The sequence below is a fragment of the Tyto alba genome, unplaced genomic scaffold (assembly GCF_018691265.1).
Source record: "Tyto alba isolate M040663 unplaced genomic scaffold, T.alba_DEE_v4.0 Super-Scaffold_6, whole genome shotgun sequence".
Classification (NCBI taxonomy): Eukaryota; Metazoa; Chordata; class Aves; order Strigiformes; family Tytonidae; genus Tyto; species Tyto alba.
The window spans coordinates 970,083-1,040,252 of NW_024881327.1; the positions used below are offsets into that span (position 1 = coordinate 970,083).

Sequence of the window (70,170 nt, forward strand, 5' to 3'; positions counted from 1 at the left end):
TGGCCGTTAAACAAACATTTAACTATTCCCTTTCGATAACTAAACCTGCTTTCCGCAGATGCTGGTCTTTTTTTTTTTTTTTTTTTTTTTATTGCAGAAGCAGGAATGCGGCGAAATATTTATATATTTGTTAGTAAAAGCTAGAAAATAAGCTCTGAACATGCTGTAAAAAATATTCGGTTACTTACCTATCAGACGAGTTAAGCAAGCATGAAGCTGATTTCAGGAGCCTAAGTCATTCGGGCGAACGCTGGCCGAGGTGCGTGGGCTCCGGCAGCAAGCTGGAAAAGAATCAGTGAGAGTGGGGATTATTGTTAGTGACTCAAAGCAATTCTTTCTGGAGAAAATACCGTCCCTGGCCGAACCCTGAGCTCCCCGCTCCCTCGGTAAGGCGGCAGCCGCGAAGCCAGAGCCCGCCTTTACTAGCTAGGATCGCCAGGCGGGTGATAGACAAGGCAGAGTAGCTTCGTCTCCCTCCTCACGGGAACTGGGGGATCTCTTTGTGTATATTAACCAGCAATAAAAGTATAAGCCGGGCGCTGTGCGGGGGCATGCCTATCACAACTGGGCGATCGATAAAGTGCCCTCCGAAGCTGGTGGGATTTGTTCCTCTGCCGGACCGGCACAAAGCACTTTGTAAAAGAAACCTCGGAGCGTTTCAAGCTCTCACACGGATTTTTGCCAACAAATTCCTTGGACCCATACTGTACCTGGTTTGAGATTATCCGATATTTAAGTTTTAATGAGTTTGTTGCTTTGGGGTTGTTGTTGTTGTTGTTTTGGGTGGCCGGGTTTTTGTTTGTTTGTTTGTTTTGTTTTGTTTTGTTTTGTTTTGTTTTGTTTTTTTAATGCAGATTTTACAGTAGGGCATCTGCTGAACACTTGCATTAACCTCTGCCTCCATGATAATTTTTCCCCCCCCCCCCTCGTTTTAATTACATTATGGATGCGGAGGGGCAGCCAATCCTAAAAGAGGAGCTGGGCAATTAGCAGAGCGAACATCAAAAAGTTTTATTGCGGAGGGCGGCGGGCCCCGCCCCCGTGGCCGGTCATTGGCGGCCGCCGCTTCTGACGACATATATTAACCCGGGCGGCCCGAAACATGTAGCTGTACATGGAGATCGTGCCGGGGAGCCCTGCCAGTGCCCCGCGCCGCGCCGAGCCCCGCCGCCGCCGCCGCCGCCGCCGCCGCCGCCGCCGCCGCCGCCGCGCCCGGCCGAGCGGCGCGGATGCCCCAGGGGAGCGCCGGGGCGCTGACCCCCGCGGCGCGGCGGGCAGGGATGCCTGAGCCCGCCCGGCACTGACGGCCCCCGCCCGCCCGCCCCGAGCCGGGGGCGCATGGAGGGGGGCTGCGTGTAAGTACCAGCCGGCCGGGCCGCGTCGGACTTGGCGAGAGCGGAGGGAAGCAAGAGTCGAGGAAGATCCCCGGGCTGGAAAGCCAAGCCGTTTTGTTTTGGTCGACTTCTCTCCATAGAATTTTTTTTTTTTTTTTTTTTTTTTTTTTGTCTGTGCGCGCTTCCTCGAAGACCCGGCCCCGGGCGAGGAGGAGGAGGAGGAGGAGGTGGAGGCACAACGCATGAGCGGCGGCGGCGGCGCCTGGGGAGGGGGGATCGCTCGGGCACCCGCGGGGACTCTGCAGCAGCGCCCTATGGAGAGGCAGCGGGCAGCGGGGCAGTGCTGAGGGGTGAGCGGCGGGGAGTATCTCCCGCCGGTGCGGCGGGGGGTGGGGGGCGGGCGGGGAGGGGAAAGCGTTTGTTTTGGGGCCCGGGGGGGCGGGGTGGGGTGCGCTAGGGAGCGGGGATGAGTCTAGTGGGCGGCTTCCCCCACCACCCGGTGGTGCACCATGAGGGCTACCCTTTCGCCGCCGCCGCCGCCGCCGCCGCCGCCGCCGCCGCCACCCGCTGCGGCCACGAGGAGAACCCCTACTTCCACGGCTGGCTCATCAGCAGCCACCCGGAGATGTCCCCCCCCGACTACAGCATGGCTCTGTCCTACAGCCCCGAGTACGCCAACGGGGCGCCGGGCATGGACCACTCCCATTACGGGGGGGTGCCGCCCGGGAACGGCCCGCCCGGGCTCGGGGGGCCCCGGCCGGTGAAGCGCAGGGGCACGGCGAACCGCAAGGAGCGGCGCAGGACTCAGAGCATCAACAGCGCCTTCGCGGAGCTGCGGGAGTGCATCCCCAACGTGCCCGCCGACACCAAGCTCTCCAAGATCAAAACCCTCCGCCTGGCCACCAGCTACATCGCCTACCTCATGGACCTGCTGGCGAAGGACGACCAGAACGGGGAGGCTGAGGCCTTCAAGGCAGAGATCAAGAAGACAGACGTGAAGGAGGAGAAGAGGAAGAAAGAGCTGGTCAGTGCTCCGGGACGGGACGGGACGGGGCGGGGCGGGGGGGGCGGCGGAGAGGAGGCTGCCCGGCTGCCCGCCGGTGCCCCATCCCCGCGCACCCGGCGCTCGGCTAGGTCGGGCGGCCGAGTTATGGCCACGGCGGACACCTCGGTCCCTGCAGTCCCCGGCCGTTCCTGCGGGCCGGGAGCGGGGCAGGGCACGGCCCCGGGAGGCCCTCGGCGCCCCCCGCTCTCGCAGAGCTCCGGGATCCGGCCCGGCGGCTGTGAACGGGCGGGGGGGGGGGGGCGGGAAGCCGCGACGGGAAGGTCCCCCGGGGGGCTGGGGGGGTCCGTTCCCGGGCTGGGGCTTGTCCCGGATCCCACACCACCATCCCATCAGAGACAAGCCTTCGCTCTCTTAAATAAAAGTCTGGAGGCGCGATTACCTGCTAAGCCCAGCCCGGCTTGAAACCCTCGGCAAGTAATAGGTTCGCAGCGCGGGGCTTTCCTGCCCCCGTGCCCTCTACGCTTGAGCTTTTTTGGCTTTTAACGGGAAGCGTCGGCTGTGACGAGGCAGCTCAAACCCAGTTTCGTGTAGGCCCTGCGGCACGCTCGGGCGACACCCTCGCAGATTTCGGTGGCCGCAGGCCCGATGTTTTGCCACGATACGTGCCGCTGCCCGGCTCCTGCCCAGCGGCCCGGGGCGGGGTGGGGTGGGGGACACACACGTTTTAGCGCGGACCCTACCGCGGTCCCCATCGCCCCGTGGACGGCAGCCGTCCCCAGTCCACCCCCCCCCCCCGCCCCTCCCAGCCCCGGGGACCGGCGGCGGCGAGGCAGCGCTGGCGGGCGCGTGGTGCGCGGGGCTCGGCCTTCGCGGGCGGCCGCGCACCACGCGGGGCCGCTCCCACGGGCTGCGGCTTCGCCCGCAGCGAGACCCCACGGAGGCCGCCCCACGTCCTCCCCTGAGGCCCGCAGGCCGTGTGTCTCCTCGTAGTTTTCCCCCTCGGGGCAGGGCAGAGGCGACCTAGAAATGGGAGGAATATCTCTAACCTTTTTTTTCTCCTCTCCCCCCTTCTGTTTTTCTCTTTCTCCCTCTCTCTCTCTCTCTCTCCCGCCTCGCATCGTGTCTCCCCAGAACGAAATCTTGAAAAGCACAGTTAGCAGCAACGATAAGAAAACCAAAGGGAGGACTGGCTGGCCGCAGCATGTCTGGGCTTTGGAGCTCAAGCAGTGAGCACGGCAGGACTGGAGGAGCCGTCCTCTTAGTCTCGGTAGTGAGCTCTCCTCTGAGGACTCTTTATATTTGGAATCGTCCAGTTTATTTATGTGCAATTTCTCCCCCAACCCCCCCCCAAAATGTGGATATTTGAAGGAGAGGGAAAAAGCATTCCATATATGAAGAGGAAACTCCAGCTTGGTAAGGGGTAATGTCTCTAATAGTTTCGTGAATGTTATTTGCTCTGTATAAAACACACGGGGAAAACAGAACCGTAGAAAAGGAAAAAAAAAGAAAAAAAAAATAATCTCTCCCTGGCATTAGTGTGTATGTGAAGTGTATCTTTAATACTTGGCCTTTTGGATATAAATATTCATGGGATTATAAAGTTATATTTCAACAGAAGCAGTTGCACCAGTATTTCGGTTGACTCGGTATTTAGTGTTGTAATTTTGTTGTGGTCGTTCAGTATTTGAAGATGTTTTCAACAGTTATTGGTTATGTGCACTTCCGTCCGTAAGGGAAAAAGTGGAATCTAATTAATATTGAAGGTGTAAACGTTGTAAGTACTCAATAAACCACTGTGTGTGTTTTTTACAAAACAAAACAAAACAAAAAAAAAAAAAAAAGAAAAATGAAAAAAAGAAAACCCAAATCTTTTTATGTTTTATACCTCAAAATGTTTTGAATAACAGCGTTGTTTATGGCTTTTTTTCATAATATTTAAAATATTCGGAAGTAAACTAAATTATAAAGATGGCTTCTAAGTTTATTTTTAAACAAGTGGCTGAGTGAAAGGAGGGGTAGAGGGAGGGATCTCGCCAGCCCCGTGAGTGTTGAACAGAAACCGGCAGTTCAGCAGAGTAGCAATTCCTTGTGGTGGTGTTCTCCACGCAGGAGACCTCCTGCTAACGGGAAGCGGACAAGGCTGCGAACCCCGGGCGGAGCAGAACCCGCGGAGGTGCGCGGTTTTTCCGCCGCCGGAGCCGGCGCGGCGGCGGTGCCAGGCGCTGGCGGGAGCCGGGGCCGAGCGGCGGGGGCGGCTTCCCCGGGGCGGGGGGGGGGGGCGAGGGCCGGCCAGGGAGGCCGGAGGGCTTTGCTCGGAGTGATTATTGAGCAGGTAATTTTACGTCAAGGAAGAAAGAGCGAACAAGGCAAGGGATTTGCGAGGCGGGGTGGGGGGGAGAGGGGAGGAGGACGGGACGACGGAGGCGGGGGGGGGGGGGGGCAGGGAGGGAATATGTAAGATTTACAATGAGCTACGGTGAACTTAATATTAACTTTGTGGTTCCCAAAACTCTCCAGGGTTGCACGTTTCCAGTCCACCACAGCGAGCATTATTGGGTTTTAACCTTTTTTTTTTTTTTTTTTTTTCTGACTGCAAACTGCCGCAGCCCTGGCTCTGGCTCTTTCGTACGTTCATCTGCCGCTCCCGTATGATCTTCCTTCCCTCCTATCTGCTCAGTTACCTCTCGCCTCGTCTGCCAACTCCTTTACAAGGGTCCCGGTGCCAAGCCGGTGGCTTTTCTGCTCCCCGGTGCCGGGACGAGCTGCAGACATTTAGCGCCGGGAAATGCCTGGCATCCCTCCGTACCGCAGGCAGGCAAAGGAAAAAAAAAAAAAAAAAAAATCGAGCTTTTTACATAAAGAATCTGCTCTAGGTATTTTTGTCAATTCCCGGTGAAGCGCAAGGTTTTGAACCTTTCCCATAATGAAATTCGGGTTCGTACTTTAAACCCTTACTTAAATCATCTCGACTTAAACCAAGCTGGCTCTCTCTCCAGGTCCAAGGGCTGCATACCTGCCTGCCTTCCCCTGCTGCCGCGCCTAAGGAAGTGGCTCCCGACGAGACCCGGCGCTAAGCGTAGGTAGATGTGCAATTGCCCATAAAAAGATAAGGGAGCCCCCGCGCCGTTTCGCCGCCCCTGCTGACAGTGGGGAGGTTGCGGGGTTACAACAACCAGACAAAAGTGATGTGCCCTCCCTCCCGTCGGGTCAGGCAGCCCGGCTCTGCGCTCCGGCGTGGGTCTGTGTTTACAGACACTTGCCTTTGTTTATAACACTTGGAGAGAAGAATCTCCCCTCTTGTTTGCTTTTGCTTGCCTGTTAGTTGCCCAGCTGATAAATTGGAGCATCTCGCACTCACCCTCTTGCCCAAACCTCTTTTTTTTTTTCTTTTTTTTTTTTTACTGCACGAAAAAAAAAAAAAAAAAGTGGGGGGTCGAGGGATGGCTGCGAGGGCTGCAGTGTGGCACGGCCCGAGCAACTTCCCTGCAGATGCTGTGTCTTCCTCTCGACCGAGTCTCCGGGCTGCAGCTTCCTCGGGGGATGCGCGGCGGGGCCCGGGGGCGGCGGGCGGCTCCGCACCCCGGCCCCGCCGCCCGGAGAACCGGCCTCTCCGATATTTCCCCATCAATAATTTTCGGGTTTTGAAACGTTAATTTCTCAGAACCGGCAGCTCCTCTGAATCCGCTGAGGAGGATCGCTTTTAATTGCTCGCTAATTAGGATGTTGTCATTTTCTCGGAAGCAGCCATTCCCGCAGCTAAATCACAAGAGCCCTAGACAGGCCGGAGCCAACAAAAATGTAGGTTTTGACGTTAAAAGCTAAATGGGGAAGCAGAAGGTAAATTGATGGTAGATGGTGATGTCAGTGCCCTGGCCCCAGCTCTCCGCCAGCGGAGCCGAGGCCTGATAACAGCGGAGCACCCTGCCCGCACCCGGGGGGCATCACCCGCCTGCCCGGTAATTCCTCGGGCCCAAAGAGTTTGTAGGAGCTTTTTCAGAGGTGAAAGGCAGCCTGTCCCCCTCTGCAACATTTCTCTGCCCTGTGAGAGTGGCGGGGAGGAGGAAAGAGAGGAGGGCAGGGGGGCCGGTGGAGTGCAGCCGGGTCGTCGGAGTCCTGTCACCGCAGACGGGCTCACGGCTCAAATTTACTCGTATTTTAGCCAGTCGCCTCGTTTCGCAGCTTGCAGAGTGAGGCTCTCTGCTCTGACCCAAGAGAAAATAACATTTTAATTTCTTTTTTTTTTTTTTTTTTCCCCCTTGAAGAAGAGAAACGGCAACAAAACTCCCCCGGGTGGCGTCCCGCCTCCCCTGCCCTCCCAGGGAGCGTCCCCGCGGCTCCCCGGGGTGGGGGCCCGGCCGCACTCCCGAAACACGGCGGCCGCTCCCCCCCGGAGGGAGGCGAGGACCTCCCTGGAGGCGGCGTGTACCGCGGGGACCCGGGGGCGTCCAGTTTAGGCAGATATCAGCGTGGGGTCTTAGAGCTCGTCGGGGTTTTAGGGGAGCGGGGAGACAGCGAGGGGCCGGGCCGGTGCCCTGCCGCCAGCAGCGGTCCCAGGCAGCCGCTGGCCGTACTGGGTTTGGAGGGGGGGGGGGGGGGGGTGTCCCTGTAACGTGCGGGACCACCAGTCCTGTCCCCGCTTTGTTTTTTTGTTTTTTTTTGTTTTTTTTTTTTTTTTGTTTTTTTTTGTTTTTTTTTTTTATTTTTTTTTTAACGTGCATGGCATGCCTGCATTCTTGCAGGCAAGGAAGATAAACCGTGGCGGGGCTTTTTTTTTTCTTCGTTTTGATTTGTGTTGTGTGGGGTTTTTTGGTTTGTTTTTTTTTTTTTTTCACCCCCTCGTTCCCAGGAGCTCTTCGCTGAGTCAAGAGATTATTGCAAAAATTAGTGCTAATTTGCTATCGTTGTCAAAGAGGTGTAACGGGGCCTCTCCGGCCAAGCCGCAGACACCCCTAGAACAAGCTCTGAGACATCCGCGGGCAACTCTAAGGATATAAACACAGCCAGGGGATGCCATCGAAACAACGTGAGCTGAGCTTGAAAGGTGGGCGGGGAGGGGGGAAGAAGGTTAATAATAAAACCTTTAAGCCAAATATCCTCCTTTTGCTTTTGGAAACCTAACCTTAATCCTCCTTTTTCACACGTACTCGCCCAGCGACTCACAAATACACCCAGAAGAAACCTTCAAGTAGCGATGGGAAGGAAACGCATTCCGCACGCCTGCAGACATAATCCCCTCTGCTGTAACGAGGGGCTTATCAATGTTTTATATATTTTTAATTTGGGATTTTTTTTTTTTTTGAGGGCCATGAAATATGTGCCTTTGCAAACGAGCTCTGATCTTTTCTATTTCTAATTGGCCAATTACTGTTCATCTGCTTCAGCTCTTCTCGTACAATGGAGATTAAAGCAGAGTTGTTATCTGAATTACATATTCACATAAATTCTAGCAAAGCCGGGCGATGCGCGGGGCCAGCGCCTCTCTGGGAATCCCTGTGCCCCCCTCTCCCCCTTCCAAACCAGTGTGGTGTGTGTCTCCCTCTTCCCCAGCTCCCCCCCCCCCCCCCCTTCCCCCCTTTTCCTCTAGAAATGTCGTTGCTTTGATGATCCGATTGTAGAGCATTGATTACAAATTTATTCTCAGACACTATATAAGTCTTTATATCTGCTATTAGAGACATCTGGGAATGATTAGAGCCCTCCCTCCGCCGGCTCTGCTCCCTCTATCTTGCAGCGAGGAGCTAGAGACATGTTGACGTCAGATCAGACGGCTAGGAGCCATCCTGCTCTCCACTTGGGTGTAATCACGGCGGCGCTTTCCAAGCCCCGGCCCCGGCCGCCAGCGGGGGTGTGGGTGTGGGTGTGGGTGTGGGTGTGGGTGTGGGTGCGGGTGCGGGTGCGGGTGCGGGTCTGGGTGCGGGTGCGGCGCTCCCGCCCCCGAGGCTCCTCAGCACAGCTCGGCCTTGAGCCCCCGGAGCCTCCGGCTCTTCTGGAGCTCGCCGCCGAACTTGTTTGTTTATTTGTCTGTTTGGGACTTTAGGAAAGGAAGAGCGGGGCATTCCGCGGGCGGTGCTGCCCCCCCCCCCCCCCCCCCCCGCGCTTCATCGCCTCCCACCCCCCCCCGCCGCCTCCCGCCCAGCGCTTTGCTTTATCTCAGCCCCACTTCTCCCGGCGGATTCGCTCACAGCGCTGGCTTCCAAAATAAACATCGAGCCAGGCAGATTTCCACCTTATGTCTTGGCAGGGAGAAATTAGCCAAGCAAAGTGCAACGCTTAGAGGCGCAGGGCAGTCGCAGGCGTGCTGACACCCTGCTAGCCAAAGTGGTAGTCAGGTTTACAACCAGGCGGAGAGCTGGAGGCTGCTGTAAAACCAGGCGATTCCCTACCCAAACGGCAGTGCTGCTGGCGAGGACATGGCTTTGCACCTGCTATTAAATCCTAATGAATCGCTTCTAATTGAGAGCCGGGGCTGGCTGACGGTAACGCTCGACAGCCAGCATGGTAGCCCTGGCTCGGCGGGACCAAAGATCACGTTTGCCACGCTTATTTTCACAAACTTTCTACTTTACGATTTCGTACGTTTCGTACCACTCTTTTTTTTTTTTTTTTTTTTTTTTTTTTTTTAATCCCCAAGGGATAAAAAATAATAATTGAATAAATACTTGAGCCTCTGCCGGCTGTTCACAAAGTCTTGGACGGCTGACACTTGTCCAGCTGTACGTTACAATCAGTGCTACTACCAGGAAGGGGGGGGTGGATGGGAAAGCAGTTGATCTAGTCTCCCGAGGAAAGAGATAATGTTAGACTATTTGTCTGAAGGATTAAATTCTCGGGGTAAAATACGCCTGCCAAGAGGGGACAAAAAAAAAAAAAAAAAGCCTCGAGTGACCCTAAAAATAAATCAATAAAAAATACGCTTCCATTTCTTTGTTCTAGCAGAATAAAATAAAATAAACTCCCTAAAATACCACAATGCTCCGCTGTGTCTGTCTGTAATCTCTAAAGGAAAAGGAACATTTCCTTTCTGAATCAGTGCAAACGCTACGCTGTGAGCTTGGCTTCTCACCGCAGCCACCAACCCCAGGGCTCGAGCATGAGGCGGGAAAAAAAAAAAAAAAAAAAAAAAAAAAAAAAAGAAAAAAGTGAAGAAAAAACTAAAGTAAAAGTAAAGGGGAAAACCAAACCAAACCAAACAACAATTCAAAAGTACCCGTGAAACAAACCCGAACCGAAAGTCCCCCAACAAACCCCATCGCTGGGCTTTACGGGAGAGTTCTGACTGGGGACGGGCTGGGGCTGCGGCTCAGCCGGGAGCGGGGCTTTGGGGGCTTTTTGGCAGCGGTGTGTCAGCGGAACAATGGAGATCGGCCCGCCCGCGCCTCCGAGCCGTCTGTTTGCTAACCGTGAAGGCTGTTCAAAGCAGGAATGAGCCCCTGCGTTGCCCGAAGTACTCGGGAGAAAAATGTAAAATTGTATTTTAATGTATAGCAGTAGAGCCGTTTTCCCGGCCACGTATATTGAACAAACATGTGGGGATAATAGAGAGGACGATTCTCCTATAGGGGTCTCTATTTGCATGCCATATGTGGCTATAGGCTGAAACAGCTGCGTATAACGAACTTTTTAAAAAGCTAAATACGCATGCAAACCCTTAGCAGTTTTCTAAAACTGGCCTAAAAGACAATGAAATGTCCTGCCAGAAAATACGAGAGGCGGAAGATATTAAAAATAATAATAATAATGATAATATTAGCTCTCCCCCCCCCCCCCCCCCCGCCAAGCCTCTGCAGGTCTGCTGGGCGCCCTGCCCGAAGGAGGAACCCAGCAGCTGGGGGGGGGGGTCCGGGGTCCGGGGGTCCGGGGGCTGAGCAGTGGCGGGGGGGGAGGGGACGGGAAGGGACCGGGGCGGGCTGGCAGGGGCGAGCCCAGGCACACGGCCCGGCCTTGACTGCCTCTCTCCCAAATCTGGTTTTCATAGAGCCGCGCAGTAATTACCTAAAGCCATAACTGTCTCCGAAATTATTCATTAAAGTCATTCTCGGGAATCTCGCGGCGCTGGCGCTTACATTTATGGCCTTTGCGCCATCCGAGCATGACATCGCCTCTCGCCCCGCTTCCTCGGCGGCCGCGTGTTTAACGCTGCGGAGGGGAAGGGGGAGGGGGACGGGTGGGGATAGCTCTCTCTCGCCTTCCCGTCGGTGTGTTTGTTTGCCTGGGATTCAGGTTGCTTTCCCCCTTTTGGCGAAGGAGCGCGATGCAGCCCGGCAGACACCTTGGGAGCGAGGAGGGTATTTTGGGGAGTTGCAGTGTTGTGCGGAAGATCATGTCTGTGCCCTGTGGTGCTGTCAGCGGTGACAGATCCCAGATGCAGCCGCTACTGTATGGCAGATTGAGTTTCTCAGCAGAAAACTCTCTCCCTCCCTCCCAAACGTCTTCAAAAACCTTCTCCAGATACAGCGGGTCACTTCGGCTCAAAAGGGGAGAGAAAGGGGGGGGAGGAAAAAAGGCTTTCCCTCTCCCTCCTCCCTCTCTCTTCCTCCCGCCGGATTTCTCGAGGGTGCGGGGGGGCCCATAACAGGGCCCTTCCCCACCGGGGGGGCCCAGGCCTCCCCTCTCGCCCCCGGCCCGCTGCGAGCACGCCGCCGAGCACGGGGAGCCTCGTCCAGGTAAGCGGGGGCAGCGGCGGGGGTGACCGGGGCCAGCGGCCTGGGCTGGGGTGGGGTGGGGTGGTCCCCGGAGCCCTTCCCCCCCTCCCACGGTCAGGTCTCGCTGCCTGACGGGAGGCGGGGGGGGGGGTGCGGGCGCGGCGGGGGGGTTGCACGGAGTTGGGCGGCGAGGGGGATCCCCCTGCCCCAGGCCAGACGGACGGGGGGGGGGGGGGGGGGGGCGGAGGCCGAGGTGGGACCCCCCCACCCTGCCCCGCCGGCCGCGGCAGGAGGCAGCAGCCAGGAGCCGGCTCGGCCCCAAGCCCCCGTCCCGGAGGGGATGGAGGTTCCCGGGGAAGGGTAACGGAGCGGGGGCGAATTCGGGGCTTTAAAGGAAAACCGGGGACGGGAGGGAGAGCGGGCGGAGGAGAGGAGGGCAGCCGGCGGGCGCTTGGCGCACCCGGGGGCGCCGCTGCCACCGCCGGTACCGGCAGCCGTCGCCCCAGGAAGCGGCGGAGGTGGGGAGCCCCGCCGCCTTCCCCCTCACCCACCCCCGCCTCGGCTTTTCCTCACTGCTGCAAGTAAACGGCAAGGAGCACGGGATTTAACTCCGCACCCGCTTCGAGACGCGCAACCCTCCCGTCCTTCCCCCCAGGACTCCTGAAAAATATTCGACCCCCCCCCCCCCCGAGTGCCGAAATCAGAGATGTCCCCCCCCTCCCCTTCTCCCCGCAAATGGGTGATGTTTAAGGGCTTGTTGCGGGCTGTGGCTGTGGTCCCCTCTCCTCCCCTCCTCAGTGGAGCGGTGCACATGTGATGGTGTGATGAGCCCCCCCCGCCCCCCCCAAACCGCTATCACGGCCGCCGTGGGGGCCTGCCGCTCCCGACAGGCGATTTGGCGTGACAGCGCCGGGGTCGGGGTAACCCCCGTGCCGAGCGTCCAGACCTCATCCCCTGTCACTTTCCTCTGGATGGAAACAACCTGATTTTGCTCATGCCTCTTGGAAACGGTTCCTACTAACCCCGCTCTCGGTCTTTCCTTCCCCAGATGAATTGAAAGGCTTTAATTCAACCGCTCGCCCAGCCCCCTCCCTTTTTTTCTCTCTCTCTCTTTTTTTTTAAAAAAAAAAAAAAAAGAAGAAAAAAAAAAAAAAAGAGGAAAAAAAAAAAAAAGAGGAAAAAAAAAAAAAAAGAAGAAGAAAAAAAAAAAGGCTCTCTTGCCTTTAGCAGAAGTATAATTGTGACCCTGCCTGATCCACAGAGCCTCCTGTTGGGAGCAGTTAGATGTGGTTGCATTAGGCCAAAGGACCTCCCAAGTGGCGGTGGCCTGGGTGTCATAGGAAGGGACTCTGCACATTGTCCATTCTTTCTCATCAAAGTCCCAGGCACCGTGGAGCCAACAGTTTGGTGGGGCAGGAAAATAGTAAACAAGCCTCCCCCCTCCCTTCCCAATCCATCAACCCCGCGATCTTCCTGGGATGCAGAAAAGGGAACAAACTTTTTCATAACTTCTGCTCTACGGTGTGATTTACATTTCCGGCTGCTCCGTCAGAGGGGCAGTAATTTACAGCCTGATAAAAAACACTTTTACAATACCAGAACATGTTCAAGTGGTGTCTTACTATGCAAAAAAAAAGATTTTAAAAGAGGACACACGCAAGAAAAAAAGTTTGTTTCTCTGCCTTTTCCCCCCATAGCTTTCTGAAGAGACAAATGGGTTGAAATTGCAGCATAGTCAAAAGCAAAAAAGAAAAAAGAAAAAAAAAATAATAGTAGGCACAGGCTGAAGAAAACGGGGATGAAATCAATCCTGGGCTTTTGTTTATATAGTGTATATTATAAGTCCATGTTTCTTGTATTTCTCTAAGGCTTTCACTTAATGGATACTTCCATTTTCGTGCTCTCGGGCCAAATCCTGCTTGTCTTTCCCCAGGGAATGATTTCATTTGGGCATGAATCTATTGTGTTTAAACAATTTATTTTTTTCAATAACTCATTTCTCCTCCGGAGTCTAAAACAGAGTAGGTCTGGTAGCGTTTATGAAAGGGGAAGCATCTTTTATTCAGTTCTAATTTCTCTAATCTGATATGGAAAGCTTTTCCAAATACCGGGGTAATAACGTTATCCCTTCTTGAGGAGCATCCAGTTTGTTCCAGCCAGGCTCCTCCACCGGGGCAGGGTATGACAGCTCTAGAATCTAGTGTTCAACATCCCTATCGTGGTAGGGACGATAAAGTTTAGTAAATTACAAATATGTGAATTTGGCAAACAGTTAAGGATTAAAATGATCAAACGATTTAAAAAAAAAAATAAAAATAAAATAAAAAAAAAAGCAAGCAAGCAAACAATGAATAAACCACATGTAGCAGTTGCTGTTTTCATGACTTTGGTAATTATTTACACCTGAATCATAGTTTACCTCAGCCACGGTTTCGAAAGTAAACCTTTAAAGAATTTAATTATTTACAGTTTTTGACAATAGAGATGGAAACAAAAAAAAAAAAAAAAAAAAGGTGTAGGTTAGTGAGTAAATGCTGTCTCCCGAGTCCTCATAAAAAGCTTTATGTGCATTTCTATCCCGGAGATACAAGGATACAAGCAGCCCCTCTGCATCCCTCCCTGCTCCGACACACATGGGCGTGCAACCGTCATCTGTGCGCGCATTTACGGCCTACGGTGCTGAGGGGACTCACGTAGGATGGTCCGGCTGCAGATATAGATATATGCATATGTGTATATATATATATATATATATATATATGCATGCCTCTGTGTGTGTGTTTCAGTCGAGTCACAATATTGAAGCATGTGCGGATGGACTCCCCAGCTCCTTCCTTCAGCTCTGTAATAGCTCTGTTATTTTTACTAAACGATCAGGATGGCTCTACGTGACCCCTCGTCATTTAAAACCATTTTCTATCATTGCACGTGTGCCGGGGTGGGGTGGGGTGGGGGGTGAAGGAGAGGAATCGACAAGTCATTGAGAATAACCGGGAAAGCCTGTGACGTATAGCACGTTTTATCTTTATTTAGGCAACACGTCGCTCGCAGGATGGCCTGGGTTTCCACGCGCGGTAGGGGCATGAAGCACATCCATCCTCCCGGAGAGGCAGGCAGGCTTGGGGAGCTCCTGCGGCGGGAGGGAGGGAGGCAGGGCGGGGACAGGGGCAAGGCAACCCCTCGGTCCCCATCTGCCATCGTCTGCGTGTGGATTCGGTGCTTTCCGGCGGAAAAAAAAAAAAAAAAAAAAAAAAAAAAAAAAAAAAAAAATGCCAAAGCGTGGTTCGGCGCTACCTGAGCTCCGCGGCCGCGCTCGTCGGGGTGTGCCCGGGGCAGCACCGCGGGGGCCGGGACCCCCTGTCCCCGCCGGAACCCGCCTTGCCGTGGGCACTGCAGGGACCTGCGTGTACTTTCGGGATTTCATTACACCCTTTCCTTAAATCCACTGCCAGACCCCGCGTCGGGGATACCTTGACATCCTTCCCGCCGCCGCGCAGCATCCTCGTCGTGTGCGCTGTGTCCTGGGGCCGGGATGGGAATTTCAGAAGCTCTGAAACAGGCAGTTTGTCTTTGGGGAACCGGCTCGGGCTTGACTCCGGGGGGGGGGGTGTCCCAGTGCAGCGGGGGGGTCTGGGGAAAGGGAGGAGAGACAAGCCGTCCTGTGGTTTGGAGCGCAGCCTCCCGCAGGCGGGGGTTGCCCCCTCCCTGCGCGGCCGGGCAGGGGTTGCCGGGCTGCGCCCTGGCGGGGGTTCCGCGGGCTCTCCGCGCATCTGCCGGCGGGGGTGAGGGGGTGGCCGGGGACCCCCGGTCCGGCCCCCTCGGAGCCCCCTTTTCTCTGCCCACCCGGTGCCTGGCGCGGCGGCGTCTGCACCGGCCGAGCGGGCGGGTGCCAAAGAAAAGGGAAAAATATCCTCAGGCATATTTTTTAAACTTTCTGGAGCTTCCCTAAAACAACCAGCAACCTGGCTGTGAGGGGTTTATACGCATCCTCCCTCCGTGACCCAGAGTAAGACCCCGCTGGTGCGTTAGGCGTTAGCTATAGGAGTAGTTGGACATAATCGTATATTTGGGATATGGATAAGAGAGCTTTGCATCGCCCTGGGTTAAGGGTCCTCAGTGTTTTTTAGTCGCTGGCTCCCACTCTGTAAAACATCTGCTAAAAATGATGTTTCTTGCCGGACAACGAGATCAGAGTTTTGGTTTGAGTTTTGGTTATTTTTGTTTGGTTTTTTTTTTCCCTTCTTGGCTGAGGGAAGGGAGTATCACACTGGGTGCAGGGAGGCGAGGAGGCGCATAATCTAGCTGTAACTCATTTTCTAGAGGTAAATCACCTCAAGCATGTTCTTAGTCACACTTTTTTATTTTTGATGACCGATCATCATAATAGCTGTCAATGCTGTTATATTTATTACGTCATTTGCAATGCCATTACTCGCGCATCTTTCTTATTTTTGAAAACAAAGGTATTTTTGACCTGTCCAGTCCTAAGAGGACATACAATAACCTAAGATTAAGAGTACATTTTATTATAGACAAGCAGTGGTAGTTCCCACTGCAACGTCTCATAAAAGCGACAAGAAAACAGAGATTGAAACATGATAAACTCATATATTCTGACTGAGTCTGAGTTGTATAAGCACAGAAGGTGTTTAAAACGTTAAGGTTTCTCTGTTATTCCTTTAGCACACGTATGGTTTAAAATAGTCAAATTCGTCGTTTTATTTAATTGTGCATATGTAGAGACATGTATCTATATAACTCCCCCCACAGAGGGCTCGGACACCTGTTGTAAGCTCCAAAACAGGAGATCACACTGTAAATACTTTCTGCAATTTTTTTTTAATTATAGACACTCGTATCAGACAAAATAGGTATAGGAAAACTTTACTAAGTAAACGTCCTACGAAAATATCCTCGAGGTTGAATTAATCTCCGGTTAGGACGAAAAACATGTCAGATTCGCCCGGTGTTTCCCAAGCCGGACACCTCCGAGCAACACCTTGGCAATCTTTTCGCTATTTTATTAAATTCTGTGGAGACTGGTGTCCTGAATTTGCTTGGGTTTATTATTACTTGCCGAGTAGCGGGACGAAAAGCGTGCTAAAATCAAAAGGGAGAGTCAGGAAAAAAAAAAGATGATTTTCTCCTTCGCCGGAGCAAAGACCATCTGGGGGGTCTTTCCCGGGGTTATCTGCCCGCTGCCCGCGGGGCCTCCGCACATCTCCCGAGCGCAGGGACGGGCCCCCCCTGACCCCCGCAGCATCTCCCCCCCCCCGAAAACCGGCCGGCAGCGCGTAATGGAGGGGGGCCGAAGCAGCCGTAATTGTTTTCCCTGCAGATGTTGAGATGTTGTCCTGGTATTTAAAGAACTAAATCCCAACTTCCAGGCGCACAGCTGGGGTACGTTGTATCCTATCAATTCATAACAAGGAGGCATTCTGGAAAGACTCGTAAGGGTATTTATTTTAAAATGTGTGCTGAAAAGATAGATGCCGGGGGGAGGAGGGGACAGGGTTGGGCGTCTCGAGTTTTGTTTGTACGCCAAAATGGCACAGTTTGAGTTGTGAACAAATGGTTTCCAGAGAATAGTTCTTTTCTCTTTCTTTTCCCTGCAAAAAGTTTGTTTGAAGTTCCCGGAGTTTAAAATGTTAAGTAATATTAATACCAAAAAGAATTCTTCGGGACTTCTTGTTTTAATTTTGAAGGGCTGGCATGAGTGGTTCTTACTCGGTTTTCTTTCTTTCTTGGTCTTTCTTTCTTTCTTTCTTGGTCTTTCTTTCTTTCTTTCTTTCTTTCTTTCTTTCTTGTCTTTCTTTCTTTCTTTCTTTCTTTCTTTCTTTCTTTCTTTCTTTCTTTCTTTCTTTCTTTCTTTCTTTCTTTCTTTCTTTCTTTCTTTCTTTCTTTCTTTCTTTCTTTCTTTCTTTCTTTCTTTCTTTCTTTCTTTCTTTCTTTCTTTCTTTCTTTCTTTCTTTCTTTCTTTCTTTCTTTCTTTCTTTCTTTCTTTCTTTTCTTTCTTTCTTTCTTTCTTTCTTTCTTTCTTTCTTTCTTTCTTTCTTTCTTTCTTTTCTTTCTTTCTTTCTTTCTTCTTTCTTTCTTTCTTTCTTTCTTTCTTTCTTTCTTTCTTCTTTCTTTCTTTCTTTCTTTCTTTCTTTCTTTCTTTCTTTCTTTCTTTCTTTCTTTCTTTCTTTCTTTCTTTCTTTCTTTCTTTCTTTCTTTCTTTCTTTCTTTCTTTCTTTCTTTCTTTCTTTCTTTCTTTCTTTCTTTCTTTCTTCTTCTTTCTTCTTTCTTTCTTTCTTTCTTTCTTTCTTTCTTTCTTCTTTCTTTCTTTCTTTCTTTCTGTTCTTTCTTTCTTTCTTTCTTTCTTTCTTCTCTTTCTTTCTTTCTTCTTTCTTTCTTTCTTTCTTTCTTTCTTTCTTTCTTTCTTTCTTTCTTTCTTTCTTCTTTCTTTCTTTCTTTCTTTCTTTCTTTCTTTCTTTCTTTCTTTCTTTCTTTCTTTCTTTCTTTCTTTCTTTCTTTCTTTTTCTTTCTCTTTCTTTCTTCTTCTTTCTTTCTTTCTTCTTTCTTTCTTTCTTTCTTTCTTTCTTTCTTTCTTTCTTCTTCTTCTTCTTTCTTTCTTTCTTTCTTTCTTTCTTCTTTCTTTCTTCTTTCTTTCTCTCTTCTTTCTCTCTTTCTTTCTCTCTTCTTTCTCTCTTTCTTCTTCTTCTCTCTTCTTTCTCTCTTTCTCTCTTTCTTTCTCTCTTTCTTTCTCTCTTCTTTCTTCTTTCTTCTCTCTCTCTTTCTCTTTTCTTTCTCTCTCTCTTTCTCTTCTTTCTCTCTTCTTTTCTTTCTTTCTCTTTCTTCTTCTTTCTTATCTTTCTTTCTGCCTTCTTCTTTTCTTCTTTCTTTCTTCTTTCTTTCTGCCTTTCTTATTTATTTATTTCTGCTTTTCTTCCTTCCTTCCTGCTTTCCTGCTTTCCTGCTTTCCTTCTTGCTTTCTTTCCGCTTTTCTTTCTTTCTTTCTTTCCCTGCCTTTTCTTCTGCCTGTCTTTTTCTTTCTTTCTTTTTCTCTTTCTTTCTTCTTCTTTCTCTCTTTCTTTTTCTTTCTCTCTTTTTCTTTCTGTCTCTCTCTTTTTCTCTTTCTTTCTCTCTCTTTCTCGACTTCACTTTTTCTTTTTCCCTCTCTCAGTCCCTTTCTTTCTTGTTTTTGGAAACTCCTTCTTTCAAACGGACTGTGTTTGGAGTATTGTTGTTGCGTGTAAAAGAAATAAATAACACAATAAATAAAGCAGGCTCCTGTTATGACAAGTTCCAAGCCAGAGCAACATTTTACGAGTTAAAAAAGCCCTTGAGGAAAGAAAGAAGAAAAAAAAAAAAAAAGAGCAAAAGGGTTTAATGCCAGAAACGCTGTCAGTTGCGGAGGTGTGGGGCAGGTCGCAGGGCGCACCCCTACCCCAGCCCCACCGTGGCAGAGCTGGCGGGAGCAGCCCGCAGGGTTCATCACCGGCAGAGCCTCCGCAGAGCCGGCAGCACCGGGGACGGGCAGCTCGGCAGGGCGCTGCGGTTCCCTCCCCACCGCTTTTCTTTCTTTCATCGCTGCCAGCGTGTTAAAACTGTTGCTAAAACAGCGAGGGATCGCGTCAGCTTTCTGTGAGGGCTGGACGCTTCCTGGCCACCTTCAACCGGGAGTGATCCCGGCTCCGGGGAGTGCGCTGCGGCTCCTGCCCGCTCGCTCCCCCCGGCCCTGGGGCCTGGGGGCCTGGGGCCGGTGTGTCTCGGGACCCCGCGTTACCCCGGGCCGGCATCTCTAACCGTGCGACCAGAGTGCAAACAACGCCATCCCGCTGTCTCTGGGCGGATTTTTCTCCAGAAATCGGGAGGGTGGGGGAAAAAAAAAAAAAAAAAAGTAAAAAAAAAAAAAAAGGTGTTGGTAGGAGAATTGTGGAGAGTCAGAGTTTGAAGACAGTTTGTTCCTCTGCAGTTCCTGGGAAGGATTTAACTTCGGACGCGGGGGGAGAGAGGGGGGCGATCCCCAGCCGGGAGCGGAGCGGCGCTGCCTCCCCGGGGAGGGCGGGGGGGGGGGAGGCTCAGCCCGCCGGGGCGCCGAGCTGGCAGCGGCCGGGGGGGGGGGGGGGGGGGCTCCCCTGATCAGTCGTATGTGCCTGCGCCCCGAGCAGCCCCGCTCCGAGCCGCGGCAAATGCCCTGACAACTCGCGTGTCATAAATTAGGGAGACCTCACCCTGGCAGGGAGATGCCGGGGAGGCGTCCGGTTTGTCTGCGGCGCTGGGAGACACGGGAGGAACCGCGCTTGCTGCTTCCCTGATTTCCCTTTTCCCTGTCTCCCCCTCAGCCGCCTCCTCCACGGAGGGTGTTATCGCAATGACTCACTGACACGTTTCGTGGAAGGGAGCCTTTTTGTCTTCCTCTCCCCCTCCTCGCCCGTTTTCTTTTCTTTCCTCCCCCCCCCCCCCCCTTTTCTTTTTTTTTTTTTCTTTTTGAGCTGTTAACTCCCGTTAATGATCGAAATGTTACTCTGTGCGTTTTGTTTCGTTCTGGCTGCCATTGGTTGGCCTGGGTTTAATCAGAGGGAAAAAATGCTCACCACAAATGTAGCTATTGTTTGGCTGGAGAGATGGGAACCGAAGGAGAAAAGCAGAGAGGACGGGAGACCGTGGGTGACAGTGACGGTGGGACCAGCCATCCCTCTCCCGGAGCCCTGGTCCTGCGCTCAACCCTTCCCAAAACAGAGCTCCCTCTTTCCCCAACCTGCCTGCAGCGGTATGCAGGGGAGCCGGGGGCATGTTATCTCAGTAACATAATGCTAATAAATGTGCTCATATGTTGGACATTCCCCTTGCCTGTTTTATAGGGTTTCGCTGGTGGTGCTTAATGGGCTGGGTCACCGGGACTGATGCTAGCGAGGTTATTAGGATTAAGTAACCTAATGAATGGTATGGCCATTAGCGGGCTTTGAAAGAAGGTAGTTTTCCCTGTAACCTGGTCTTCTGCCTCTTAACACGGGCAATTATTTTTAACTGTTCCTCAATCACAGGTCGGAGGGGGGGGGGGCGCTTTTTTCTCCTTATTTGTTTAAAATCTTTCTCTGATGCTCAGAAATGGATTTCTTCACAGGAGGAGCCTGCCTTTTTACCTCGGGGTTCCTGGGAACCGCTGGGCAAAGCAGCCGCCGTGGCCGCTCCCTCCCTGCCCCACGGATGGGAGCGAAGCCGCCGCCGGTCCGTCGCCCCGCCGCTGCCCCACGGACCCGGTCGGGCCGCGGCCCCGTGAGTACTCGAGGAGGATTCGGATTTATTTTCTTCCCAGAGGAGCGTTTTTCTCTTTGTGCCTTCTGCCCGTGCCAGGTAAGCGATGCGATGCTCGGTTCCCCACCCAGAAGCTCGCCGCGCACCGCTCCTCCCCGGGGAAGCCTCGGATGCTCCTCCCCGGCGGCTGCTCTGCTACCCCGTTCTCCGGTACCAGCACCGGGCCCGGGAGCCCGGGCGAGCCAGAGGCACCGGAGCCCGCAGCTTTGCCCCATCTCCCCGAGGCAGCCGTGCTCGCGGGGAGCGCAGGTTGACAGGAGCGAGCTCTTGCGCCATCCACTGTCTTCTCCGGCGGGGAGAAAGCAAACTTACTTTCTTTAGATTTATTTATTTATTTATTTATTTATTTATTATTTATTTATTTATTTATTTATTTATTTATTGATTTATTGATTATTGATTTATTATTGATTTATTTTGGCACCGAGGTTTAAGATTGCTCCGCAGAGAATTTGTTTGTTGGGTTGGTTTTTTTTTTTTTTTTTTTGCAAATTTCGTTGTTTACCCAACCACACCCCCCCCCCGTCCCCCCGAAAAGGGAGAGTATGAATGTAGCCACCAGTTACGGGGTCGTAATAGTCACTCGGGGAGGTCCATGCCAGTGGTACGAATCTCTGCTTTAGTTAGCACAAGTGTCAACGGCTGATTAAATTTGACCAGATCTGAAATACTTGTCCCCTGTCTATTTTCCGGACAGTTCACACTTTAAAAATAAAATAAAAAAAAAAAAAAAAAAGACAAAACCCTACGCCCAAATTGGTGTACCGGGGCTCAAAAGAATGGCGAGAGGGTGTCTGGAGAAGAGACGAGACCGCAGGGTTTGTCCGGGCGCCCCTCGGCCGGCTGCAGCAGCGGGGCCCGAGGGGTCCCCGGGAAGGGGGCAGTGGTGCGGGGCCGCGGTGGCCGGAGGCAGAAGCAAGGCCCAGCCTCCGCTCCCGGAGCAGAAGAAGCCGGGAAGCCCCTTCCCGACGAGACCGGAGCCCCTTCGGCAGAGCCGTCACCCGGCGGCACCTCCCGCCCCCGGCGAGGTGACTCTGACAGGGTGACGGGGGCGAGCGGGCCGGTGGCACAACGCGGCGCCGTGTCTGCCAGCTCTAAAAGCTCAGGGTCAAGCACCGCACCTGCCGGGCTGCCCCTGGGTCCCAGCTGCCGGGCAGGGGCTGCTCCTCCGGGGGCACGGCGGCGGGAGCGGCACAAGGTGTCCGCCTGCAGAGGGGGAGGAAAGCTCCAGCCCGCCCGACTTGGAAAGGATCCACTTTCCCACAGCTTTCTCAATCCCCAATACTTTTCACACCCTGTTAGGAGTTAATACCGCCGAAACCGCTAAACGCTTCCATGCCTAAAGGTACGCCCCGCCGGGGGCTGCGCCTGCCGGCCCCCCCCAGCCCCCCGGGGGGAGCCCGGGCCGCCGCGGCGGGGAGCGCCGCCAGCCCTGCGGAAAGGGTTGCTTTCCCTGGTGGAAATTCCTCGGATGTTTCGTGCTTAAGCTAACACATCTGTCCTGCTTTCTTTGCAAGGGCTTCGGAGGGCAGGGGAGGGAAAGGATTCCCGGGATACCTTTTCGGGAAGAGCTGGGGGACACTGCCAGAGCCGCTCCAGCTCCCTGGGTAATGTTTCAGATGTCAGTCCCTCGGCGTGGAAAGCCAGCTCGGGGTCAGCTATGCAGCCCGGGCTCTGCAGCCAGCACCTCCGGGAGAGAGGCAGGGAAGCGGATCAATCTTTTTTTTTTTTTTTTTTTTTTTTTTTTTTTTTTTTTTTTTTTTTTTTTTTCCCGGGGAGTGGGGGATGTTTTCCGCGTCTGTGATTGAGCATCGCACCTCTCAGCCGCCGCTACCGCTCCGCCCCGGCCGGTGCCCCCCCGGCGGGCCGGGGCAGGCAGCCGCTCCGCTTCGGCAGAGCCAAAATGCAGCCAGGCCGGGAGCTGACCTTGGCTTTGATGTGTCCCCAGCTTCACCGCTCGTCCCGCAAGGCCAAGGGCGGGGAGAGGACCGCTTTTTCCCTCAGCTCGCAGGGACGGTGAGATAACCGAAACCACGCCGCAGGGAAGAGCCGATCGAGGGGAGCGGTTCCCGTCCTTTTTTCCTACAGAAGTAATCGCTGGGAAATTCCGGGGGACATTTCTTGCCACCCTTTTCCAAACCTACAAACCCTGTCCCCAGGAAAACTGATCGAATAGCCCCAGCTCGCAGCAAGAGCACTCGTCTCCGAGAAGCACAAAATTCATCCAGAAGGCCTGACGCTGCACTGCCTGACTTCTGGGCTGTGCCCAGCCTTTGGAGCAGTGAGACTTGTAGTTAGGCGTCCAGAGCTTGATGACCCCTCCCGCAAAAAGGGACTTGCCCGCGGCGCAAAGAGTGCGCGTCTCTGGAGCCCAGCTCTGCCTCTCACCCCTCCAGACACAGGGATGTGTCTCTCCTCGCACCCCCCAGCTCACCGGCAGCTCCTCTTTGCAGGAACTCCGGGGAAGGCAGAAACACCAGGTCGGTGGGCAGGGGATGTACCTTTGGGTACAAGGCCCCCAGCCCCGCCCCGCGCCCCCCCCCCCCCGGGTGAGCGCTTCTAGCGTTGTAAACCTCGCATCATCCCTCAGCTCCGCGTTCTGCTCTCCGTTCAAAACCCTTTAAAACCTTGTGGCGGGAGAAGGAAATCCTTTAGCGCTTGGCGGGACACTCCTTTGCCCTCACTCGGGTTTTCCCGTGGCCGTCGGGCAGCGCACCGCGGGCCGGCTGCGGTGTGTGCCGCAGGGGGGTGCGGTGCCAGGACGGCTCCCGTGGAACGGGCTGCCGAGATCTCCGAGAGAGGCTGGTTCCCAGGCGGGGGGGGGGGACGCAGACATTTCCCCGGCTGCCCCTGCCCGAGGCACACGCCGACCCACGGGTGGCTGCAGCCCTCCCCGCCGTCCCTGGGGGCCGATCCCCAGCGCTGCCTCGGCCCCACCCGTGTTATATCCCACGAGCTGTGCTCGCAAAGCGACACGGGGATCTCTGTGCGTGATCGGGGAGGCGGACACTGAGGCTTTGAGCAATCTGGTCTAGTGGAAGCTCTCCCTGCCCATGGCAGGGGGGTTGAAACTAGACGATCTTTAAGGTCCCTTCCAACCCAAACGGTGCTATGAGTCTATGATTCTATGCCGCTTCAGTTGTGTCCAGGCATGAGCGAAGGGACTTACCGACATTTATAGCTTCCCATTGAATTTGCAAACCCTCGCGCTACTTTTCCCCAGCCGGAGCATCAGACTAAATAGAAAAGGAGGGCCTCTCCCCTCTCCACCCACCCAGAGGAAGAAATCCCTGCAGCACAGCCAACTACCCTGTTCAAACCCCCCCTGCATCCCAAGGACTCTCGTTTTCCCTGACGGGCCCGGGGGGTGGGCACCCCCTGGCTGGCAGGGCACCACAGGGACCATCCCCACCATCCACCCATCTCCAGCCCCCGGCGACCACCCACCCACCCCCCCCAGTCGGCGGGGATCCGGATACCCCACACTCGGGGCTCTTACCCAGCCCGGAGGGCAGATGCCCTTGTGGAGAGGGCCACCCTCAGCCTCCCCAGGGTGCCGCAGAACCCTAAGCCCTGTCCCAAGTGGACCCGTGGTGGTGTGGGAGGAGTGTTCATAAATCAGGCAGATGCCCTCACTGCTCAGGTGCAGCTACAGAGGATCTCCTCTTCCACCCTGCTGCAGGCCTCAGCCCTGTATGTAGGTGTAAACCATAACCTGCCCGGCACTGGGCACATTTTAACTTGACGATACCATTTATTCAAAAAGTGTATAGACTCTAAAGTCAAGAGCTATGAGGATCTTCAGGGAGAGGATGCTCTCATCAGATGCCAGATGGGGGGGAGGAGATCGACACCCGAGCATCAGGAGGCACGACAGCAGCAGACACTGCAGCTGGGTGCTCAGGGTGGGCCTTTGCTAGCAGCTGTGACCTGCAGAGAGCTGTCACCACCTAATATCTGCAGCCACAAGCCCTCCACCTTCCATGGGGCAGGTAGCAGGTGGCAACAGCAAGATGCTGGCACCTGTGTCCCCCAGTTTCCCTTCCCTTCCCTTCCCTTCCCTTCCCTTCCCTTCCCTTCCCTTCCCTTCCCTTCCCTTCCCTTCCCTTCCCTTCCCTTCCCTTCCCTTCCCTTCCCTTCCCTTCCCTTCCCTTCCCTTCCCTTCCCTTCCCTTCCCTTCCCTTCCCTTCCCTTCCCTTCCCTTCCCTTCCCTTCCCTTCCCTTCCCTTCCCTTCCCTTCCCTTCCCTTCTCTTTTCATTTCCCTTCCCTTTTTCCTTTCCTTTCCCTTCCCTTTTTCCTTTGACTTCCTTTTTTCCTTCTCCTTCCCTTTTTCCTTCCCCTTCCTTTTTTCCCTTCCCTTCCCTTTTTTCCCTCCCCTTCCCTTTTTCCTTTCCCTTCCCTCCCCTTCCCCAAAACTAGCAAAGAGAAAAATGCCAAAACCGTGGCATGCACAAAGGTGTTTTTAGGTGGTTTGGCGTTTTTGTTGTTATGAGAGTTTGGCTGTGGGATTTTTTTGGGGGGAGGGGTGTCGGTGGGTGTTGGTGTGCTGCCGCCCGTGCCGCTGCTGCGTGGGCCGGCTGGGAACCGCGCTGCCCGAGGGGGTGCTCGGGTTTAAAACCGAATACCGCGCCCTCCACACAGGCCAGAGAGCAGCAGCCGTGGGATCAACACCCCCCCACCCCCCCTTCCCAGCTCCCTCACCCCAGGGGCTTCCACGGGCGGTGCAGCGGCTCGGCTGCTCCCGCAGGTGCGCGGCGGTTCCCCGTGGGCGCAGCGCGGCAGGAGGGGCCCCCCGGCCCCGGGTGGACACGGCACAGGGTGGAGGTGCGCGCGTGTGAGTGCGTCTGCATAAATACCTGTACGTATATTTATGCGAACACAGACGCATGTTCGATTAATTTATGTTGAATTAATACAATCGAATGTATATTAAATTATTTTAGTTACCTTATTAAATAATAGTGAGTTAGTCTCACAGTTTAATTTTATTCAACAACTTCATTTGTTTCCCGTGCTTGGAGACCTGCAAGAAATACAAACTGGGGCATATTTAAATATATATTTTACATGTTAAAATATGCAAGCGTGTACACATATATCATGCTATATATAAGTGAACACATAACGACATATATGCATAAATACACATGTGAATTTTACTGAAATGCTCCGGTTTGATGACACGGTAGGTTGGGACATGTGATGTGGCGCGACGTGGTGCAGTGTCCCTTTGGGTGCGAAGCTCGCGACGCGGTCTGACAGGATCATCCCCCCCCCCCCCCACTGGGCTGGCATCTGTGGAACCCGCCCCCTCCCCAATCCCCGTGGGCCCCGGCCCGGTCCGGATGCGGCCCGTGGGAAGGGGGCGTGGGTTCCCCCCCCGCGCTGCTGTCCCGGGTGGGCGGCTCGGTCGGGAGCGTGGGGGAACCGCCGGCGCCCCCTCCGCAGGGCTGCCGTGTCTGCCCGGGGAGGCAAGCGGCTCCCAGAGATACTAATAGGGCTCCCCCCCTGCCCAGGGAAAAAAAAAAAAAACCCTCCCCTCCAAAAAGAACTCCAGAAAAAGAAGATGGAAGGAGAGAGGTGGCGGTTGGCAGTAAGCAAAAAGGGTGAGGTCCCTTCTCGGCGCAGTGCGTGGAGGCGGGGCTGGTTTTCTTCCGCGCTCCTTTTTGCAAGGCTTTCCCAATTGCCTCAAGCCGTGAGATGCCAGCTCAAAACTGCCCTTTGCAAAATCCGTGTGGCACAGAGCAGAGATTTGAAACGCCACCTTATGAAAGAACAGGCATTTCCCCCACTTCTTGTCTTTTTTTTTTTTTTTTTTTTTTTTTTTTTGTTCTGTAAATGCAGGTTGCAGGGTACAAAAAACGTGGATAAATGCATCACTCCCTCGCTCCCTCCCTTGGTCCCTCCTTTAATAATCTTCTCTAAAGTCACCGTGTAACATTTCAGACCAGCGATTTCAAACCTGAATTGGTCATTTAACTGAAAGAAAAAAATGAAAGTCATCCTCCACTAACAACAACAACAGAAATGAAAGGGAAAGGGGAAGGGAAAGGGGAAGGGGAAGGAAAAGGTGAAGGGGAAGTGGAAGGGGAAAGAGAGGAGAGGAGAGGAGAGGAGAGGAGAGGAGAGGAGAGGAGAGGAGAGGAGAGGAGAGGAGAGGAGAGGAGAGGAGAGGAGAGGAGAGGAGAGGAGAGGAGAGGAGAGGAGAGGAGAGGAGAGGAGAGGAGAGGAGAGGAGAGGAGAGGAGAGGAGAGGAGAGGAGAGGAGAGGAGAGGAGAGGAGAGGAGAGGAGAAAAATGGGAGGGGGAAAAGGAAAGGAAAGGAAAGGAAAGGAAAGGAAAGGAAAGGAAAGGAAAGGAAAGGAAAGGAAAGGAAAGGAAAGGAAAGGAAAGGAAAGGAAAGGAAAGGAAAGGAAAGGAAAGGAAAGGAAAGGAAAGGAAAGGAAAGGAAAGGAAAGGAAAGGAAAGGAAAGGAAAGGAAAGGAAAGGAAAGGAAAGGAAAGGAAAGGAAAGGAAAGGAAAGGAAAGGAAAGGAAAGGAAAGGAAAGGAAAGGAAAGGAAAGGAAAGGAAAGGAAAGGAAAGGAAAGGAAAGGAAAGGAAAGGAAAGGAAAGGAAAGGAAAGGAAAGGAAAGGAAAGGAAAGGAAAGGAAAGGAAAGGAAAGGAAAGGAAAGGAAAGGAAAGGAAAGGAAAGGAAAGGAAAGGAAAGGAAAGGAAAGGAAAGGAAAGGAAAGGAAAGGAAAGGAAAGGAAAGGAAAGGAAAGGAAAGGAAAGGAAAGGAAAGGAAAGGAAAGGAAAGGAAAGGAAAGGAAAGGAAAGGAAAGGAAAGGAAAGGAAAGGAAAGGAAAGGAAAGGAAAGGAAAGGAAAGGAAAGGAAAGGAAAGGAAAGGAAAGGAAAGGAAAGGAAAGGAAAGGACCCCCCACCCCCCCGTTTTGATTAATAATATTTTCCCATTGGTTTCTTGCATGAAGATCTGAGAGCGGGCACAGAGCAACACAAGGGAGCTGCGGAGCCCTCTCAAGCTCCCAGCTGTGAGTCAGTGGGGTTAAGCAGCTCTTCCTTCCTGCGTGGGTAGGGGTGTTTGGGAGCAGGTATGTGGCCAGGGGCAGGTGGCCAGGGCAGTGCTGGGGCAGCACCTACAGCTGCAGCCCGAAATTCAGACCATGCTTCAGTTGTGGAGGAAACAACTGCATTTGCGACGAGGAACACAGAAAGAGCATTCTTGGTTACTAAGGAGGAAAAAAAAAGAAAAAAAACCTAAAAAATAAAAAACAAAACAAAACAAAACAAAAACTTGAAAAAAGAAAAAAATAATAAAAAGAAAAAATAAAATTAAAAAAAAAAAGGAAAAGAAAAAAAGATAAAAGAAAAAGAGAGTGAGCAAAAGTGTAAGAAAAGAGGGAAAAGTACATAAAAGGGAGGAAATAAAGGAAAAAACCCTCTTGTGTGCTTGGGACTGCAGGAGCTGCGCTGGGGACGGGGCTGGATCCTCACCTCGGGACGGACGGTGCCAGCCGTTGGCATGGCTTGGTGCGTGGGGCTGGCACCATTCGTCCTGGGATGAGGATCCAGCCTCACGCCTTCACATGAACAAACCCGACATCAAAGTACATGCGATAGGCAATGTGGAGCGCACATGGGAGGCTCGAAAAGCCTTTTCTGTCAAAACATGTTTCCTAGCATTTTTCTGTCCTACCCGAGTTAGCCTCCCGGCACCCTCACAGGGCTGTGGAGAAGCAACAGGGACCTATAGACTTCTAGAGATGGGCTGTGCATACGTACAGCATACATACAGCTTCTCGAAGTGAGCCTGGGGAGCTGCTAGTTTCCTTTCTTCCTCCCTGGGATGCAGTGACTTGCGGCAAGTTAGTTGCCATTGTCATCCAGGGGTGGTTTTAATTATCTTTTTGGGCCTCTGCAGATTTAACTCATCTTCTGCCACTTTGCCATACAAATCGGGCATCGGTCCAACATTCACTTTCAAACGCAGCTCTGGCAATCACTATCCTACCTGCTATGCACCTACCCCACTAGCCAACTCCTAGTTCAGCCAAACCCAGCAGCTGTCTCCACCTCGAGTCCAAGGACTTGATGGATATCCCTTTACTGCTGCTCAGCGGTTGCGTGTGGCTCCCCCCGTGATCTGCCAGGGTCTGGAGGCACAGTGGGATTTGAGATGGGTTGTGATGGGAAATGGAGGACTGGTACAGAGCAGAGAGGAGATCGGAAATGTAACTAAGACCATTCAGTTCTGCATGAGTATTCAAGAAAAAAATCTTATAAACATTTCAGGTAATAAATAAAGTTCTGACTTAGGAGGGAACCAGGAATTAGTAGCACATTTTAATGGTGATTTGTTTTTGTAGTTCTTTGAAATTTTTTCATTCATTCACACCATGTTATTTTGAAAGGTTATAAAAAAGAGCAATAGGTTTGTGAGCATCAATTAATATACCGCATTATACTACAATAAATGCTACATACTTGTATGTGTACTCATTTCTCATTGCCATAACAAATCCAGAGAAAGACTTAATGTTTTTGCAGATTCCAAGACACAGCATTTAGAAAGAATCACTGCAATGCTTCATACCATCTGCACCTGGGAAGCTCCTATTACTTAACTGGGACACAAGTCCAGCTCACAAACATACCAGCACTGGGGAGTAGGTGGAAATCTGGTGTTTAAATGCAGAGTATCTTTTTCATATCATCATGCCTTTACCAAGTAACTCCCCCGGCACCAGAGAAGTCTCTGAAATGCCTGAAGTTCTGCTCTGCACATGCAACAAAGCCATTTGGTCTTGACAGGGCTAAGTGCGTATCTCGCACCTAATCCCATCCGGATTCGCAGACAAAGCATTCCTCCTCCCCGGGGGACCTGGCTCTGGCAGAGCACGTGTAACTCGTGCTCACACAGACGGGGTCTGTACAAACCATGGTGGCACCAGAGCATGGTGGGGAAACGCCTGCAGGGAGACAGTGCAGTCAGCCCCATTTTGCAGAGTAGGTTGTTAGTCACGCAGGACTTGAGGGAGCTAGCACCCTCCATCTTCTTCATCTCTCTGCTTTAGGGAATTCACAACCACATCTCCCATCGCTGTGGTGTGTAGCTTACATAATATCAGGCATCCGAAGGACAGGGAGAAGTAGTCTTCTTTCCTTTGAAGATGCGCTAATCTGCATTGCACAATTCATTCCGTTCCTCTTTCCTTCTCCTGTGCCAGCACCAGAACAGCTTCTACCCACACATCACTATACAGAAGTTGGGAAGTAGAAATTTATCCTCCCTAATGAGCTAAATGAGGTCCCCAGAGCCTCATTTCTATAAAAAAAAAGAATGCATTTTTCAGGTTTTTATTGAAAAGATTTCTTTTCCACCACCACAATGCAGGAAGAGACTAGAAGCCATTGGGCTGGGCAGCCAGGTCCCTGGCAGACCTACACCACTGAGCTGCTTGCAGGGAAGTGAAGGGAGATTTTATTCCCTTGGGGGAAAGGGTGGGAAGGTTTTTAATCCTCTGATATGTCAGTCTGTCCTGAAGCAGTCAGTGAAGAGGCTTTGGAAAAGGTCCAAACTGGACTGCCCTGTTCAGGTTGTGTGAAGTGATGATGGACTTTTGATACTGGGTAAGGACGGTGAGTAGCTGCGCCTGTGTGCTTGGAAGTCAAGAAACACATGTCCTCAAAGGCACCAGCCCAGGATGCCACTTATGTGGGGCATCGCTAGCATGAGCTAGGGGCAGCTGGAGTCCCCAGGGAGTGAGTGCACACCAGATGCCTGTCCTTTTTGAGGACAAATCCTGCAGGCTGTGTGCAGCCACCTCCTCCACCACTCATCAGTACTGCCATCCCCTTGCTGAGACCCCTCGCCCTCCCTAGATTCCTTGTCTAGAGCTTGCTTTGACCATAGCATCTGAAAAATTAAGTCCTCGAAGTTCAGCCTGACCTCATGTACAGCCTTAGTGGAGCCAAGCCAAACCCATGGGAGGTGAGGGAGTCTTTGAATGTGCATCTGCATTGCTTAATGTAAAAGAACTGAGAGGCCCAAACCCATAGACCTATTAGTTGCTGTTTTAATAAGCAGTAGAACATAGGGTCCAAAAAAGCACAACTTCTGAGAGAGTCAAACCAAGTCTTCCTCCTTTACATGTCAGTACAGCCTGTCAAAGAAATCTAGTCCAATAAATATCTTAAGAGCCCAGGAACGGTACTGAAATGGAAAAAGTAGCTCCCTACGCTGGCAGTCAAACTGATGTTTCCTAGAACTCACACAGCTGATCAATAGGGTTGGTTTCGGGGAGGTACAATTTCTGGTAAAGAAAGAAAGTGCGGAAGTATGGTTCATGTGCCCAAGGCCTTAAACTCCCCTTACCCCACCCCCATAAAATTAACCACATAATTTGTAATCATTCATAACAGTTGGAATTGTCTTGACTTTTAAAAGACTTTTCTCATTAGACAACCCTTTATTCCTTGTAAAGCATATTATTGATCTTAATATGCAGAAAATGCCATAGCTAGCAACTCAGAATGTCTGTGCCATTTTTGCTAAACAATGAGAATTGATGAGGTTTGGCAGGACATTAAAATATTTAACATTATAGCTTTGACAAGGCTTTTATGTGTCTGTACTAATAGGAAAACCTTTTAACAGGAAAAATGTTTTTCTCTGCTCCACTAAAATCTCCAGTGAGGGCTGATTCTATTTGCATTAAACCCTATGGGAGATTTGTTACTGACTTCAAAGTCAATTCCAAGAGGAATTCCAGTTTGGAAAATGACGACTAGAAAAAAAATCTCAGCCTTTTAGTCACATGACTAATGCCATTTAAATTAACATTTCATTATACACCCTGACACTTCAGAAATTATCTGGGGCCAGGACATTTGGCTTTGCCCAGAGAAGTGGCACGTTACCAGCCTGAGCATGGTGGAAATGCCAACTTCTGCACCAACATGTCATCTGAAACATGTGAGCTGGACCAAGTGCTGCTCCCAGGGGAGCCACAGGCCTGTACCACATCCGTTGAAGAGTCTACTTTTGAGACACATTTTCTTTAATTTGTTTTTTTAACTGCCCAGATCTCTGCTCTCACTATCCAAACCTGACTTGCAGGGCTGAGCTCTGATATCTCAGCTGATTCTCTGTCTTTACAGCATTATGTGTAGGGTGCAGAGCTTGAAGAAAGTAGTACAGGAGTCAGCAGGATGTTCAAAAACCAGACCAATGCTACATGGAACATTACAAGACTTTAATAGGTAACTGTAACAGGGAAAGTGTATCTGGTTCAGTTCCTTGACTCAGCAAGGAGTACTTGCCAGCTGGCTAATTTGCCACATCCTGGCTCGTTGTGAGATCCTTAAGGGCTGTGGCAGAGCCCTGGCAAAATGGGACCATCTTCACCTTAGATCTGCAAGAGCATCTCCAGGGTGAGCCGGAGCCCTGCCTTGGGCTGGTGCATGCCGTCACCCAGCTCTGCAATGTGTGTGTCCTTGGACTGTGCATCTTTGCATTGAAGATGAAGGAGAATAATTATTTAGGCTAACTAGGCAGCCTAAAAGAAGATTGTGATGAAAAGGAGATTGTCCTTCAGTCTTGAACTGATGTGGGGGTACTCTGCTCCTATGGACACCTGAAGCATGAAGGTCATTCTTGACTGAATTTCTCTTAAAAACTCTAAGGGAGGAGCTCAGGGGCATGTTGAGGCCTCTTGTACCTTTGTAACATTAAACACAGCCCAGTACACTTCATTTTAACTATGGAGCTCAACCACAAGTTTTTTTGAGGTGGGCAATTTAATGACGAGCATCACGTTATTTGTGAAGATGAGATTTACTTTATCATCGGCAGTCTTCCCTTTACCCCCAGAAGGACAGCACCTCTTATAAATGTCAGCAGAAAAAGAACAAAATCTAAAATCGGTATCCTGTAATCATATTTATTCCTGTACACAACAAGCTCAAACGCTGGGATCTTTTAATAGCTTTTTCCATATTAGACTCTTTGTTTGGATGTGGTTTTCCTGATGTATCCTAGTAACATGTTTAGTTAATTTATATTGTGTGTATGTGTAGACAGATATACACACATCCATATGTATGCACACACATAGTCCTCATTAAGTAAGTGTTAAACCTCCCACAGCAAAATTGGGTTTGAAGGGCAATAGGGCTGAAAACTAGAAGTCTGTTCCCTCTGCAGAGTGGTACCACAGAGACTGCTCCGAGGAGGCGCGCACAGCCCCCAGCAGGGATCTGGAGCCCCCGCGCCTCTGGTGCGAAAGTTGCTCTGATGTGTGCACCCCAGGCAGGATTAAAATCCTTATTTATCACTGGGAGCAAAGCACCATGCTCACAAGCCCTCCAGAGGGGGTGGGCTCGTTGCCCACCTCTGCCCCAATCCCTCCCTTGCACATGCAGAGTCTGGAGCGCTTGGCCAGTCCCTTGGTAGCAGAGGGGTTGCTTGCACGTACACTGGTGGTGTGAGGACTTGATTCTAAAGTTGTTTGAGTATCTCAGCTGTTGCAAGACAAACTTCAACCCAGAAACAGTTGGTGGATGGTGAAAGAAGGAGTGATTCCACATATTGCACAGTAAAACACAAATATAACCTACTTGTCTGGTGTTAGGGGAAAACTATCTCTTGAAGGACTTGGTCTTGGTCATGTCTGTCTTTATTGAAACAAGTGAGAAATGGCTCCAGGGCTACAATATGCACTCTTGGAAAAGCCACACACTCCTTATCCTATTTTTTTTTTTTTTTTTCCCAGGACCACAAGTGGATCAAGCGAGTCCTGCACTGTCGTATTTACTGTATAGCAAAACTCCCTTCGAGGACGATTCTGCAGATCTAAGGACTGAGGAGTCAGGACTGGGAACTAAGGAAAGGACATGAATAATTTCTTTCACAGTTGGTTTAGAAAAAGCCAGCTTCTTTCTATAGTTGTGCCAAAACTAAGAGGAGATGGTCTGAGGTTAACAAACATGAGATAATTTTCATACCAAATGTGAAAAATGAGAAATTGCTTTAACATACAGTAACTTGCCATTAAAATATGATACGTGCTCCCTTCCAGATTTAAAATGAGACTTTATAAACTCTACTGTCTTTGATTTGTTAAGGCAACTTTATATTTATTTCTTAATTCATAAGTATGTGAGCAAACATAATAAAACTCTTGATGTTTTTATGATCTTGATTAGTGCTTCATTGTATAAGTATTTGGTTATTTAAGCATACACCAAATATTGCACTGTAAAATCTGTTGTGACTTATTCAGTAACTTTTGGAATTAGAAGAAAAAAGATGACAGGATTGCAAAAATGGTATTAATTTTATTTTATTTCATTTAATAAAAAACTCAGTTGGCTGCACAGTCCTTTGCTTTATATTCTTAATTATTGTGTATATATTTGAAGAAAAGTATCTGTTGCATATCATCTATCTAATGGTAAAAACTGATGCTGTTATTAATAAGTTACTGAGAAAAATAAACCTGCTTGCACTTTGATTTCTATCACTCCTGGTGAGTGATTCTTCTGGAATAAACATAGCTCTAACACATGTAAACAATGCAGGAAATTAATAACAAAATTCTTTGGATTTATTTCAGATGCCACATACTTTTTGTAAATATATGCGGCTTTCAATGATTTTCCAGTAAGTAATAAACTTTGCTCATTAACCTTCTCTTAAACTAAACATTTATTACTTTGTAAGTGTTATTTCAACTAAATCAAGTGGATGTTCTGGGTAAATTAATGCAAGAGATCTGTTCAACCAAAGAAGCAGGATAGCTTCTTTTGAGTTGGGAAACCTCTGAGCTTCTACTTAGACTTCAAAGGAATAAGATGCACAGAATGTGTTGATTTTTAATGTGAAAAATGTTGATAATATATTTTTAAAACTAAACTACTTTACCCTCATAAACTCAGTGGTAAAACACAGGAAAAATCCCACCAGCTAGACAGAGTTACATAAATCATGAACCTGGGGTTAGTAACTTTTCATAGAGTTGGTTTGGTGTGTCTTTTTTTTTACTACCAGCCACGATTAGTCAATATTTTCCTAGAGCGATGAGTGGGGTATCTTTTCTGGAAACAGGTAAGTGTACAATTTTAAGAATATAAGGACAAAAATATTTTGCATTTTCTGTACCAGAAGGAAAAAATACATACTAAGAAACATTCTGCTCTCATGATTGTCATGATATACTCTTGACTTCCAAAAAGTTGTTGGCACTGGCCTCTGTGGAGACTTTGGGCCCTTAGAAAACCCATTCTCGGGGATATGGGTGTGCAACTCATGATGTGAAAAAAGCCCTGCCATGCCACAGAGGTTTGGTGTGGGACACCACGGCGCCTTTGTTGCCCTTCCTTACCTGAGAAAACTAGGAGCAAACCCCTGGGGGGTCAACCAGGGGGACTGTGGGAACCAGCCTCTTCTCAGCCCAAACTTCTTGCGTTGGGGTTGGATTCAAGGAGGCCCCCTGTGCCACTGCTGCGTGCCCTCGGCTCACACGGGTGTCTGGCTGGTGTTGGCTCCTTTTCCACACAAGGGCCAGGAGGAGGTGGATGGTGGCATGGCGTGGGCATCTCTGCTTTCCGGGTGTTGCTAGCACACACGGGGGCTGCAGGCTCTGAGGCCCGTGGGCGGGATTTTGCTGCTCTGACCGTGTCAGATATCAGCGCATGGCTTAGTATTTAACATGAGTGCTAGGCTTCTGGATTTTATCTCTTAATGAGGCACAGGCTATCCTTGGGGGACAGTGAATCATCACATCACACGAGCTCGCAACCAGCAGTACTTATTTTAGGGATTGCACTGGTTAGGAGTCTACATGAAGCGACATTAGCTCTGATTACAGGAGTCAAGCACTAAAATCTACTAGCTCAGATATAAGAGTTATCGGTTTCTTTTGGTTTTATTTTGTTTGGTTCAATTGGATTTGCTTCAGACATGACTCATGGCCACTTCCTGCATCTCCATGATGGCTCCTGCAGAACCCTCAGCTGCGGAGCATGGCTTGCACCCACTTCAAACACAATGCAAGTTCTCATGTATATTTTTCATACTGAGTCTTCATCTAAGTTAAATGTGGCAGGCCAGAGGATATGCAGTACACGTCCTTGGTTCCCACAGTAGACTGAAAAGGGAACTACAAAGAAAAAAAAAAGGAAAAAAAAAAAAAAAAAAAGAAACAGAGAGAAAGAAAAAAAACTCTGGGCATATAAAGGAAGAAGACAAATTCCAAAAGTTTACAGGAAGCCAAGTTCTCCAGGCACAAGAAAAGTGACATTATCCAAACCAAGCCTTAACACAGCACAGAAATGTGATGAAGAGTAGGGCTGGTATTTTCAGTGAGGTTATAGACATATATATAAATACAATCAAATTGGGAACACATTCCAGGGATTAGAGAGATCTGTATAGCACTAGAAGAAAGAAGCAGCAGATGTAACTGCTAACAACAAAAGAAGGGATTTCTGGCTAAAGTTCAAGATATTCTTGCACCCAAGCCTATTGTTGCAAATGAATCTGGACACAGTAAATAATTTGTAGTGACTTGTAGATCCAACTTCTTTTTGTTGTTGATCATGAACTAGCTACCATTTACCAACATGCTGACTTTTATAAATGAGTTCCTTTAGAGCCATTCAGCAAATACGTAGCGCAGATGTATTTCCATCTAGGGAGTGTCACTGCTTTATTAAACCAAGACGCTACAGTGTCTGTGAGATGGGCAAGGACCGAAAAGCATTGGTGACTGAAACTGAGCAAAAAGTTCTGAGCCTTGATCAGCAGATTTCCAGCAGCAGAGAGGCACAAAGTCCTATGAAGTTGATCTTCAAACTTCAAAAAGGTTTGAGACATAATGCCTCATGTAATCTTCTCTTGATGAAGGAGGGGAGGTATCAGATGGAGAAGATGTTTGGTGGAGCAATGGCCTGGGAAACAAGACCTGACAGGATAATCCAACACTGATTTTAATTTCTTGTAGTCAGAGATCTCTGGCCATCTTAGCAGCAGGTATTAAACAAGTCATTAAAATTGGGCTACATAATTAGAAAATTTTGCCAGGTCAAGACAGGCATTAAAACAATGATAAATAAGTCACCTCAACTACCACACATATTTGAGAGCATCCTGAACACGAGAAGAGTACTCAGCCAAAATTAATTAATTTCCAAAATTAAGCTGGAAATAAGATCCATCTTGACAAGGCTCTTACTTTTAATGGTCACTAAGAAATGTCAACAGTGTTTTCAACATTATTAATTCAAGGTTCCTGTCTGTCTGTTGTGAAGACAAAAGCCTGATGGGTTAAGGAAACACGTAGAAATGTCATATTTAGGGTACACACATACTTCACAGGTCTACACAACAAATACCACAGTCTGACAACTTAAAACTAGTCAAAAATAGGAATGCCAATGCAGATGACAGTCCTCTGTCTTACTGCCTGCAACAAGGGGGTCTGTGTCTCATGTTATTCAGTGATCCTGAAGGACAGAAAGGGGTACCATATTGTCCCAGTGGGAGACAGAGAAACAAGTATCCTCTGTACATCATTATTTTTAAGGGACTGGCAGCAGCAGACCTTCTAGATCTGGGAGAAAAGGCACTGTGGGGTGGTGAGAGAGTGGAATTGCTCTGGTTCCCGGGATGGCTTTCCGTGCTGATGCTGTACCCAAGCTCAGGGCCTGCCCTGAGCCGGGCGGTCACCCCGGGGTCTGCACCCCCGCGGCCGCTGTCCTGTGGCCCTGTTAACCGCCCTTCTTGCCCTCGCTTGCTGCAAGACACTGTGTCATATCAGACTGAGCCCAAACAATAAGCTCAAGCTCTCATCTCCTTTACACTGGGGATGGCAGTAGATTAAACAATGAAAAAGCAAGATTATTTGTTCTATTTATTACTCAGAATGAAAGTCCCTCTTTGGCACACAATACTTTTATTTTTGTAAGATCCTGTTCTGTCAAACAAAAAAGGGGCAGATAAAGGAATCAATTTTATATATAGGTTTGCACCACCCTTTTAAAGTCTACATTCAAGTGTTTCTATTAATGATCCAGGATGCTAAACAATTTTTAATATCTTATTACAAAAGCTTTTAAGCTTGCTTTTAACAAAAGAAAAAGCTGTTTTAATATATGAAGCCTGAAAAATTGCCAACTATAAAAGAACATCACTCGTTCTTTTCTTTTTTTAATTATTTGAAATGCTTCTGAATTCCCAACATAGCTGTTGGGATCCAAGCTTATGATCTAAGAGAAAAGATATGTTCATTTAATTAAAGTAGCTTTTTACGTTTTTAAAAAAAGTTACTTTTAAAGTGTTCATATCGCTGTTTATGAGCTTTGGGAGAACAAGAGGCTCTGGGGATTGCTAATGACATACAGATAGCCATATGTTCCTCTCACCTCTGCTGTTATCCCTGGGCCTGGTTCTTCATTGCTTGTGCTATGTGCAAAGTAATAACAATCTATGTCTCTTTTATGGAGCTTTTCAATCTTTGATTGCAAAGCACTTAATGTTTATGTTGCAGATGGGAAACGGAGGCACGGGAGATGAGTTGAATTGCCCCATGGGTTCACAATGCAGATTATTGGCAAAGCTTGTCCCCAGGCAGTACCTTCCCAAGTGACCCGTGCTAGGTGTCAACCGCTATCATCTGAAACTGCTGACCCTTTTGCAGCCCATTGCTACTGCAGATGGCAAAAAATGGATAAACACATCCATTGATTTCAGTGATTTATACCTCATTGAGAAGACAGTCAGCCCCAGAGCATTCTCAGTATGATTAAAAAAGAGCAATAAGATATCATAATCTAACTGGTATTTAATAAGAGATCAGTTTGGCAGGTTCACCCCAGCTTCAAAAGACAAGTAAGTTCAGAGCAATGCTCTGGTCACTCTTTGGCAACTGCATATTGCAGCCACAGCATGCTAGCCGGCCACCCAGACCCATCAGCACTGAGTGCTCTTACGCGGAGCTAATTTTTTACCAACTGCATTGTCAAAGTAAATGGAAAACTGAATAAAAAAAGCCAAAGCCACACAACAACGTGAAGAAATTCATATAAAAGGATCTCTGGATCTCACCAGTCAAATGGTAAAACAGTTTGATTTTCTTCTCTTCCTCAAAAGTTAAACCATGCTGACCTCCCTCAGAGCCACAGATGTACTTACAAGGTCTAGCTCCGTGCCTAATTACCAGAGCGCTGTCTATGATGGGGCCTATTTTTAAATAACTTCCCTTCCATCTTTGAAATCAAAGGGAGAGTATGTGATGTAAAGAACAGCCTAGGTCCAGATAAAGTTTTAAAACTATAAGAGAGGAAGTAAATAACAAGTAAAGGAAGGGAAGGATGATCTAGTGGCCAAGATAAGGCTCATAAATTCTCCAGGTTTAAGTGCAGAGGAGTCATCAGAGTGTCAACTCTGCACATATTGTGGGCCACTAAATTTCACCCAGTCGGGCCTGCAATGAAGTCAGACTAACTACAGCATAAATGGTGCTGGTCCCTGCTTTATTTTGTCATAGCCTCAGTGAAAAACTAACCAAATCCTCACTGCAATGAAATAAAACTTTCAGGAATGGGGTTGGAAATACAGTGAAAGTAAACAAAAAGACTTTAATTGGAACCATCTGAGAGGAGAAGAACGTCAAGGTCAAAACTGGAGGATCAAAGATCGTGTCTATCGTGTCTTGTTCACTGGAGGCTTGAGCCAGCCTCGCTGGTGACTCGCACAGTGGTGTGACCACTGGAGCAAACATACCTTCCCTACCAAGGCAGGAAGACTGGTTCACCTTGCCCTTGCAGGCAGGACAGATGCAACTAATGCCAACCTCCCATGCAGGGGAACTGAAATGCAGGCAGTCGTCAGCACACGTGCGACCACAGGCACTGAGCTGCCCATCTTCCCCGCACCTGAACTGCACTACCACCCCCTGGGAAGTGTCCCTCCTCCAAAAAGGTTGTGTTTGTAGCAGAATAACCCTTTTTTGTCTGTGGGGCACCCCAAATGTCACTTTAAATAGCAGGAGTTGCCTTTGTGTTTCCATGCCCTAGTAGCATACAGTGCTGGGGAGAAAAAGCAAACCCAAGGCAGAAGCCTCCCTAAACCCACCATTTCTCTCCTTGACTGATACCACTGCAACAGTTTGCAGGAAAGAAGCAAGGAATGTATTGGATAACGATGAAGCAGCAAGAGGAGACTGCAAAACAAGACACCTCTTGACCATGAGCGGGTTTGCTTTCTCTCGTCAGGCTCTCCTTCTATTCTAAATGCAGCACCTGGTGCAAGTCTGGCGTGCAGATGGCCCCGCCGTGGTGCGCACAGCACGCAGCCCTCCCAATCTGGCAGGCAGCTGTTTCGGTTTCTTTTTGCCAGGCTGCCAGCTCAGGATTGTTTTTACTTTTCTTTCCCCTTTTCTGCTCCCTCTGTACTCAGCCTTACCCTCCGCGATGTAAATTGGAAGAGCAGATGTATAATCTGGGAAATTTTCCACATCCATCTTTTAAAGAGGAAGGTGGATAAGCTAACTCAGCTCTTTAAGGCCCCAGTTCGGAAAAACCTCTTTAAGCACATGCTTAAGTCCTGTTGATTTAGGAAAGGCAAAAAAGGCTGGTGATTTCATAGGTCTTAAACACATGCTTATGTGTCCTTCCTGAAGAGCAATATGCACCTGAACAGTGGCCCAATTATGCCAGTGCAGAAGGCACAAAAACAAGTGTTCACTGTAAAATACACAAGCTGAGTAATGCTCCAATTTTGCTCTTTACAATGATCAGAGTTTCATTGATTTTTAAGGTCAAAGAAATATGCTGACTCTAGAGTCTCATTAGTATCAGGATGCTCAAAATCAAAAGCAAGTATTTAAATCCTAGTTGCCCCCAAACCTCCAGGTTCTTCCTCTGTCAATAAACCCCTGCAGCCCTTATCCCTCAATAAAAATGTTGACAGTGTTACCTGAGCAGTCACGTTCAGATTTAGGAAGAAGAAAATGAAAACAGCTAAGAATTCCTCACTAAGGATACCTTCCACCAGCTGAAATTAAATGCTTTCCTGGGCTGCTGCAATACCACAGAGAAATGTGGTACAGCACAGGCAATTTTGCTGGTCAGTCAACCGTCCCTGGAAACAAGCAGCAAACCAGCGTAAGCGGCTCCCTGGGAGGACCAAGCGAGCTACGTGCAACGCAGTGGTTGTACCTCTCACATGGGGTCTCGCACTTTGTATTCTCTCCCTTCCAGCACCTGCATACAGCCTTGCCCTCTCCTTGCCCTTAACAGCATCCCTCCCTGGCCCCAGCAAACCCTACAGTTATCGTTCCTCTGCCAAGACGAAGAACACAGAATAGAGGGGGACCCCTTTGGGCCACACTTCTCCAGAGGGCACCCCAAAGATGTAGGCTGGCCTTTCTGTCCCTGGATGCCCATGGTCACAGCTTCTTGCCTCATCATCAATGGCTAAAAGCACTTTGCGGGCTTTCCTGTCTGGAAACATTTTCCAGTGCCCCAGTGTGAATGAAAAGTAGATAAACTGCCCCAAACCAAGGAGCTGTCATTGTTGTTCGCACTGGCTGTCCCCTTTGGTCCCCATATCTGTTGCCACTTGAGCTCCGAGGCCCAGGGTCCCCATGACATGGTGTGAGCCTGGCATCTGCACCAGCTGCTTTTAATGAAATACGCGTCTCATCTGGGTATTGTTGACATGGTCTCCCAAAATGCCTGACAAGCAAAGCAAGCAAGTGCAGCAGAGCTAGCTAATGAGCCATCATCACTACCATCTTCAGGGTGCTCTTCCCAGGGAAGAAGACTTCCAGCCTTTACAACTGCCCTGTCACAAGTCAACAAATGCAGAGATACAAATAGAGAGATTTGGCCTTTGTCAGAAGCCTGTTGGCTCACATTTTCTGCTAAGAGGTTGCTGTGAAGGTCTCTCTCTGACTTCAGACTTGTTTTATACTGTCTTTTAGGAAGATCTGAGGAGAGCGGGTAGCTGGAGGGCCAAAATTCATCTCCACACTCTGGGTGCACTGAAATGAGGTATCGGATGGCACAAGTCAGACCAAGGAAGGAAGAAACCAGGCTGGAGAAATTAATGAGGAGACAATGTAACTTTGTCTTTTCCCTTAATCATGGCTTGTGGTAGATTAGCAGAGATCAGTTTTCATTGCAGCTGCCTATACTGTACTTGACCTATGCTGAAAGAAAGAATTTGGTCCCCAAGCCTGGAAGTCAGGCACCCTTGCCTAGCTCTGATTTCTCTTAAATAATTTTAATTAAACAAGGGGGAAAAAAAGTGAACTGACAGTTATGAATAATGAAGTGAAAATGGGCTATGAATACAATAAGAACTAATTAAACAGTGAGGGTAAGACCATGTTGATTTATTTCCCTCCCCTTTTTTTTTGTCAGACTTTTAAATGAAATACATGTGCCTTAGGCCTAAGGAGGGATTTAAATCTGCTGCACACACTTTCCTTCAGAGCACGACGCATGACAGATGTTAGTCACATCACTTAATGCACTACTGCACTAGGCTTCAGACACCAGTGAACAGTACAGGGCACGAACCTGTATGGAAGGGCATAGAAAACGATGCTGGAGAATTGCATTTTACCTTCTGTTATGGATGTGTTTGTACAAGTGTACACTGAACCTGTGGCATAGCAAGTATTGTAAAGCCATATAATTCCCAAATGCTAAGATGCTTCAGCCTGTTCTAATAAAAGTATCCATATTTCCATAGCATGTTACTACTGAAGATGTGCAAATAACAACAGCAGTGTATTGCACCACAACGCAAATGAAATCACCAGCAAGGGACCATCCCACAGACCACCTGCAGATTATATATCATCTCTTTTCAGAAAGGCTGGAGCAGAGGGGAAAGGGGATTATTTTATTCCACAGAAACTGATGGCAACAAGCTGTAAATGATACAGGCAATATTCATTCCTCAGTCCCAAAAGGAGGAGCAAGGGTCAGCTACAGAAAATTAGAATGCTTCACTGAAGACTTTCCTGGATTAATTCCTCCACAGCCTCCTTACTGCTGGTTTTGAAGTAAAGGACAGCAGGAGCACTGAAAAAGGTGACCCATACAGTAGCCGACCAAGTAACCTCTGCCTCCCCTTGCCCAGCACTGTGAATCCCTTCCTTTCATTAGGAGTCATAGACTCCCACCCACGTGGAAATGGGTGGCTGAGCATCCTCAAAATATTTTTGAGAACTGGCTGCCTGCCTCCGAGCTTGAGACTGACTCCAGGCTTCCCAGATTCTGCAAAACATCTCTCCAATTCCCTCACCCCATGTTCACCGCTTGTCTGCACTGTCTTTGAGTTTATCATCTCCAGCAGAAAACGTCACTGAGCTGGAAGGTCTGTTAATACCCAAACAAATCATATTTTTCCAATTGTCTTACGGAGTGGATTGTGTGATGTGGTTGCTGTGGAGACTGTCAGAGCAGCGGCAGTATATCTGAGAACGGATCACTTCATACATTCCTTGCTTCTTACACATTTCCCTAAACAAGTGCCAGCAAGAGAGGAGGCAGAGGTAGGTGGATCTTTGACCTGAGCCACCATGACAAGAACAAGGGGCTACATCTGATGCTTGGGAAGCCCCTTTGAGCTTGTATGCCAGTCTCCTTCCCTTACTCTTTGCTTAGAGGGACTCACGTCCATGTACACACCTTTCAAGGCCTTTTGATAACCTGAGTTCAGAAAGCCACAAACCAGTTTGGCCCGGCTACGTAAAAAACGTGTTTTACCTCAAAGTGGAAGGACTGACTGTATTTTCACGGAGCTCGCTTGCGCACAGAAAGTCTCATTTATGAATCTACCACATGCAGTGAAAATGTGCCCTTTTTGTGAATAAAGCCCCAACTGTCTACTAACAGTGCTAACACACTGACATCATTCTGCAAACATTTTCACGTAATACAGTCTCTGACAAGCTTTGTTTCCACTCGGGGTCAAATTACTTGGAAAAATCACACTTTTCCCATTAAAGAATCATTTTCTCTTTAAGCAGTTTCCAAGGTGCTCCACCCCACCAATTCCAGTTGGAGCTGGCTCACTTTGCTTGGCCAGGTCTGATGGCCAGGACCCAGGCGGCCCTCAGAGCTGGGGCAGGTGGGAGCCAGGAAGATGCACTCAGTACAAATATTAAGCAACACTACAGTCGCTTAAGAACTTGCAGCTCTGACCGCAGTCTCCAGCCAACGGAGGTTAGAAAGCTCTGCACCTCAAGGAACAAGTGATTTGCGTTGATTTACAAAGCAACAGTTTTACTCCCTACATTTACTCAGAGATTTGAATTCAGGTGAGCCTTACACAGCGGCCATTTGGATAAGTAAAAGCTTCCTAAGCTACCAAGTAAGGCCCAGATTTGCTGATACGCTCTGGATGCTTTGTATTTCCTAACAGCAGAAACCCAGCTCACAGAGGCCAGTTTGTCACACAAACAAATTGAGAGGAACAACTTTGGGTACAGAAAAAGTTATCACAAATCTAAATGGACTGGTAGAGATTTGATAAGTGCTTTGAAAATGAAGAGTGAAGTAATTGCTAACTATTGTCATGTTAAATATCCTTGCGCATATTTTCAGAAAGGATGAAACCTCTCTTTTGTGGCTATGGATTAGACTTCAGATTAGGTTGCAAAATGGAGCTACAAGAATAAATCAGTTTATTTTTGTATACACCTATTTGACAGTAGCTGGAAATTCATAACTGGAAATTAAGGCTCAATTTTAATTTTCACCAAGTCTGTACAAATTTCAGGAAGGAAACTTAAAGAAAAACACACCCCCCAAAAACCCCCAATGACTAAAATAATCAGTTCTTGTACATTATCTTCTCTGTAGGAAAAAACACTTGGTTTCAAGAATTTTGGCTTAATTATTTTTACTAAGGGTAATAACCTTAGTGTCACTTTCTCTATGAAATTTGTACTCTGACACCTCTGTACTGGATTCACTTCCTGCATTACTGAATGACACTAAAGTGTTTTGTAAGTGAAAAGGCAAAGCTCAAGCACCATCCACATGCAAACTTGTGGTTTTGAAAAAAGCTATAAATGTTGACTCTTCAGTCTCACTAAGATGTATTTTGCTCCTAGAAATATTTTGCTTCTATTAGCAGTTCTAATCTGAAAGGTTGTTTTGTTTCATTTTTTAAACTCCAAAAAAATGATACATAATATTTTCATGGTGTTTTTTTTGCCAGCTTTTAAAAATATATTTATTTTTATGACTTTTGTAGAAAGGAGGCAATTTTGTTATCCCCATTCTACAGACAGGGAGAATACAGCACAGATAGAGTGATGTGGCCATGCATAGGACCGATGGCAAGGCAGGGCGAGCGCCTACAGCTTCGGAGGCTCAGTACAGTGCTTCAACACAAACTGAGCAAAGCTGTTATGCCTAATATTTTTATAGGCTTGATGACAATATGAAAGGACTTGAGATTCCTCATGGAGCCATTTCTTTAGCCCATGCATCCTACGGAATGTGGAAGAAATGTCAGCTCAGTATGAATTTCTTCAGACAAGAAAAATAGCACTGCAGTAACACTGTATGTGATTCAACTAAATGATTCTTTTTCTTGATTTGTCTCCATTCTGTTCTGCACATCATTTGTGTTTACATCCCTATTAGTAAATTGATCATCTAAATATCCTCCCGGGGAACAGGTATGTGCTTTCTCTTCTTTCTTTCATGGTACTAATGTTTAGAAGCAGGAATATTCATGTGGTCCTCTGTCTAATAAATTATTATTCTAAGGTAGTTTCATTAACTACTATACTAAAACTTGTTTCATTTTAGTAAAACTTGCTTATAAAGATGGTTGCAATGATAGGAAGGAAGGAAGGAAGGAAGGAAGGAAGGAAGGAAGGAAGGAAGGAAGGAAGGAAGGAAGGAAGGAAGGAAGGAAGGAAGGAAGGAAGGAAGGAAGGAAGGAAGGAAGGAAGGAAGGAAGGAAGGAAGGAAGGAAGGAAGGAAGGAAGGAAGGAAGGAAGGAAGGAAGGAAGGAAGGAAGGAAGGAAGGAAGGAAGGAAGGAAGGAAGGAAGGAAGGAAGGAAGGAAGGAAGGAAGGAAGGAAGGAAGGAAGGAAGGAAGGAAGGAAGGAAGGAAGGAAGGAAGGAAGGAAGGAAGGAAGGAAGGAAGGAAGGAAGGAAGGAAGGAAGGAAGGAAGGAAGGAAGGAAGGAAGGAAGGAAGGAAGGAAGGAAGGAAGGAAGGAAGGAAGGAAGGAAGGAAGGAAGGAAGGAAGGAAGGAAGGAAGGAAGGAAGGAAGGAAGGAAGGAAGGAAGGAAGGAAGGAAGGAAGGAAGGAAGGAAGGAAGGAAGGAAGGAAGGAAGGAAGGAAGGAAGGAAGGAAGGAAGGAAGGAAGGAAGGAAGGAAGGAAGGAAGGAAGGAAGGAAGGAAGGAAGGAAGGAAGGAAGGAAGGAAGGAAGGAAGGAAGGAAGGAAGGAAGGAAGGAAGGAAGGAAGGAAGGAAGGAAGGAAGGAAGGAAGGAAGGAAGGAAGGAAGGAAGGAAGGAAGGAAGGAAGGAAGGAAGGAAGGAAGGAAGGAAGGAAGGAAGGAAGGAAGGAAGGAAGGAAGGAAGGAAGGAAGGAAGGAAGGAAGGAAGGAAGGAAGGAAGGAAGGAAGGAAGGAAGGAAGGAAGGAAGGAAGGAAGGAAGGAAGGAAGGAAGGAAGGAAGGAAGGAAGGAAGGAAGGAAGGAAGGAAGGAAGGAAGGAAGGAAGGAAGGAAGGAAGGAAGGAAGGAAGGAAGGAAGGAAGGAAGGAAGGAAGGAAGGAAGGAAGGAAGGAAGGAAGGAAGGAAGGAAGGAAGGAAGGAAGGAAGGAAGGAAGGAAGGAAGGAAGGAAGGAAGGAAGGAAGGAAGGAAGGAAGGAAGGAAGGAAGGAAGGAAGGAAGGAAGGAAGGAAGGAAGGAAGGAAGGAAGGAAGGAAGGAAGGAAGGAAGGAAGGAAGGAAGGAAGGAAGGAAGGAAGGAAGGAAGGAAGGAAGGAAGGAAGGAAGGAAGGAAGGAAGGAAGGAAGGAAGGAAGGAAGGAAGGAAGGAAGGAAGGAAGGAAGGAAGGAAGGAAGGAAGGAAGGAAGGAAGGAAGGAAGGAAGGAAGGAAGGAAGGAAGGAAGGAAGGAAGGAAGGAAGGAAGGAAGGAAGGAAGGAAGGAAGGAAGGAAGGAAGGAAGGAAGGAAGGAAGGAAGGAAGGAAGGAAGGAAGGAAGGAAGGAAGGAAGGAAGGAAGGAAGGAAGGAAGGAAGGAAGGAAGGAAGGAAGGAAGGAAGGAAGGAAGGAAGGAAGGAAGGAAGGAAGGAAGGAAGGAAGGAAGGAAGGAAGGAAGGAAGGAAGGAAGGAAGGAAGGAAGGAAGGAAGGAAGGAAGGAAGGAAGGAAGGAAGGAAGGAAGGAAGGAAGGAAGGAAGGAAGGAAGGAAGGAAGGAAGGAAGGAAGGAAGGAAGGAAGGAAGGAAGGAAGGAAGGAAGGAAGGAAGGAAGGAAGGAAGGAAGGAAGGAAGGAAGGAAGGAAGGAAGGAAGGAAGGAAGGAAGGAAGGAAGGAAGGAAGGAAGGAAGGAAGGAAGGAAGGAAGGAAGGAAGGAAGGAAGGAAGGAAGGAAGGAAGGAAGGAAGGAAGGAAGGAAGGAAGGAAGGAAGGAAGGAAGGAAGGAAGGAAGGAAGGAAGGAAGGAAGGAAGGAAGGAAGGAAGGAAGGAAGGAAGGAAGGAAGGAAGGAAGGAAGGAAGGAAGGAAGGAAGGAAGGAAGGAAGGAAGGAAGGAAGGAAGGAAGGAAGGAAGGAAGGAAGGAAGGAAGGAAGGAAGGAAGGAAGGAAGGAAGGAAGGAAGGAAGGAAGGAAGGAAGGAAGGAAGGAAGGAAGGAAGGAAGGAAGGAAGGAAGGAAGGAAGGAAGGAAGGAAGGAAGGAAGGAAGGAAGGAAGGAAGGAAGGAAGGAAGGAAGGAAGGAAGGAAGGAAGGAAGGAAGGAAGGAAGGAAGGAAGGAAGGAAGGAAGGAAGGAAGGAAGGAAGGAAGGAAGGAAGGAAGGAAGGAAGGAAGGAAGGAAGGAAGGAAGGAAGGAAGGAAGGAAGGAAGGAAGGAAGGAAGGAAGGAAGGAAGGAAGGAAGGAAGGAAGGAAGGAAGGAAGGAAGGAAGGAAGGAAGGAAGGAAGGAAGGAAGGAAGGAAGGAAGGAAGGAAGGAAGGAAGGAAGGAAGGAAGGAAGGAAGGAAGGAAGGAAGGAAGGAAGGAAGGAAGGAAGGAAGGAAGGAAGGAAGGAAGGAAGGAAGGAAGGAAGGAAGGAAGGAAGGAAGGAAGGAAGGAAGGAAGGAAGGAAGGAAGGAAGGAAGGAAGGAAGGAAGGAAGGAAGGAAGGAAGGAAGGAAGGAAGGAAGGAAGGAAGGAAGGAAGGAAGGATAATTAAAGGATAGGCCCTGAATCTGATGAAAGGACTGGCTTTCTAGGCACTGCATCAGAGATCTAAAGAGGCCTGAGGAATGTCAATTTGCTGTGGATTTAAATGGCTTCCAGAACTGACCCTTGTCCAGCAGCAACAAGCATAGACAGAGCAGGTGTACAACTCCCTGCACACACCTATGGAAATGGGCCCTAAGAAATCTGTGTTTGAAATGAAAACACTAGGGAAAAGTACCTTTGGGCTATATAGCTGTCTTGATGTTGTTGGGCATTCAGTATTACATTTTCAGTCTATATCCAGCCTTGCACTGTATAATCACACTGCTTTATAGACAATCACAAATATTCACATGGACCCTTGCTAGCACGCATTGTAAAAAGTCTTCAGTTAAGGCAGTCCTGTTCAGTGTGATCAACTGTTTCAGGTTTAAATTCCCCCAGGACTCCATGCCCATTAGAGTTATCATAAACATTTACGTTCAGCACAACAAGCCAGGAAAAGAATCATATACAGATATAAGGTAATCAAATAAGGGTCTTTCTAAACCTCTTTGGGTGCAAATCTGAGTGATCCATTTTGCATAGCTGCTTTTGGGTGAAATCAATCATTCCTTAAAAGTGCTTATTTCTTTTCAATTGCTCTAAAGGGACTTTAACAGGGTAAGTCAGATTTAGAAATGTACGCTATATATGTCTATAGCTGACTCACAGTCTTAACGTAGCTACCAAAGGTTGTTCTGATAATATCCTTTCTTGACTAAGCTGAGGAGATGTTAGTGTCTTGAAGGTCCTGGCTCCTTAAGCTTCTAAGCAGGCTTATCATCCCCGGACATCCACTGACAGCTGTGCGTTCGGCTCAGAAGCTGCCAGGAGTGCTCATAACAGCTTGTTTTTTCCTTACGCCCCCATCAGAGCACTTGGCCTGGAACTGGGTGATGCTGTGCCTGGTCCTCCCGCAGCCTGAGATCCTCTCACAAGGATACCAAAAACATCAGGCTAATGGGACGTTCCCACTCAACTCTTAGCTGAGACTCAGTTGTTCTGCAGTTAGAGACACAAAACTCCTTCCCCAAATTGACAGGACTGTGCTGTCATCAGCAGTCTGGTGGTAACCAGGAGGAAACAGGGGAGTCCTTCTTTCTCAGTCAGGTGCCTATCTAATGTAAAATGATACACATACACTGGCACAGGCAGAAGGGCTAAGTTCCCAGTCTTCTTCAACCCACAGCTGGACTGCAAAATTAAGCTTAAATTTGCTTTTTCTCCCTCTCCTCCTCCCTGATATGTCTGACATGCCTGGCTGCCTCACCTCGCTCTGGCTTGAGCTCCTTGCCCACAGACAGGGTGGGCATTTAGGCACACATCGGCAGCACTGGCTGGGAAGGCTCCCTCCCCCCTGGCCCCCTGAACTCCAGCCCCAGAGCAAGTCGAACTCCATAGTGGGGTGACCACCAGTGTCTAAAAACAGGAGTCTTATCCTGGGCTGGTATCTAAGCGAAAAGCAAACAAACAAAAATAAACCCTTTGACTTGTATTTTCGTTTGCTGCCGAGGTGCCAGACACCCCTGCAGGCTTTGAACTCTGGAAAGGCTGTGCAGATCCAACAGCCACAGCCTGCCCTTTGGCTGGCCTGGGCTGGCAGCCGCCCCGCAGGGCCACACTTGCCAGTCCCAGTGGCAGTACCCCATCCATCCCCAGAGACGTGTGGTTAGCTCAGTACCCTGGGAACCTTTGCTTCCAGCACCAGCACCATCTTCCCGTGGTGGTATGTATGACAGACTTTCTGCTCGCACCCAACACACATATGCTCTTGTGTATCACACCCTTTCTTATCTGCTGTCCTGCATTGTAGGTAGCAAAAACCTGCTCTTGGTTGTGAGAAAAATCTCCTGGCAATGCTTGTGGGCAGGCTGGTGAACTCACGACACAGGCATTTTCTTGGCTATGTCACTGTGGGGCATGCCAGAGGTCCCCTGGGGTGTGTCAGGCTCAGGTGGTCCACTTTCAGCAGTGATACACCTCAAATTCTCTCAGTTCAGTCATTCCCAGATTGTGCTGCGCTCTGGAATCTGAGCCTTGCTTGAGTTTGCCCCCAGTAGACATCAGATCTTCCTTGGCAGGTAAAGGCATCTCCTCCCCGCTCTACTACAACCTTTCCACTGTTTTAAAAGGAAACAGAAAACCTTTTGCAATAAAGAGCCCCAAAAAGGTGTGTCCCATGTGAGCAGGATTTCCTGCCTGACATCTGAACATTGCTCCAGAATTATTTAGCTTAATTTTCTTTCTAGCATGTAATGTGAAGTTTTCCAGTTGTTATTACTTACAAATAAGTATCATGACTAATCTGACAAATAACTCCAGACCTGAATACCTTTGTTGGAATCTTTATTTAACGACTACATCATTCTGGACTAGTTGTTGTGCAAAGCAAAGGAGAAACAACCTCTTTAGCAACAGATAGAAAGGAGATCTTAATTCTCATTAAGGAATGAAATAGATTTCTTCTATACCTGTGGTCTCAAATTTGATTATATAGATGGATGAAATTTTGTCCCCACAGAGATCTGTGGGAATTCTGGTTGCCAAAGTCAAAGGGCTGAGAATTAATCTAAGGTGAAAATTATGCTTTCCAGGGGAATTCTGAATTATCAGTGGTGTAAAGCAAGCCTGAGATTTCTCTTTGAACAGAGATTTTCCTGAAGAGAATTCTCTTAATTTCCTTTTAACTATGTATATCAATAATGAATACGAGACTAGCAGTCTGGTCCCATAATACTGAATAAATTACTACCCACTGGATCATAAATCAAGTGTTTGCATAATCTGGCTGTTTACAAATCAAGCCTCAGTCCAGAAACTGCTTTTTCCCAATGCAGTTATTGTTGTTAAGCGAATACTTGGAAAACACACAAGATTTCATCTATTTATCATTTTCTTTTAAAACAGCTGTAGTAAAAAGGAAGATGCAAAATGTTCTTGGAATGTATTCAAAATATGAAAATTAACATAGTAACAGTGGGAACAACATAAAACCTCACGAAGGGGATCCAACTTCCTTTTCATTTGCTCTCTGGACATGGATGCCAGTGAAACAGTGTCTCAGGAGGACATGCTGATAGCGCAAGGCAGGAGCAGCTTTCCTGGCTGGAGCAGCCAGCACATCTGGTGGTTTGTGCCCAGATCTGTCCCCATGCCCGAACACAGACCTGTGAGCTGGTCTCACTTTTTGGAAATAAACAAGTAACGTGTGCTGGCTCCCTTGAATGCTGGTTTAACGGAGGGATTTGCTGCTAGGAAAAAGTCTGTGGTCAGAGATTTATGCTCCTACCGTGCATATTCCTGAGGCACGTTGGGCCAGTGCTTGCTGCAAAGACAGCGCTGACCTGAGCTTACACAAGTGTACCTATCACGGGTCAGCGGGTGACTCTGGGGAGGAGCTTCCATCTTTCCTTACATACAGCACAGGGGTTCCACCCTGCTCAGATAAATGGCTAAGGGCCGGAGTCTGCCCAAAGTCATGGCAGGACAACCCCCGCGCCATCCAGCAGCCAGCTCGCCCCCATGTAATGGGGAAGTCTGGCTTAAAGACCCGAGCTTGATGCTGCTCCAACTGAACGCTGTGTGCTGGCTCCTCCACCCATTACACTCCACTCCACTCAAACCTGAGGTGAGTGGGTGTGCAACCAACCCTAGCCAGACTGTTGGAGTATGCAGCGTTTCCACTCATGTAAATGGCAGTGGAAGGACCAAACCAAGGAGTCAGCTCGCTTGGAAGCCGTGCCTCTGACCTAATTCCAAACAGATATGTAGAACCATAATACTGTACTTAGAAATAGATTTGAGTTTCCGCAGTCATTTTTAGATGCAATAAAGTAATGAGAGGCACAAAATCTGGAATTGGCCACCATTCGCATTTCCAAGACAAACATCTTAAAATACATTATGATCAAAATAAAGCAGACAAAGTTACTAGTGAGGTTTCCAAGAGTAGGTGGCTTGTTTTGAAGTTCCATTAATGTTTTTCATTTTGTTTTGGTGCCAGCCTGTGAAACAAAAATATTCCAAGAGATAACATAAAGGTACATAATCAAGGGAAGAATAAACCCATTATTCATCTATTGCAAGACATTTGGCCACAGTGAAGTAAGAGGGATGGAGAGTGGAAAGTTGTTGACGTGTCCAGAAGATGGAGACTATTTTGTGGAACCTAACACAAAGTTTAGCACTCTTTATAAAAAAAAAAAAAAAAAATAGATAAAAGATTGCTGGGTTGTGCGGAGAAGGAAACCAGCTACCCAGAAGACAGAGGAAGCCCCACAGCCACAGCAACGTCATCTTGGGTTAACCCCTCTGGGTTAACTAGTGTGCAACCACCCACTTGGGCAGGAGATACGAGATTACTTCTCACACCTGCAAAATTATTTCCTTCTCCTCTGTCGCAACCATAACACTCACAGTAAAAAAACAACACCTGCAACTATAAGACACTAGAGGAAGAGAATATTCTTCATTTTTTTGTTGTGTTCACCATCAGGTAATCATCACATACAGAGCAGCCTAGGAAGTGACCCAAACCTCTCACTAACATCAGCAATTCCTGCGACTCTAACTCAGGAGAAAAAGAGCCGCAAAGCTAAGGCTCAAACCAAAACACATGAGCAGGTTACAGGAGTCCTGTTGAGAAGCATTCAGTATCACAAGGCTCTTGGGAGAAGAGCAACTGCCAATACTTGAATAATGCTGCTACTATTTGCAATTCTTACATCTCAGCTATTTTTTTTTTATTTTAAGAATAAAGGATTAATCTGCTTAAGCAGGAATTTAAATCTAGGATTGCTGGATTATTGACCTCCATTTTTATAAGCTTTCACAGAAATAAAGGGAAAGGAATGTCTGGGTTCTTGGAGTCTAATGAGGTCAAAAACATAGAAAAGGAAAAGGTCAAATTTTGTTGAATGACTGTATCCTGTTTGTCTTAATTTTTTATATATATATAAATGTAATAAATTATGTATATGTATGATTTGTCTATAGCTAAGTCAACATATTTTATAGCAACATTTAAGAAAGGAGTTATGCTATATTCATTAAACTCCTTTCTTATATACATTCTGTTGATTGTTATTAAAGGCCATGTTCAGTAATTATGTCAGCCCTGCATGAATGTCTCCCTGCAAAACACACTCTACTTTTCTGGCTCACACATATGGTACTCAAGATACAGTAAACTAACAAATGAGTTAACAAAACTTTTTTCAAATCTGATTTTGCTGTCCCTGTTTTAGATACCGTTAATGTCCAACAGCAGCTCCATCAGAATGACATTACAGCTGAGGATCCGTGGGCGAGCACACAGTCCCAGTCCTCTCTGGGGAAGCACCTCTCCGGTCCCTGCAGCGGTGTTAGCTGGCTCTCGCGGCCCACTGGGAGCAGTCAGCTTGGCTAAGGAATCCCTCTTCCCACAGATCCTGCAGGCACTACCTGGGGGGAAAACAAAAGGAGGGTTCAAGAAGAGGTGGGAAGTTCTGACCTTTACACTGAAGCCAGTATGTGCAAACTTTTCTGATGATAACAAGTCTCAAGCTTTGGCCAGCCGTAATGAAGCCCTCCCTGGCTGAAGGCCTGTGCTTTTGGGGCAGCAAAGTGTGTTGCAGTGCCGATACATTGCCTTCCATGATGCCCACTGCATCACTGATCCCAACACAACAGGTCTCTAAACACTTTCTTTCCCCAATGTAGTTCAGGGAGACCATTTTCAGCTGTGCCCTGACAGTGACCAAGCACATACATCTTAAACCGCTGAGCATCGGGTGTTAAAAAGAGTTATTGATTAAATTTAACAGCGTGTTGATAAACAAAATTATTATGTTAATACAACAGTTGACTGCTACCCAACTCATTAGGCCATAACTCATCACCCATGTGTCAGGACCGTGCGGTAGCAGCTGTGTGATCAAGCTCCAATCCATCAAGTTTTCTATGGATTTGGGGCTGCAGTGCTGGAGCCTGGAGCTGGCATCCTACGTGTCAGCTGGTGTTTTCCCACTGAAGCCGTACTGTGAGTCATCCTACCCTTCTGGGAAGCAGATCTAAAAGGATTGTTTTACAGGCACGGTGGAAAGGATTGCAGTCAGAGAAGGGACAGCGGGACTTTCAGAGGTTGTTATTCTGGAGCTGCGGAAGTGTATGAAAGGGTCCAAACCTGTTACTCAAGAGTTAGAATAACCCTTCTGCCCTCGGCATTTGTTTGTCCAGAGTGTCTACCAAATGGATGTCTGAATTAGTTAACAGAAGAATTACAAGAGTAATCCTGATGTTAAAATGATCAGCGAAAGTTCATTTCTAAGACTCTTTTTTAAGGTGGATCAGTTTCTGACTCCCCATGCATTGTGATATAAATCCCAATACCTAGCTGAGTTATTGCAGATTTACACCAGTGTAACAGAGCAGAATTTGGTCTGGATATAGGCTGATGAGCAGTTATCACAACCTTCTGCTCCCAAACCACAGGCCTCCTACCACTCAAGCCAAAGGAAAATATTCGTTCATTTTGATTAATGTAAGGTTCTTGTTCTGGACTAATTTAGGCCATGCAAAGCTGAGAATCTGACCTTTCAAACACACTTGTGGGAGGACTTTCAGAGGGGAGTAATTTAGTTTATCTCTAGATACCATAATTCCATATAAATTTTGTGTCCTCTCACACAGAGTTGCACAGAAAAAGAAGAATTGTAAAAAATAGGTTATGGAGGTATTTGTCCTAGAAAAATAAATCCCACAACATTTCAAGTTCCTACCTGAACGGCAGTGGCAGGGTTTTTGTATTTGAGTTTTAGCAAGCAGAGGACTGTATTTCAAACATGAACGGCAAATTTCTCTCCAGTAATTGAAAATCTTTGGTAAATCTGAATATGAATTTCAGGCTCATTAAAAAAGTTGAACCCATATGGGTTTTTTTCTGGTTTTATGCTTTGTCATAAAAACATTGCACACCTTTGCTCAGAAGTACTTGGTGAACCAGCCATGAGAGGGTGATGGTTTTTCTAGTGGTCAAGGAAGTAAGGTTCTGCTCAGCAGGGATTACAACCGCACTATTTTATTTCCTTCATAAAAATATTTGATCTTAAAAAATTTAAGATGACCAATATTCATTGTAAAAAATATAGCTTTTTTTCTACTCTTAACATCTGAGGATATGGCCTTTTCTAAACTGATACCTGGCCTACAGGTTTTCTCCATCACTTTCTAGATCACATATCCAGCTGATTGGCAGGATTTGACTGCCTGCCTCCATTGACCTGTGTCTGGCATCTCTGGGTGGGCATGGCAGTGTCTCTACAGCAATAACTGCATTTTCCAAATTCTCTCAAGGTCAGGATCTTGCTATTTGCCTCTGGCATCCTCAGATTCTTCCTAATGAAAATTACCAGAAAGCTGCTCTGGCATGAATTAGAACATTAACACCCTCCTGAGCCATGAATATTTTATTTTTCTCACTTCTGCACAAGAATTAACATTTTTTATTGCACTGGTTTGCATTAAAAAGATTTTTTTTTTCTTTGAAAGGCCAAAGAGTGAGATTTTTCAAAATATTTTAGGATGTTAAGACATACATTTCCCTTAATTAATCCAATTAATTCAGGCCAGTGAAAGGTGTTGAAATCAAAGCCAGGTATTTGACAAGCTTTGGAATCTCAGTCAAAAACACGTCCCTCTTCAGTACCAGCAAGACAGTCTTTCTCATTCAGTTAGAAGCAAGTTAGAGCAGCGAAATCTGGCTTTGTATTTCAGACACACCAAAAGATTCAGACAATACCATTGAAGAAACAGCCATCTATGAAGAGTAAGGCTGCACCCTGTGCTTTATATGCGCCTTTATAAGGTCCTCCATAAGGGAGATGAAAAAAAAAGGAAAAAATTGCATTAGCACTGCTATAAAAGTGAAATATATCTTTGTCAAAGGGGATAACACTTATATTTGCCTTGTAAGACTGAAAGAGGGAGATGACTAGCTCTTCTGTGAATAATTTTCCTTAAGAATGGTTACCCACAACTGAGCTCTCTTGCGGGATTGACTTCTGCAGCACTTTCTAGGCTGTGGTATAGCTATACTTTGTCCATACCACAGGCTGGTCCATAGTGTGGACTGTGCTACAGTTCCTGGCCTGGAGAGGGAGGCAAAAATACCAGGACACAGCAGTGGAGGAGCAGGACTGTACATGGTCCTCATTTGACTCCCTGCACTAGGGTCCATGCCACGCTGCCCTTGTGTGTTTACCTTCTGGCATCTGAAGCAGTCCTAAAACATCCCAGATGAGTGTTCCACCCTCAAGCCAGATTCACTGTGTTAGGTTACTCTTCTCATACCTACTCTTCTTCTGGTGCAGCCAAGCAGCTTCCAGATGTTAATTGTGACTTGGTGTTTGGACATGAAACTGCTGTGGCTAACTTCCGTTTGTATGGTACAGTTACACACAGTTTGCAATAGTGTCAGATAGATGTCTCTCATGGTTCTGTAGAACTTACCTAAACCACTTTTATTTCTTCCTCCTCTTTTTATCACAAATACTATCAAATGCAGTTAAAAGACTGAAATAACAAATTCACTCTACTTGGTTTTTTATTCCTAGAAAATAGAAAATTTAGTTCTAAGTAAGGGCATTATTGGGTTAATGACAAGTAATTTGTATGTCATTACTGCTAATGCTGTAAATCTCTATCCCAGAAACAGAACCCTGGTCCTGTTTTCAAGTTAAAAGGTGATTCACCAAAAATAAGTATTGAATAAAATGTCTTACACTATGATTGTCCAACTAAAAAGTACAAGATTCAACAACAGAAGATCAGTCTACCTAGGCAATTGTACATCTTCTGTTACTTACACCTGTATTTATTTCCCTCCCTACTGAATTGAGCAAAAACCTCTTCTGTTCACCAAAGCATGATGTGTGCTTCAAAAAACGCCCAAATTGTTACTGAAACAAAGAAGTCAAAGTCGGAAAAACAGTATAGACCATATTTGTGATTTGTACCAAGGTGGTGGGAATAATGAATGGGATCAAGAAGTCCCATATAAAAATGAGGGTTAAATTAGATGGCCCGAGTGATCTCTCCGGAATACTGCCCACCACCTCATAAATATGCAACCCAGTTGCCATAGTGCATATAACATGCATCCAATGTTAGTATCTGGGCTTATTTTTCCACACTGAGGGCTGGGGATGTGTAAGACAAGAAGGCAACACTGTCCAACAGGTCTTACACTCAGATCGCTGATAATACTTTCTGCTTTAATTCTCTGAGTGGTAGCATACCAGCCCAGTTTCTTGAAAGCAGAAAACTCAGGGTGCTCCAGTTTTTGCACTTTGGTGATGTGAGCTCCCTTACACTGCCATCTGGGGTAAGGCAACTGAGTGGCTCCACAGCCACCTCACAGGTAGCACCAAGTTGCCACCTCAGAAGGCAAGGAGAAAAAAGTGGGAAATCCCACTGATATTTCAATTTCATCAGCTATTGCCAACACTGATTCTAGATAAGAAGTAAGTTCATGCTTCACAGCCCTTCATAACAAGGTAACAGAAATTTCATGACCTTTTGAAAGCAACTTATTCTTTGTGTTGTGCCTGCCCAGAGCATATGGAAATTTTATGACAGTGAGAGATGAAAGAACTGAATTATCATGAATAAATGATGCTACACCTCCTTCTAAAGTCCCTGTGGCTCCTAAAGCTTCAAATGTGCTAAAGTTTCATAATTTTCTAGAGGATTAAGGCAAACTTACCCTCAATTAAATTTTTAACTTCTTTCTTTTATACCATTTACTGAAAGAAGTATTTGAAAGTTATGGGTCTACTATTAGTCTTTGGCTCAGGTTTGTTTGGCCATTGTTCTTGATTTTCACATCAGACTGCTGAAATCTGGTTTGAGGGGAAGGGAAGAAAAGAGGAGACACAGCACGCCAGAAAGCCTGACAGGCATAAATTTTGCTTTCCAGCATGTCTGTGCTTGCAATCAACAGCCTAAAAAGTTCTGCTATGATCATCAAGAGATGATGCCTATCAATCAGTCTTTAAACACTGCCTGTTAGGTTCTCTTGTTGAGGATGTAACTGAATCTACAATTCCCTGAAGGCTATTTTTATTCCATTTTGCAGCCAAAGGAGAAATAAGGGAAGTTCTTTTGCTTTCCAATACATTAAGTGGTGTGGATCAAAGGGATTACTATCGTGGCCTAAAAAGTTATTTTTTTAGAGCTATAGTAGAAATTATACTGCTTTTTTTTTTTTTTTTTTCCCCCCCATAGGATTCTTTAAGACATAAATCAAGTCACATAGTATTGATTGTAGAATATATTTGCAGATGTCACTCCACAGTATAAAGAGACTTGATTTCTAGGTGTTTTATTTTCTGGTGCTGTAGGATTTTATACATTCAATAGGGCGTATGCGAAATACATTATATTATTCTCTGAGTTTAGATTTTTTCCAGACGACAGGCGTTACTTTTATGATGCCCTGAATGGAATGACAGAGTAAATTGTCCTGATTTATACTCCATTACAACCAGTGATACTGCTGTCACGACTGCTGCTCTTTCTCATTATACAACATCATATACTCCCTGGCCTAGCAATGAAATAAGTTGCAGCGTTCCCAGATACCAGCAACACAGGTCGATTCCCATCATGTGTCTTGCTTGCTCACCCTGGGAACTTTTCCATTTTAGACCTCAGTCTACAGCTCCTCTTATGGATGGTTTCCATTCTGTTGCCTTATCTGGGGTATACATGGTATCCCATTCTTCATTTTAGATGTACTGTTTGGAGACAAGCACCAAAACAATAAATCATGGGGCTAGGGTATTTTTAGGCCACATTTCCGAATCAACATTGAGACTATTTCTGAAGAACCTGCACAAGGAACTTATTGTGTGCATACACAAATAAATGACACAATTCAATGGTTTAATACTATCTGCCAAGTTAAACTACTGCAGAGCAGCTGTGTACATTTAAAATGATCCCTGGCACTTCTGAAGAGTTCATAAATCAGCAGGAACATACTTTCTTCCAATTAAGAGAGTTAAAGGAAAAAAATCAGAAATTAATGCGTCTAGGACATAAATGACATCTCTATACACTTGTGAATGTGAATCTAAAAAAAACCCAAAACAAAACAATGCTCTTTACATTATTAGAATTATAACAATTTTAAAATGCCCATTTTTGTGTTTCAGTTGTTGTCAAAAGTATTGTTATAAGGAGGCTTGCTTGAAGCCAGCCAGTGATGTTAACCCGAATCTACTGAAGAAATGACAGTCATCAACTAAACCACAAAAGTAACTCACCAGTGCCTCAAACCATGGCTCCTTCCGCTAAGAGTAACATGAAATGCATACCCCATATGGGCAGTCACAAACCACCTTTTAGAACTCATTCTGAAAGCAATCACTAAAATACTCATTATTGCTCTAAGGAACCGCATTGCATAGTTCCACTATCTAAACGTTCCTTCTAATTTGCTGGTATTAACATCAATGACCACACTATTGCTCAATGACCGTGTACCCTTGGCTCAAGCTCTGTTATAGAATGTAGAAATAAAAAGGTGATAACAGGCATCACTGAGTCTTTACCACCTATGGCAGTCTCTTCTGCTTGTGCATCTTCTCCCTTGCAACTTCCTGCCTTGTCACCATTTTCCAGTTTCCTTCATCTTTTCACAATACAGTTAGTTACTCTCTTGCTGTAGCTGGATTTTCATCCCAACCATATTTGACATAGTTTGTTTCTCCCTGTGACTACATGCATAAAAATGTATATTTTCCTCTAGTTTAGGTCTTACTAAGGGAAGCAGAAGGAAGAACAAGTCCATTAATAAAAATATTTAAAAAAAAAGTCTCACCAGAACAATAGTTTTGTGCAGGAACCAACACCCATCTGACCAAGTCATGTCCCTTTTCTCTCCAGCAGATTTCTCAAATATACTCCAGAAAACTCAATCCACTGCAACCTTGCTTTCTCCCTTTCCTCACTGAATGGTGTCTGCAACCAGTTTCCCACTGTGCTAGTGCTGGAAGACACACAGCTCTTGCACACATGCAATCTGAGGAACACGTAGGGTAGGTTGGAAAGGACATCAGGCAGTGACCTAGAGCATCCTCCTGCTCCAAGAATGTTGTTAGAGCAGTTAGTCAACACCTTGTCCAGTCAAGTTTTCAGTATCTCCAAAGATGGGGATTGTACAACCTGTCTAGACAATCTGCTCCGGGATCTGATGACTCCTCATACTGAGTTAGGATTCCCTGTTTTCTAACCTCTGCCTGCTGCCTCTTGTCCTTCTGCTGTGCACACCTGAGAATATGGCTCCATCTCTTCCACACCTTCCGATTAAGAAGCAATTCCCAGCAGCGGGCAGCACAGAAATTAATTTAATTATTATCATTTATTTACTCAAAAACTGCTATTTCCATTTGGATGCTTCCTAAGATCCATAACTGGTCCTCTTCACACTCCAAAGGAGGGATATCTCCTTTCACTCTGTGCTCTGGAAGAATGGAGGACTAACGTATGCCTAATTGCCAGCGTGTCTGGAGCATGCTTGAATCTGCTTCTTGTTAACTAGACCGTCATCACATATTTGAAACACAGAAGCTATGTTAAAGCGTGTCCTCTTGTTTTAAGCTTAGAGTAATCCAGGCCATTTTTGTGGTAAACCAAGTGTGGAATGGATAAGATTTGGAGGACTGGGAGACATGTCTGGGTCAATGCTCCTGTATATTGACATAATGAGTTCATAACATCATTTAGCTGCAACTCTTAAACTAGCACATAAAAGTTTCAGCATGGTACGATGTTACTTTAATTATAAATAAAAGGCTGGCTTTAATACAAATTTGTAAAATGTTTCACAAAAATGCCATATCACTTGATTCTTTCACAGCGTTATTTGCTGTGCCAGCTGTCTCTGGTGATGACGATCTGTTTGACAATTCAAACGAGGATACTTTAGGCCTGGAGAACTCCAGGAACTGAACAAGGAGACGTTTACAACTAATGGCATAAGCCTTCTGGAAAGCTGACAAGCATTTGGGAGTGCTATAATGCACTTCACAGGTTCTTCACGGCTCACATTTACTTGACAACAAAGATGAGGAATTCCTGTTCTTCAGGTGAAAGCTGATTTATATATATAGTGTGCAGGCAATCAGACGTTATGTGGACACACTTCAGGGGGCGAGTCAGGTGAATCACACCAGCCAGGCGGAAACGGGGCTGACATGCTTAGGGGCTGAGACGTGGCCCACAGGGCCTCTGTGAGGAGGATGCTGCACTTTAAAGGAAATGGGTTTCCATGGCTAAGGCTCTTCCCCATTGCTGTACTCTTTGCTAACCTCTGCAGGAGCAGCCAGAGGATCTGTCTCTTCTGTGGCCATGCGGAAAGAAGAGCCATCGCCTGACCTGGTAAGTGATATGAAAATGATCACCATCATCTTTGCTTGGTTCCCCCTCCTGCCCTGGGGCTAGTCAACAGGAGTATGCTGTTTTCCAGGGGGAGCAACCTGTGACCAACACACCAAATTGGGTAGTGATGAGAAAGCTAAGGTGGTTTGTAAATTCCCAGTGACAGAAAAGTAGGTAGACTGAGTGTATCAATAGTACATAAACGCTGGAGAGGGCTAGGCCAAGAAATGGACTTAGACACCTCCATTCCCACTGTTAGATCCCCTTCTCAGCTGCTGCTTGCCCAGAAAACACGCATAATACATTAGTACCTCCACTTGCACCTCTACAACTTACTAGAGCAGCAGTGAACTGCTTTGCTTTGACATGACAAGCAGGTTTTCACAAAGGTGATTCTAACCCCTGCCGAGTTCTAGCTAAAATACCATGGAAAAGGGAGGCCAGGTCAGGAAACATCAGGCAAAGCGGAGTTCAGGTGGTACATTGTCGCTTAAGCCCGAAGCGGTGATTCTGTAACATTTACCCAGCTGAGCCCCGCAGTATCAAGCTCAACTGGCTCCTTGGTTTTTTTTTTTTTTTATTTTAACAGCTCCCTGGCAGCCACATATGCCAGGATTGCAGAAATGCTCAGCTCACCTGCTAACCAGACAGATAAAGTAGTGTCTCTACCCCAAGTGCCCAGAGGAGATGCTGCAGGAGTCTCCCCCGCAGACACACCTCACCCCATTGCCAGGCTCCGATTCCTCACAAGCAGCAATGAAAACTGTCATGACTGTGCTTTTCAGTACTTTCACAGTTACCCACCATGAGAGCACTCTTTGGTGTTTTGGGCAGAAAAGAGACTCTTTTCTTTGTCCTTCTTGTTGGAGATATCCCTTGAACCACATGTGAATGCAATGCAGAGAGGGGCCTCCCCTCTAGCCCTGCTGAGGGGACCAGATTTGAGACACCTGGTGTCCTGTACCTGCCATGGAGCAGGGTAGTTCTGTGCAGTTTTCGTTGCAGGGACTTCCCTCCTGGGGCAACCCATCTTTCTCCGTGCACTGCCTGGAAAGATGGAGATCCTGGCATCTGGTCCAGAGAGCAGGCACCTAAGAACCCATCAGCTAGGTCTTCTCCTGGCCCAAACACTTAAGAATCAAATTCCCCCTTGTGCACAAAGAAAACACAGTTTAATGTGATGCAAGATTTTATACTTTCTAGTAACTAAATTACTAGGAAATTGAAGATTTTCCATTCTGAAAAGTTAAGGAATTGTTATTGATAAATACAAGTAATGCTGCAGAATTTATATTTCTGAGGAAGTCTGTGTTTATTTTAGGGAAGATAGTAGGGCTGATCTGTTTTCTAGATTTTCATACCCCTGATAAAGTAATATTTTGCAAATGTTGTTTACAGTTTCTGTCTTACAAAGCCATATTATGTCTATATGTATGTGTGTGTGTGTATATATATATATCCTTAACTAGACATTCTAAGAGTCATCCAAATCGCATGTTAAAAATGCTTTTGCTGTACATATCTGACAGAGATAAGATATTTATGTGGTTTTTTAAATGATTATTCTTTACTGTCACATCCAGCAGGTTTAAAAGGCAAAGTTTCAGTTAAAGCACAAAATATGTAGACTCCTACCTAACGAGTAGTATGACAAACACAAAATGCTTTCAAACAATCATAATTTGCCCACTTTAAAAAAAGACACACTTCATAGCTGCAGAGTACATGGCTAGATGGAAAGAAAATTCCACTGAGTATTTTATCAGCTGGCTGCCATTCTCTGTACGTGAGCCAATAAAAATGGAGAATTTTATTGAGAAGCAATAATTTCCTCTATATCAACTCTTGCAAGCACTATTACATCAAATCCCAAGTGTGCTCACAGAAACAAAACACCCTTTTAAATGTTTTCCCAAGATATAATGCAGCCATTCCATCTATCATTTGGACCCCACTATTTTAACCAAACATGCTCATATTGAGTCGTCAGAGGTTTGTGCTGCAGATAGCATAGCCATGCAAAAGGACTACAGGCTTGGTAAGTCTTTATATAATTAATTATTTGGTTTTTCATTTTGGGGGGTTCAGAATAGTGGGCTATCATGGATGTGATGTAACACAGCTCTAAAAGGTAATGGCAGGAAGACCACAATTTTATTGAACAGCTCTGGTTACACAGGGAAGGGATGTGAAAAGCCTTTTCAACACAGGAAGTCATAGTCACTCCCTTGACCAGAGGCAACACTTTAAACCAAATTAAACAGAAATCAGGTGACTAGAAGAGCACCTGCATATTCCCAAGACCGTTCGGCTATTGGTCTCTGGGACCTGACCATCTGAACGAATCTGTAAGTTAAATAAGTCTTTATGACTTTAGAAAGCATTAGAGCTGTCCCCCAATCATTTATGCCTTTACTGCAAAGCTTTACTGATATGCTGAATTTAAATAATCTCCCATTTTGTAGCTGGCTGAGATGGGTAACAGGCCATCCCTTTGAGTTCAGTCTCAGCCCGGCTACAATAAGTAAATCTATGCTTTTTTTTATATATTTTTTTCATTCATACAAAACTGCACTAACTACATAGTCACTCAAAGCCCTAAGAAACCTTTAACAATATTTAAAAGCAATCATTCCTTTGCCATTAGCATCAGTCTATGTTACTACCTTTTGGTCAGCTGGCTAGTCAGAGCCAAAGTTGAGCCAAGAGATAAAAATTAGGGATAACACTTTAACAATGCCCAAAAGTATTTAAGCCTTAGATAAAACTGTGGGTAATTGAAGCACAGAAGAAACTCCTTCTTGTCCAGTGGCTGGCAGTACGCCAGCTCCATTAGCTCTCAGGGGATCTGAAATAAATACGTATCCCAACATGGAGGCAGCATTTGGACTTGAAAATAAAGAGGTAGGAGCCAGGTGAGAAGAGTTCCATGTTTTCTGGATCTCCTGCTTCTAGCTCTGAAACCCTAGTTCAGGAGTTCGGTGGAGGACAAAACCTGTGCTGACTGAAGCTGACCAAACCCATGGAAACCATGGAACCACGCAAGTCAGTGCCACACAAATGTTGAATTATCTCACCTGAAAATCCTCATTCAGCTCTTGTTACTGCTGTAACTACAGACCACCAAACTGCCCGTCAGAAAACAACTCCAAACCCTGACCTGGTTACTGAGCTATATGTCAGTGCTTGACAGCTGAGGAGGTGGAGAGGCACACTACATCCCAACAGGAATGCAGTTAGAAAACATTGCTTCCAGACCGTTTGCACTTGCTTTGAGTAACCTTCATAATCCTCAGACAGCATTCTTTCTTGAAAGCCCATAGAGGCAAGGACATAAGTATTTTATATTTGTGGCCAAATATCCATCTCAGTCAGAAAAAAATCCCCAAACGAGGAAAATATGCAGCAGGAAAATACGTCCTTTGCCTTTTGAACAAAAGCTTTTAATCCAGCTCAATCAAGTGATGATAAGTGAACACTTATCATATTAGGAGAAAGAAAACAGCTGTTGACACCAATAGCAACAGTCCCACTGTATCGTCTCATTTAATGATCCTCTATTTTTGCACTTGATATTTACCTCCTTAAAGTCGACTCCCATTCACCAGGGATACATCTTCCTTTCTTCCTCTTGCAGACTCAATATACATCGTAACATTCATCAGCCAAAGCAAAGCTTTCTCACATTTTTCTTCAGCTGGCATTCCTGCATAACACAAAATTAAATAAATCATACAGTGATCCCAAAATTAAGATCCTGGCAGTGAAGACCGTTTTCTCAAGGGTATCTAGCCTGACAGTGGGGACAGGCGGATGGAGCCCTCTCACTGAACCTCTGATCTATTTTTACAGCAAATGTCTCCAGTCCATCCCAAATGTGATTTAAAGAACGGTGGCTCTGGTTTAGCTTATTTTGCTTTGAGGCTCTATGTCACAGTGAAATAGGTTGTCAGGAGCACTGGGAGCCACAGCATTGCTCTACACTGATCATTGTAGAGAACTGCAGGGCCACTGGTGGGATGGAGCAAACAGCAGGAGCAAGGAGAGCTGCCAGCTCCTTCTGCCCGAGGAGAGACGGAGGAAGAGGAGGGGACACTCTGAATGCTGGGTTTGGGTGTTACTTTCTCTTCCCTTCACTAAGCTGAGTCAGATTTAGAAACAGTGTTCTGAAAAAAAAAAAAAAAAAAAAAGAATGAAAAGGGTTTCTGCAGAAAAATAGTGAAATGAAATATTCTGAGTTTTCAATTTTTTCCTTTATGTTTTTGACTGAAAATATTGATGGGAATTTAACCTAAAGTCCCAGATAGTTTCAGTCAACCCAAACCTGCACTTCAGGCAAGCGAGATACCTAACATATGTCAGTGTGAGACTGCTGACCATTTTTCCCACCAGAATACTGGGAGCTCTCATATGTCACTGAGACCTTAGAGTATAACAAATTTCTTTTTGTTTTAAGTAATTTCCTTTAGTGCTCAGTGAATTACTCTGTCACGCTTTCAGAAACTCTTTTTCATATTGCTACAAGCAATTCTGCTGGATTAAATTAATGTAATAAAGTGTATTCTCAGCTCTCTTGGCTGAGGAAAGATCAATATTTAATAAGAAGATGGGGGAAGGAATGCAAGCAGAAAGGTTTCTCTTTTCTGTCTAGTATTTGAAAAAAATAAAATATCTAATTTCATGAATGACAGACCAATTCAGCTGGCTGGCTGGATTCTGCTGAGTACCAGTTGCAGTCACAAAAATCTCAGGCTTCTGATGCTTTGAAGCCAACAGAGCTGTGCAGAGGCAGTACCATAAAAAGAAGAAAAAATTCAGAAAGAAATATAAAGGCCACATATACCATTTAATTGATGTGACTTTGGAGACGCCTATGTGAGCAAAGTAATTAAAGCCCAGGCAGTGGGGAGAACAGGAAGAAAACTGAGAAGTAGCAATTAATTAAAAATATTATGAAGTTTCTCTCCGCAAATTCTGTAATTTTCACAACCTAGAAGTAATGTATTGCACCTTCAGGATGCTGATCTCTGCAGGATATAGACACCTACCCAGTACAGTATGTATAATAGATGAATAAAAGGAACAATTGTTTTGGCTTCAGCATGATGGTGAACTTTGATGGCATCCTAGAAAAACATATAACATTTATTGCCATGATAAACTGCTCTTGAGGGAGTGATTTCCCTGCCCTCCCAGCTGGAGCTGTCGTGCTGCAATGACAGAGTGGGTAAGGAAGGGATGGAACAATAGCGAAGTCAAGGAGTTGGAGCCTGACCTTAACAGAGTGGGTGGTATTTGCTGCAGTCCAGAAAAGCAAATAACTCACTCAAAGGTGATAGATTTTACTGGGGAGTGGAAATAACAAAGCTGAGAAATTAAGTGGAGCAAACATGGTATGAAAGCATATTAAAGTAGCTGAAGGGGGGCTTTACTTGTCAATAGGTTCAGCTATTAAGGAAAGAAAGAGAGACAGATAAAGGAAAAAGAAAAAGAAATGAGAGAAAAGAGAGAGATGGGGAAAGGAAAAAATAAAAAAGAAAAAAGAAAAAAGAAAAAAGAAAAAAAAAAGAAAAAATAAAAAGGAAAAAGGAAAGGAAAGGAAAGGAAAGGAAAGGAAAGGAAAGGAAAGGAAAGGAAAGGAAAGGAAAGGAAAGGAAAGGAAAGGAAAGGAAAGGAAAGGAAAGGAAAGGAAAGGAAAGGAAAGGAAAGGAAAGGAAAGGAAAGGAAAGGAAAGGAAAGGAAAGGAAAGGAAAGGAAAGGAAAGGAAAGGAAAGGAAAGGAAAGGAAAGGAAAGGAAAGGAAAGGAAAGGAAAGGAAAGGAAAGGAAAGGGAAAGGGAAAGGGAAAGGGAAAGGGAAAGGGAAAGGGAAAGGGAAAGGGAAAGGGAAAGGGAAAGGGAAAGGGAAAGGGAAAGGGAAAGGGAAAGGGAAAGGGAAAGGGAAAGGGAAAGGGAAAGGAAAGGAAAAGGAAAAGGAAAAGGAAAAGGAAAAGGAAAAGGAAAAGGAAAAGGAAAAGGAAAAGGAAAAGAAAAGAAAAAGAAAAAGAAAAGAAAAAGAAAAAGAAAAAGAAAAAGAAAAAGAAAAAGAAAAAGAAAAAGAAAAAGAAAAAGAAAAAGAAAAAGAAAAAGAAAAAGAAAAAGAAAAAGAAAAAGAAAAAGAAAAAGAAAAAAAAGAAAAAGAAAAAGAAAAAGAAAAAAGAAGAAAGAAGAAAAAAGTAAAAATAAAATAAAATAAAAATATAAAAGAAAAAGGAAAAAGAAAAAGTAAGCTCTGTGACTGAGAGGTGTTCTTGATTAAATGCATCACTCAGTAACATGTCCAAAACACACCAGCCCACTTCATGGAACACCTCGCCTGATGGTGAGGGTGTAATTGAGTAGTTGGTACTGGAAAATTTGTTTCTGTTTTCTCTTTTTTGAGACCGGTGACTGCAGGGACCTACAGGCAAGAGAAATGTCCTTCTTGGTCACTACTTCAGTCAAGAACATGCAGAAGAAAATTTCAGCTTTCCAAAGCATAGGGAACTTTTTTTTTTGTGTAGAGCAACTACCTATACATTTTAAACATTCTTGCCTACTGCCCTATTTTCTGTAAAGCATAAGAATGAGAAAGGCCAGAGACCTAACTCACTGATCTAAAAATTAGGAGCTGCTTTGGTCCCAGAGACTTTAATCCAGTTGCATTTTCTGCATGCAGACAAAACATGACACCAGTTGCAACATGTATGTTGGGAACTTGTAGACTGTCAGTTTTCCAAAGCTGAAATAAATCAGTGGAATGAATAACTAGAAAGTGGTATTGTTCAAGGATATTTTATTTGCTCAGCAAAACACCACAGATCTATAGGAAGAAGTGTTCCGGCTGAAACAAGACACAGAAGCTGCAATAAGCCATAAATATACATATAAAATGAAAGAAAAGGAAAAAGCAAGCATCAGTGAATTCAAGTTACAATTTTATATGTCTCATACTTGATTTAAAAAGGAAAGTAAAGAAACTGATGAAGCATCCATTGCCTTTCCTGCAGGGGCTTTTTTCAAAAACATATAATAAAAGATTCTCTCTCAGTCTGAGGTACTTTTATGGCTCCTGTTCATATTGCATTAAAGTGCTTCCAAACAGTAAGATATTTAATTTTACAGTGTACTTTGGAGAAGCAGATGTCACTTTTCCCTCCATGTTACAGAGGAGAAACAGGTATGGAACTATTCACAAATATCCCCAATGTCAGATGGGATACATGCAGTGATAGAGCAAGCTGAATTTATATCTTTGAAAAATTCTGGGCAAGAGTGTGGGTCGTGGGTCACCCTTTCTCCAAGAATGATGGCCACTGCCCCTTTGAATCCTTATGATAAAGAGAACATTGTTACTATTATTACTACTATTACTAATACTATACAAAGCTGTTGCTGGGATCTAAAACATCCCAAAGAATTTACAGACTAGCAGAGAGGAAAGAGCTGATGAATAAGATGTTGGTAAGGCAAGATAACTTGTACAACAAGATATATTCAATTCTTAGAGGATAAGGACTGGGAAGCCACTCCTTGCAGGCACTGCAAAGGTTTCAGTTTCTGCATGCCTTGTAGCATGGGTCAAACCTAAACTGGGACCTCACTGGCAAACATTACAAGTAGCCTTACACACTTTGTCTAATTGGCAACGCAGCATCATCTTCAGACTGTGTGATGGAAACTGTGAGCTGTGCCGATGGCCACTGGAGGGGTCATCAGATCAGACATTTCTAAGCATGTGAGGGAATTTTTACTTCTTTCTATTCTAGATGGAATAGTAGAACATTAGCACTACTTTTAAAAAGACACAAATAAATTATAGGTGAATGGCCAGCTCTACCATATAACAATGCCATGATTATTATTTTTCTTTTCCTTCAAGCAGTGTCTCTCAGAAAGCTGTGGCAACCTGCAGCTTTCTCGCCCCACACTCTGCTCCATGGCCTGTTCCTCCCCCCGCCCAGGCCCAAGACATGAAGGGAGACCTTGGCTGCCAGGACACCCCAGAGCAGGCTGCAGCACCTCCCTAGCCCCCAGGTTCTGCTGCTGTTTGTGTTTCCAGAGCCCATCTCCCCTTTCCCTACAGTACACCTGACCCAAATGCCCTGTCTTCACAGGAGGAAAGGTTACTGTTGTCTGGGACCAGGGGGGACACAGACAATATAAAGGAGACCAGTGGGGGACCAAGGCAAGTGCATCTGAAAGATGTTGTTCCTCAGGATGCCTGGAGGCTCACCTCAAAGCTGCTTCTCACACGTCCCCCATCTCTGCCCTCTTTTTCCCTTGCCTTCAAGCTTCAAGAATCACACTTCACAGAGTATCTTCCTTTCTTTTCAATACAATTACCCTGCAGGTCAACAGCGGGCTTCTTGTCCTCCACTAGAAAATACAGCATGGTATAAACAACCTCTTATGGAGAAGGAAAGAAGAGGAGAGTCAATTACAGAAGCACAAAGATGTAGATGGGATATTCAGCTCTTTGCATGTCTAAGAGGAGCATGATTTCCAGATAGAGTGAGAGAGCATCTTCTATGCATCTCTAGATTATGTTGCTGCAACTCATGCTGCAGAGGCTGTGCTAGAAGGCTGTTCACTTGTGCAAAATGTAGCCAGACACCAGGCATGGAGCTCCTGGAAGATATCTTCCCCCTCTTTGCACCAAGCCCCAAATAGTATGATGTACTACATGGCACAGCTTTGTAAACCTCCTTACTCAAATCAATGCTTATCCTGCCGAACTCACTAACTTTATTATTTTTTCCTCTGTTATTTTTTTAAAAATATGTATTTAACAGAATATTTTTTCATTAAAGAATCATTTAGGTCTTGTGACTCCTGCAGAGCCAATGATTTGCAAGGAAAATACTCAGCAGTCGAAGCATCTCATGGAATATTTTAAAACTGATTTGCAAAGCCATGAGCATGCCAGTTGTTCCAACTGAGCTTTTCTCATCTTTTCATCTGTGGCAGAACGAAACGTACACCCAGT

At 46.7% G+C, this 70,170-nt stretch overlaps 1 protein-coding gene and 1 long non-coding RNA gene across 2 annotated transcripts; both read left to right on the forward strand.

The window, feature by feature from the left end:
• The first annotated feature begins 1,779 nt into the window (after positions 1–1,779).
• HAND2 (heart and neural crest derivatives expressed 2) lies at positions 1,780–4,130 on the forward strand. The gene is made up of 2 exons (XM_042808450.1): positions 1,780–2,358; positions 3,472–4,130. The coding sequence occupies exons 1-2, from the start codon at positions 1,801–1,803 to the stop codon at positions 3,568–3,570; spliced, it is 657 nt and encodes a 218-aa protein (XP_042664384.1). The 5' UTR covers positions 1,780–1,800; the 3' UTR covers positions 3,571–4,130.
• Positions 4,131–10,595: 6,465 nt separating this feature from the next.
• LOC116959427 lies at positions 10,596–33,965 on the forward strand. Its single transcript, XR_004405834.2, has 3 exons — positions 10,596–11,003; positions 20,092–20,321; positions 33,056–33,965. It is a non-coding gene; the product is annotated as an uncharacterized LOC116959427 (long non-coding RNA).
• The last annotated feature ends 36,205 nt before the right edge of the window (positions 33,966–70,170 follow it).

Coding starts and splice junctions, on each gene's coding strand:
- HAND2 (XM_042808450.1), top strand. CDS start 1,801: ATGAGTCTAGTGGGCGGCTTCCCCCACCACCCGGTGGTGCACCATGAG. Junction 2,359..3,471: donor AGAAGAGGAAGAAAGAGCTG/GTCAGTGCTCCG, acceptor GTGTCTCCCCAG/AACGAAATCTTGAAAAGCAC.